At 34.4% G+C, this 70,528-nt stretch overlaps 6 protein-coding genes and 3 non-coding genes across 14 annotated transcripts; 6 read left to right on the top strand and 3 right to left on the bottom strand.

The window, feature by feature from the left end:
* The first annotated feature begins 5,659 nt into the window (after positions 1–5,659).
* Positions 5,660–6,632, top strand: LOC111025509 (chlorophyll a-b binding protein, chloroplastic). The gene has a single exon (XM_022303378.2). The coding sequence runs from the start codon at positions 5,723–5,725 to the stop codon at positions 6,518–6,520; it is 798 nt and encodes a 265-aa protein (XP_022159070.1). The 5' UTR covers positions 5,660–5,722; the 3' UTR covers positions 6,521–6,632.
* Positions 6,633–6,792: 160 nt separating this feature from the next.
* LOC111025508 (Transducin family protein / WD-40 repeat family protein) lies at positions 6,793–18,179 on the bottom strand. Of its 2 annotated transcripts, XM_022303377.2 has the most exons (20): positions 17,904–18,179; positions 17,491–17,777; positions 17,252–17,378; positions 17,007–17,089; positions 16,530–16,723; positions 16,329–16,440; positions 15,438–15,520; positions 14,549–14,758; positions 14,039–14,398; positions 13,319–13,484; positions 12,420–12,611; positions 11,283–11,498; positions 11,098–11,190; positions 10,783–10,997; positions 9,990–10,550; positions 9,810–9,890; positions 9,635–9,723; positions 8,003–8,719; positions 7,495–7,648; positions 6,793–7,407 (listed from the first exon to the last, which is right to left on the bottom strand). In XM_022303377.2, exons 1-20 carry the CDS (start codon positions 18,025–18,027, stop codon positions 7,326–7,328), a joined length of 4,146 nt encoding a protein of 1,381 aa, XP_022159069.1. In that variant the 5' UTR covers positions 18,028–18,179; the 3' UTR covers positions 6,793–7,325. The 2 variants fall into 2 exon arrangements, with proteins under 2 accessions (XP_022159069.1, XP_087983391.1); XM_088127265.1 differs by lacking the exon at positions 17,904–18,179 and having other exon boundaries at positions 17,252–17,353; positions 17,491–17,627.
* Positions 18,180–20,251: 2,072 nt separating this feature from the next.
* On the bottom strand, positions 20,252–20,324 carry TRNAA-UGC (transfer RNA alanine (anticodon UGC)). Its single transcript has one exon. It is a non-coding gene; the product is annotated as a tRNA-Ala (tRNA).
* A 2,458-nt stretch (positions 20,325–22,782) lies between these two features.
* Positions 22,783–22,855, top strand: TRNAF-GAA (transfer RNA phenylalanine (anticodon GAA)). The gene has a single exon. It is a non-coding gene; the product is annotated as a tRNA-Phe (tRNA).
* Positions 22,856–29,771: 6,916 nt separating this feature from the next.
* On the top strand, positions 29,772–29,844 carry TRNAF-GAA (transfer RNA phenylalanine (anticodon GAA)). The gene has a single exon. It is a non-coding gene; the product is annotated as a tRNA-Phe (tRNA).
* Positions 29,845–31,444: 1,600 nt separating this feature from the next.
* On the bottom strand, positions 31,445–35,469 carry LOC111025507 (uncharacterized). Of its 2 annotated transcripts, XM_088127095.1 has the most exons (9): positions 35,135–35,469; positions 34,923–35,063; positions 34,748–34,781; positions 34,094–34,309; positions 33,564–33,653; positions 32,688–32,753; positions 32,488–32,579; positions 32,357–32,404; positions 31,445–31,715 (listed from the first exon to the last, which is right to left on the bottom strand). In XM_088127095.1, the coding sequence occupies exons 3-9, from the start codon at positions 34,772–34,774 to the stop codon at positions 31,460–31,462; spliced, it is 795 nt and encodes a 264-aa protein (XP_087983221.1). In that variant the 5' UTR covers positions 34,775–34,781; positions 34,923–35,063; positions 35,135–35,469; the 3' UTR covers positions 31,445–31,459. The 2 variants fall into 2 exon arrangements, with proteins under 2 accessions (XP_087983221.1, XP_022159068.2); XM_022303376.2 differs by having other exon boundaries at positions 34,923–35,469.
* Positions 35,470–39,656: 4,187 nt separating this feature from the next.
* On the top strand, positions 39,657–40,655 carry LOC148209842 (uncharacterized). The gene has a single exon (XM_088127005.1). It carries the CDS (start codon positions 39,657–39,659, stop codon positions 40,653–40,655), a length of 999 nt encoding a protein of 332 aa, XP_087983131.1.
* Positions 40,656–57,109: 16,454 nt separating this feature from the next.
* LOC111022381 (glycogen synthase kinase-3 homolog MsK-3) lies at positions 57,110–61,015 on the top strand. Of its 2 annotated transcripts, XM_088127566.1 has the most exons (13): positions 57,112–57,420; positions 58,232–58,416; positions 58,524–58,616; positions 58,698–58,757; positions 58,871–59,143; positions 59,317–59,391; positions 59,533–59,589; positions 59,678–59,818; positions 59,900–59,950; positions 60,061–60,156; positions 60,244–60,327; positions 60,410–60,512; positions 60,614–61,015. In XM_088127566.1, the coding sequence occupies exons 2-13, from the start codon at positions 58,303–58,305 to the stop codon at positions 60,694–60,696; spliced, it is 1,230 nt and encodes a 409-aa protein (XP_087983692.1). In that variant the 5' UTR covers positions 57,112–57,420; positions 58,232–58,302; the 3' UTR covers positions 60,697–61,015. The 2 variants fall into 2 exon arrangements, with proteins under 2 accessions (XP_087983690.1, XP_087983692.1); XM_088127564.1 differs by having other exon boundaries at positions 57,110–57,420; positions 59,678–59,950.
* Positions 61,016–66,878: 5,863 nt separating this feature from the next.
* LOC111022378 (polygalacturonase At1g48100) lies at positions 66,879–69,518 on the top strand. Of its 3 annotated transcripts, none has more exons than XM_022299545.2 (5): positions 66,879–67,685; positions 67,840–67,884; positions 67,961–68,168; positions 68,752–68,833; positions 68,938–69,518. In XM_022299545.2, the coding sequence occupies exons 1-5, from the start codon at positions 67,095–67,097 to the stop codon at positions 69,428–69,430; spliced, it is 1,419 nt and encodes a 472-aa protein (XP_022155237.1). In that variant the 5' UTR covers positions 66,879–67,094; the 3' UTR covers positions 69,431–69,518. The 3 variants fall into 3 exon arrangements, with proteins under 3 accessions (XP_022155237.1, XP_087983231.1, XP_022155236.1); XM_088127105.1 differs by having other exon boundaries at positions 68,779–68,833; positions 68,929–69,518; XM_022299544.2 differs by having other exon boundaries at positions 66,881–67,685; positions 68,929–69,518.
* Positions 69,519–70,528: the final 1,010 nt, after the last annotated feature.

The raw sequence follows: 70,528 nt of genomic DNA on the forward strand, positions 1-70,528 counted from the left end.
CATTAGTAGCAAGTAGGAGTGGAAGAATATACGATTTTGGAAAATGCATCCCTTAAAATAATTAAAAGTGTTGTTTCTTTCTAAAGAGAATATCAAATATGGGAGGTTTTCAAAGAGTGCACTCTATGACATATTGTAATGGGAAATTACAAATTGGCTGTGTCTCGTTCAACATATAGTTTTCAACCTTATTCTAGAGTGTCTTTACTATTAAATATAGTTATTTAAACGTTGAGTGATCATTTATTTTAGTACATGTAGAAGTGGGAGATCGAACTCACAACTTCTTGGTTGGAGGCATATGTCAATTAACGTTGAGCTATGCTCGTTTTGGCTATACGTTGAGTAATCATATAACATATTTTGAATGATCATATGGAGCGTATTTTGTAAAAATAAGGTGCAAGCTTAAATTAATCAATGGGGCAAAGTATATTAAAACCAAAATTCAAATTTTTGAATTGTGCACATCACATTGCAGGTAGCTTACTCACTTGTGTCGAGATCTGGTATAACATTGAAGTTATGTCTAGTGGGTAGTTCATGACATTGTGGTTGCTACCACCTCATACTTTATCGAAACGGCAAAATACATTTTTTGTCCCTGAAATTTGATATAGGTGTTGCTTAGTTCTTAAAGTTTCAAAAAGAATACTTTTGGTCATTGAGATTTGAAATAGATATCTAATTAGTCCTTGAAGTTTCAAAATGAACAATTTTTCATCTTTGAGTTTTAAAGTAGGTGTCAACTTGGTTCTTGAAATTTTAAAATAAACATTTTTTGTCACTGAAGTTTGAGAAATAGTTCTAAATGGTCCCTGATTTTTTTTACTGTTAATTGACTAATATTAAAATGACGTGACAAATTGTTATTAAATTGTTTATTGTAGTTGTTGGTGTGATAAATTATATTAATTAAATATTATCTCTAGTGAGTAGATTCCAAGTAATATTTTTAGAAAGGTCCATATTTGTAAACATTTTCAGATCTAGACCTCTAGGTTTGAAATGTTGATTATCATTCTTAAATTATCCTCTTTTTAATTTTTCTCGCCCATATTTATTATTCTAAATTTTCTATTTATGTTTTATTTTATTTGTATTTCATTTAAGGTAGTTCACAGAGACATTTATGAAAGATTTGATTTTCTAAAAATTATCTCTGTATGATTACGGTTAATCATGTAAAATTCAATATTTTCCTTAATCTCGCTTTTTTTTTTTTTTCTTTTTTTTTTTTTTTTTTGTCTCTTGAGTTCTTCACCAACATTAGTCATCCAAAATATGAGGAAGTTATTTTCGTCTTTTCCCCATAATTTCCATTCAATATACTCATTTCATACCAATATTACTTTGTTTTCTATTATTATTATTATTCTTTTTAGTATGTGGAGGTGGGGGATTGAACTCACAACTTCTCGGTTGAGCTATGCTCGCTTTTGCAATATTACTTTCCTTTCTATTATTGAACAATATACTCTGATATTTATTTTTCATACCAATATTATTTTACTTTATGTTATTGAATATGTAGTATTAATTTAAGGAAAAGGACCACCATTAAATATTTGACAGAGAAATGTAAAAATATAGACTTCTTTTTTAAATAACAAATTGTCAAAATATCCGGTGATGGTGAGGACAAGGTTTGGTTGTTGTCACTTTCGTTCGGACTCTTTCCCTCTCTTTCTCGTTGTCACTCTCGTTTTCGTTCTCACTCTCTCCCTCCTTCTCGCCCTCTCCCAGCTTTCCCACTTTTCTCTCTGGCTCACTCTCTTTCTCGCTTGCCCTATATTTCTTGCTCATCTTGTTGAAGAAAAATCTATGGAAGAAAATTTGTCTGTCATCTCACACCAGTTTGGGTTCATAAGGAACTCGCAGATTTTGAGCGTGGGTCTACGTCGTTGGTTCCACCGTCATAGAGAAAAAAAGGATAGAGAGAAGAAAAAAAGCTTCAACATGGCAATAGCCGCTCTGCAATTTGTTGGAAAGAGAAGGAGAAGAGTTGTGATTTAATATGTAAGGGTTGGGTTGGATTAGATGAAACATCGGATTGGGTTGGATTGTGATTTTTCCAATCCGATAAGGTTGAGTTTGATCTCGAGTTCAACCTTTAAAAAATCGGGTCAACCCAACCCAATCCGAATTTATGCATATATGTGTATTTTTAATTATATATATATATACATAATAATAATAATAATAATATATTTATCTTCAATGTCAACCGTCCATTTAGTTTTAATCATAGGTTTTTCATTTAAGGTTTTCATATTATCTTATTACATTTTGTATCTTAGTCTCAACAGTCCATTTAGTTTTAAATCTAACTCACCGTCGCCGCGGTGATAATTAAAAATTAAAAAAAATACAACCCGACCCAACCCAAAGATATTAGGTTGGGTTGGGTTGGGTTGGGTTGGGTTGACTATCTAATTCAAACTTTACCATCCAATTCAAACCCAACAGTTCCTTTATATGACCAACCAAAAAATTCGAGTTGGTTCCAAAACTCCTCCCAACCCAACCCATGAACACCCCTAGAAGAGAGAGGAAGAAATTTTTTTGGAAAGAGAAGAAGAAGAGAAGGAGAGATCGAGGGAAACTAAAAATTGATTTTCGTAATTATTAAGCAATGGAAGGGCAATTGATGTCTTTTGGCATTTTAGCTAACCTAAGCAAATGATAGAAAAAATTTAATTTTCCCCCATATATTTCATTTTTTTTGTTTAGGGAGCTCTGGTGGTACGTCAATTCTTATATGAATGTTATATAGTGGACAATAACAAGAAAGATAATTAGATAGGTTATAATAATTACATGAACTATCTTCAAACCTTGGCAAATAAAAAATTAAAATTAAAATTATTACACCCCCTCCAATAATACCAAATGCAAAACTCTACAACTCATACCCCAAACAATATTAGAATATGATTTTTTTTTCCAGTCCAATAAGTAGGAGTGGAAATTCGAACTCTCGACCTTTTGATCGAACACAAATACCCACTAGAATGTAATTTCTGTACTCTAAAAATCGCACACGATGTATGAAATAAGAACTTACCACAATGTTGTTTGTGTAAGGTTATTGCAATCAAACTTAAAATTCAATATTATAACTTGGAATTCAATATTGAGAAATTAAATCAAATAATCAGTTTAATTTGGAATCATGTACTTCAAAATTATAATATTATACTATAATATTGAGATACAATGTAAAGGAGTTAGGGTAATTAAGAGGGAATAGGTTCAAATCTCTAACCACCTACCTCAGGAATTAGTAATTCCTATGGGTTTCCCGACACCAAATATTGTAAGGTTAGGAATTACTGTTAGGAATTAGTAATTTCTATGTATTTTCCGACACCAAATATTGTAAGGTCAGGCGGTTGTCCCGTGAAATTAATCGAGGTGTGCATAAACTCATCCGGACACTCACGAATATAAAAAAAAAAATTTGAGATATACAGGCTTTAGAAACATTATTGTTATAATTCAAAACTCAATATTAGAATTCATATAATACCAACGGTTATGGAAAAGTCTTTTGCATAATCAATGTAAGAAGTTTCATTCATCCTTCTTATTATTATTATTTTTAGTGCATCTCATTCATCCGTCTTATTATTATTATTATTATTATTATTATTATTATTATCATTATTATTATTATTGCTTTTGGTAGGGCATGTAAATACAAAGGACAGATTGATAATGTGGGTCTATAAAGAGACCGTGTTACTATCCCTTGCTAGAAATTAACCTAATTGAAAATTTTATTCGAATCTCCACCTCACATTCTACTAAAAAGTTGTAATTGAAATTTATTAAAGTTTAGAGATTAAATAAGCAAAACATAAAAAACTCATAATTAATTGTTTACAATTTAACGTAATAGATTTTAGAAAATCAATTAAAAAAAAGGATCGAACTACAGTTTTTGTTTTATTAAAAAATATCAATACTACATTATAAGATTAAAATAAAATATGCCAACCTCAATTGATTAAGACGTATATCTCCAACCAAAAAATTGTGCTTTCAAATCTTCACCCCGATGTTCTACTTAAAAAAAGGATTAAAAAGAAAAACATTACCACGTCAAAATTTTATGTTCCAAAGTTTCAGTTTCAGCTAAGCTCCTTGATGTTTAAAGTCATCTTTGAGTGATGTTTCCCCGGGTCGTTTTTATTTATTGTTTGGTCGACATTATCCTTAACAAGTCTAGGACATATGTTAGGTGAAATTAACGTACTCGTTAGGTTGTAAACAAAGCAGTGGTAGACCAAGTCACAATAGCTAGAGTGAGTCGATTGAAAGAGATGCTTGGCCTTAAAAGGTAGAAGAACATCATATGTGTATTAGTGAACTTGGTGCTCCATTATAAGTTTGTGATCATCATCATAGTACAGTTATTTCTAAAATTAACAATTATTATGATTTAGGCAAATTTCCAATTTGGTTTCTATTTTATAAGTTTCTTTCTCTACGTGAAAAGCCAGCAATTTATTCTGTATTTTACTTACCCTTAAACCTTAATATAGTCAACTAACATACATAACTATAAATTAAAAGAAAAAAAAAACATCATTCCCTCGGAAAAAGCTCATAGACTAAAACTTGAGGAGCTTCGAGACTATTTCATATCCATGGAAAGCATTGGAACAAACGTGCATTTGATAAAATTTTGAAATGATAAAAAAATGCTTTCAATTAATTAAAAGTACTTCGTAAAGTTTCCCAAAGTTTAGGTTCTTTTTTTTTTAATACGAGATTCAAACTCACATCTTTCAATTAAACTATGCTCAAGTTGGCTCTCGAAGTTTAGGTTATATAATCAAAGTCCTTTAGAAATTCTAAAATACTTAAAATAAAGTGTTTTTTTAATACACTCAAATAGTTCTCTCTCAAAATCCTCCAAAGTATTTTATCCTAATCTCACTATAAATCCACCAAATGATACTCATCAAGGTTCCCAATATAATTGCCCAATTGGTGGAAGAGGATCTCCATCGCCCGCCCGCCCTCCGTTTAGGAACAAGGTCGGTTTTTGTGGCACACGAGTTTCTTAGCTGTTCTATGGGAGTTGGGGACTGGGAGAAATAATAAAATTTTTAGGCAAATTGAGAGATCTTGGGAGGAGGTATGGACTCTTCTCGGTTTCAAGTTTTCCATTGTGTTTCGATGTCCAAAGGTTAGAGGGGCTCCTTTTGTTGGACTGTTATTTTTGTATGCCTTTTGTATTCTTTCATTCTCCTTAATGAAATCTCGACTTTTCATCAATATGGATATTTATAATTGCCCAAAGGTTTCACAGTTCTGGCTCCAAAGGACATTGGCAATTATTCAAGCATCATATCATTTCTGAACTTCTATAGTGTCCTATTTGTTGCAAGTGCCCCTCACTTGTCAATTAATATACAGCCTGTGAGATAATCCTTGGTCTCATATTGAGGACCACTAGAGTAACAAGATAATTATCCTAATGAATTTAAGGAAATCTGTATCAATAATTCCTCGATTGGTGGAGTAAGATAATAGAGATTGTTGAGTTCTAGATATCTCCTCATCCACCAATTAAAAAAAGGATGGAGATCCACAAAGATAGACTTTGTGGGTCTCACCAGACACTATATAAGAAGATTTCAAACTTCTTGCAATTCATCAATAACTGAGTTCAAAAGCAGTTTTGAGCACTTACTTGTCTTTGGGAGGCATGGCAGCCATGGCACTAACATCTACATTCACAGGAAAGGCCGTTCCTTTGAGTGCACCGACCGAGCTGTCATCCTCGGTTGGCAGCAACGGTAGAGTCTCGATGAGGAGATCTGGGAGGCCAGCAGCTTCCTCAGGCAGCCCGTGGTATGGTCCCGACCGTGTCAAGTACCTCGGACCATTCTCTGGTGAGCCTCCATCTTACCTCAAAGGGGAATTCCCTGGTGACTATGGTTGGGATACCGCAGGTCTATCGGCTGATCCCGAAACCTTTGCTAAGAACCGGGAGCTCGAAGTGATTCATAGTAGATGGGCTATGCTTGGAGCTCTAGGATGTGTATTCCCAGAGCTTCTTTCCAGAAATGGAGTCAAGTTTGGTGAAGCAGTTTGGTTCAAGGCTGGTTCACAGATCTTCAGTGAGGGTGGCCTTGACTATCTTGGAAACCCAGGTCTTGTTCATGCACAAAGCATTTTGGCCATCTGGGCATGTCAAGTAGTGTTAATGGGTGCAGTTGAGGGTTACCGTATTGCCGGAGGACCACTCGGGGAAGTTACTGATCCCATTTATCCCGGGGGTAGCTTTGATCCCCTCGGGCTGGCCGACGATCCAGAGGCATTTGCAGAGCTTAAGGTGAAAGAACTCAAGAACGGCCGACTTGCAATGTTTTCCATGTTTGGGTTTTTCGTGCAGGCCATTGTAACAGGAAAAGGTCCTTTGGAGAACCTCGCAGATCATCTTGCTGACCCTGTCAACAACAATGCATGGGCTTATGCTACCAACTTTGTACCTGGGAAGTGAAATTACCAAGTCATGTTTAAACAAGCTTTCAATTTCACTACATTGGAAGCATAGCTTGTAAACTGTACTGTACTATCAAAATATTGAAGACCAACAATCACTATTATAATCACTGAAATTATCTCGACCAAGTTGCTGCTTTATTAATCTTTTAAAAGAACAGTAAGAGCTAAAAATCATTAACACAAACAGTAGTAAATTGAAGTGAAAGGCCATACGTAACTCAAAGTTGAGCATGACCTGGGCAAATATAACAAAAGGAATAAGAAGTATTCTGCAAAATGAGCCATAATTAATAAGAAGTATTCTGCAAAATGAGCCACAATTTACTTCAATTAATACATTTAGCTACAAATAACTTAATAATTCTAAAATGCGATGTGAAAAGCTTTCTTCACTCAGGAGGTCAGGCGACTGTTACCATCTTGAAAAGAGACCATATGCAGAATCCTCACCATGGAGAGATGAAAAAATATGTTGGTAGGCCCCAATTAGATTCATGTAAGGCTGTAGGACAATCAAGGGAAGAAAGGCAGAGACGAGTTAAGGGCCCACTGAATAGCAACTCAAGGCTGGAAGCTCAGTGTTGTGTAATTAAATAGTTGGTTGAGACTAGTACAGGTGGACACCAGCTATTGACTGAGATTTGTAAGGAATAGCAGAGGGCAGTCACAAGGGGTACAGATTTAGTTGGATCATGTGGGCTAAAAGGTAACCATTTAGATGAGGGGAGTACTTTACACTGTACTGAGAGGGAATACGTTCCCCTGTAATTGCTATAACATGTAAAGATAGTTTCCTATTTTCATCTTATGCCAGCCTCACGGGATGTAGAAAACTCAATAATTTGCATGCCTCTTCCAGCTACCGCAATTTGATAATGGTTCCTGGAGAATAATAAAGACAATAAACGATAGTCAAACAAATGTAATGATAAGTTGCATTAGGCATATTGAATTAAATGTTCCACTAACTTGTCACAGGCTCTAGCATCAATGGCCTCCGGTTCTGGCACGGTAATGATCAAGTAAGTATACTCAACCAATTTCCCCTCTGCCTCAAGTTTCCAACACCTGATCCTTTGATCAAGACCAGTAGAGAACACCCAAATCCCATCTGTCCAGACACCTATTCAGGGAAAAGAAACAATGGATCTTTACTAATTTCTGAAGAACACTGCAAAAACGTCTTGTTATGAAGTTTATAAAAACGCCACAATGTTTCAGAATGAAGTGCATAGCACAGAATATCTGTTCAGAACTTGGATCGCAGACTCCAATTTATAGTATGAACTACTAACCCTCATTGAACATGTGAAGTGCGTATAATGATGAAACAAAGTATGAATAGCCATAGTAGGTGGGATTGAGTAAATATAAATACAGGTAAGGAATATTGCTTCACACATTTTCGTTTGAAGCCAAGAGGCATGGACCGAAATTTAAAACCCGCTCTAAGAATGTAAAAGGATAAGACTTTTACCTTTTATAGCCGAACTGTGAGCTGATGCAATTTTGTGAGAACTGAGAAACCTAACCATATATTTATGATTACAGTCTTGACTCTGAAATATGCACCTCTTCATGCTTTCAGATTCAGGTTCTACTATCTCAGAAATAGGGCTTTCAGAGAGCAAAGATAAATCAAACGTAAGACATTGAAGGGCTTGATCATCACCGCCAGTAATCAAATGGTACGTGAAACAATTATTAACACGTTTGGAACTGTTTACAGCAGATACATGGAGAGAATTCACGCCAGATTGATGAACATTGCTTAGAACATAGATAGGCCGAATTTCACACATCTCAGAGGAAGAATCGCCTGAGCTCAAAACTAGTTCAGACGAAGTAGAACAGACTGGTTCAGAGCAAGCCGTATTGGCTTCAGATATGTCTACTCTGGATGAGCTTTCATGAGGAACTTCATTTTGTATACTTACGTTGGTATCGTCTCCACCTTTCTTTGAATCTTTTCTCAGTCCACCTTTGGTCACACTACCTAAGGATCTCCGCCATCTGCCACCTTGGCTTCCTCTTCCTGTACGAGGCCGTTTTTGGAAATCAATGAACATTTCCTGATGAAGAGAAGAGAGACGTTTCATGAATGCTTCAATATTTCCAGTCAAATCCCAAAATGCAATACTTCCATCAGTGGCTCCACTAATGACGATGTATACATTCCCAACCATAGTTTCTCCTGTTGAAATAAACTTTATTAGAAAGTGGAAAAAGAGACTCAAGCTATGAAGTACTTAACAAAAGAATTATGCTAAACACCAATTCATAATTTCTTTTGTGTTAGGAGCCATGACACTCCCCATGCAAAATGAAAACAATTACGAGAGGATAAGGTGTGCTCCTCTAGTCAAAGTATTAAAAATTATAAATAAATACTAAACTTGGATTGGAAAGCGAACCATTCTCATTTCTCTAGGCAAAAAAACTTGTGTAATAAATGTAAAGAACCAAGGTGGTGCCTTGACATGCCTTTTGTAATAAAGAAATAAAACCCGAACTAGAAATATATTGAAATATAAAAAGATACAATAACTACAAATAACTCCAAGTAATTCAATGTACTTGGACCCTCCCTCTACTCAAGCCTAAACCATACTCACTAATTATCTGCCTTCATTCTTAGATCCTCACTCTATTTATAATAACTCTCCCTAACAACCTCCCTATCTAATTACTAAGGTACCCTTAGTACCCTAATAATATCCCTAATTACCCCGAGGACCATTCCTATCAGAAATATAATCTGGAGAGTATCTAAAACATGATAAATATGACAATGCTATGATCAGTCAAATAATGGTTCAAGCAGGCCAGTTTGACCAGGACTTGAGCTAAATCCAGCATGTTGGTTGAGATGCAAAACGAGAAAAAAAAAAACTCAAAACTAAGGGTTTGTATTTTATGCTGCTTAAATCCAAATAATACATCAGTTATGCTTTATGTCAAGTAATCAATAAGAAAATTATTATTCATACTTCAGGAATATAACTACAAGATTATACAAAAAAAGACTTGAATGTCAAGAAATATAAAACAATCGTTAGCATGACTTTTTCCAACTACAAGATCTAATGGGAAAGTGAAATAGGCACACCTCCTCCTTTAGGATAGAACTTCGGAAGAACTATGTGCTGTAATGTCAAAACTGGTGATCGCACAGGAACCAATGAAGCAACGTCAAACCTGCAGAAAAATTAGTTAGGAAAATAACAGCGTGAAATCTAAGACATTAAGTTGCAATGTCAGTTAATCATTTTCTTCATATTTACCATAACCGATGGGGTAAAATTAGAGCTCGAAGTGAGAGTGTGGCATCTGAACATGCAACAACAATGAAACAGACAGTAAACCTGGGAAGCCAAAAAAAAAAGAGAAGAATCTTAATGGAAACTGAAGTTTAAGAAAGTAATCAATAAAGAAAAAAGAACATGGAAGGAAAGAATACACACCTTGAATTAAAATATCTAACAAGAAAGGCAGTAACCGCCAAGTATCTCCAGTCATCTTCATATTTTTCTATGGGACAAGAATTAGGCCTCACCTCCTCTTTTTCTTCAAGTGATTTGAATTTAGCATCATGATTTCTGCTAGAAGCAGTCTTGGCTTCATCTGTCCTAGTATTGTATGAATTTCTATGGGAAATTGAATTCTTGGTTGGCATATCAGTAGAAAGCCACTTGAAGGAAATTGATGAGGACAGTCCGGAGGGTTCATATCTAACTTTGCCATTATGTTGTAAATAACCATTTGTTCCTTCCATTTTATCCAGCTTCCTCTGATTCTGTAGCCAAGAAGTTAATACCCGCTTAGCACCAGTTGAAATTAGTAAGCTAGGATTTTCTCTGTCGTCTGAGTCAGATTCTTTTATATCTTTTATATCAGGTATAATGGTCCCATCCGATGAAATCAAGTGTACTTTTGATATGTAGCATATGGATCTCACAGCTGATCCGCCAACATGCTCCCCAAGCAACTTTGAAGCTGACCAATTACTGGTGCCAGGAGTATACCTATATCATAATACAATTTCATTAATTGCAGGCTACTGATCTAGTCTAAACTCTATTTCCTAGAGCAAGGAAATTGAAGATAATTTTCATTGTCTTCAGGAAGCTGGGGATCACAAATATATGTAAAAGTGTCTTTAGCAGTTAGCAGCTATATTCATCACTCATCAGACATTTACTGGTTCATTGTCTAATTTTGAGTCAGATGCTAGGGATAACGATAATGACAGCATACCTGGTCAACCTTACAGTTCCATCTTCACAACCAGTTACGATCCAGCTAGATTTGGATAAGATTTCATGCTTGGTGTCAGCTTTAAGTTCAAAGTCTTCAGGTATAAAGCATAAAGAATGCAGCTCTCTGCCATGGAATTGTACGTGCAAATTTTGAGGATATATTTTTCTTTCACTGTCTGAGACCAAATATCTATGAATATAGATCCTTTCATCCTGAAGTAAAAACAAGAAAAGTCAGAAACTACAAGGACCGTTCTCTAATATCAGTACAAAAAGAGATGACAGACATGAATGGGGGGAGGTGTGGAGAAACCTTGACATATGCAAAACAGTTCTTAAGCTCTGGTACATCACCAAGATAATAAGAATAAGGCCGCCGCCATCCACCACATTGGATTTGTAACACCTGCTCCGATCCACGTTGTTTGAGATCCCAAAAAATTGTAATTGCAGTAGTGTGCATCTGTGTGTGTGTGAGAAGAGAGAAGGAGATAGAACCTTTGCTTCCGTAATTAAGTTCCATATAATGAAATCTGTAGATGCAAAGCCAGTTGCATAAAGATTGCTTGTCAAATCAAACAAAGAATTTTGATCATAGAAAAGAGACTGCACTGAAGTCAACTCTTTAACTTGTTTCATCCCTATGAACTCCAAAACTGTTTGGTCTTTGAGTTTGATATATTCCATATGACATATGCATCCATCCGCACCAGTCTGAACAAGAGGAAATAGCAACAGACTGTCACGGTAAGATCTCCACAAACCAGTTGCATCAGAACAAAGATGACTTTAGACACCCATCATAATCAATAATCTATACTTTTAAACTGTGGGATTAATGTTATCCCTATAAAAAAAATAATAAGAAAATTTATTGTTTTATCCTGAAAAGAAGAAAAGTACAAACACTAAAAAAACAGTTGTAATCAAACATTTAATGATCAATGATGTACATCACGAGGAATGCACCTTAGTATCAGTATGAGTCAATGACAATAAGGGGTGCCTACACTCTAGGTGCACTAAAGCCTGTAGGTCAGAGAATATCAACAAAATTTGTGTACTAGGAAGTGGAGAATATCTTTTTTTTTTAAGCAAAATATGAAAATTACTATTCTTTTCTGCACATTTTCCAAGGAAATGATTATTTCGATCAGAATCATTAATATCTTCCAAGTAGTCTAGGGCCTTAATGTTAATCTCTCCACATCAACTTCAGCATGTAGCAGTTGCTAACAGAGTGAGGGAAAAGGAAAACATAGCTTATTTAGCACCCTAGCACCTTTTTTGAAATCTATATAAACTTGGTTCTAAAAAAAAGGTAGCTCTTATAGATTCCATATTTATATAATTTTCAATATGAGAATACGAAAAAGTCGAACAAATCACCTGCTCATTATGCTTGATTTATAGCTTCACATATAGGGGAATGCCAATGCATGAAAACGCACGTGGAATAATAGTAGTACTAGTAAATGTCACAATGCTCCTAAGATGAAGAACAAACAAAATTCATTGCTGTCCTGATGTCCAAATGAGGTTCTTAGTCTATTTCCACTGATACATTATGGAAAAACTTAATGCCTAGATACCATAAAAATAGAAAATTCATTAAGGGGAAAGAAAAGGAAGTACTGAGTGTATTTCTGTTTGGCATGATCCCAATCTGGCTACTACAACACTGGTCACAGTTGATATACCATGAGCTCCTTTGAAATAACATGTTGGAGTAATCTTTACTCCTGTTGTAATTGTTCTACCATGTAATAGGTCATTCGATAAAGGGAATAGAATAAGATTACCCCGCACATCACCACACACCACAATCTGCAAAAATAAGTGCATTGAATTGAAAATTGAGGAAGACTTAATGACTTCATCATCCATTATGTGCTGAAAAGATAACATCGTGGTTTCTTTCTTTTACAATGAAAAAAAGCCAGATCTCACTAAGGTAAATGAAAGTACATATAAGACCACGCATAAAGGCCAGCCAACACAGGGATAACAAAAGAGAAGCGAAAAGATTCACAAAAAGTGGCACTGCCTGTTGGTGATTAGAAATAAAAATAGAGAAATTATAAAAATTATGAAGGGTTTACCCAAGTGGATGCATTAAAATGTGCCAACCCTCAAGCTTCCTCCCAGACCTATCAATACCCATAAAGATTCGCTGGTTCCTTTCCAATCAAATATTCCATAAAATAGCAACAAAACTAGCTTGCCAAATAAATACACAACCTTTTTTCTGAAAAAAAGGACCAAAAACTTCTTCCATCATTTCTCTTGAACTAGAACTAAAACCACAGAAACCAAAAGTCTACCGTAAACGATAAAAGGGCAGGCGGAGCCATAAAAGATGGTTCAAATCCTCCAGATTACGCTTGCACATAATGCACCAATTGGAATTGAAGACAGAAATTGAGGTTGTTTTAAAGTTTAACACATTGATCATTAGGTCAATTAAAAAACATGTCATCATCAATGGAAGTAACTATCCACTAGCATAAAATTTATGAAAAGGGAAAATGTACCTCTTCCTCAAATGATGCATCCAAACACATAATCCTCATGCCAAAGCATGATATATATTCAGCCATAAGAGATACATTATAATTTCCGTCATTCTGAGAAGCTGGTACATGATCATATAACCTCCAGAGTTTCAATACCCCTCTAGGATCAGCAGTAAAGATGTACCTACAAAATAAATAAAAGGAGATCATATCCAACAAATGATTTTAAACCCCTCTCCTGTTCTTGTCAAAGATAAAAATACCTAAAAGGTTAATATTGCTACATAATTGATAGAGAAAATCAAGGAATGATCTTTAGGCTTCAAAAAGAAAAAACGTTACAAAATTTTTTTTTATAAGAAACCGAACTTTTCATCGAGACTAATGAAAACAAAAGGCAGATACAAGGGCATACAAAAACAATAGCCCAAAAAAAGAAGCTAGCCTAAAGAAAGGGCTTCCAATCCAAAAGGATAGAACCTAATAATTACTGAATAAATTTGAAACAAACCCCATAAAGAGACATTAAACCATCATGTGAAAAAAAATTACAGAATTAAATTTCCTTAAAATGTTGCCTTCAGACCATCATGTGGATCTCATGTCTGCAGGGCATAAAATGAATGATGGATGTGGATGCAAAGTTCCATCAAACACAAATCCATGTCCAAACACAGGTCACATAATAGTCTCAGCCAGTTGTTACATCATTATCAGAGTTGAAGAAATGGTGTTAACCTGAATCCAAGTGACTTGCACCAAAAGGTTCCTAAAAGCTGTCTCTCCATTTCAGCTGACCAGTTAAGCAAGATGTGAGGCTTAGGGGCATTTGAATCGCCTAGAACTTTTAAAACTGTCATTCTTCCTTGACCATCTCCAAGAGCAATCCAATCCTCAGCTCCACTGGAAACTGTGGATGGATTTGAAGGCAATAAATCCATACAAACAATTGGAACCTCTTCACTAACATGAACAAGTTTAGTCCACATCACATCCATGGTATCAGATAATGTAGCATGATACACATAACCCCGGTTTGTGGCAACATAGAGTGTAAATTCAGACGAGAACCTCAAGCAGCGCACATACTCACTTTTGCTGCAAAATGTAAGTAAACAATATTAACTGATTGTTTGCCACTCCCACCCCACCCCCTCCAAAAAAAGAAAAGGAAATGAAGTGGAATCCGACGATGAGTATATATCTTCAAGAAATCTTTAAAAAAGCTCCCTGGCAAATGAGCTTCACCTGTCAATAAGTCCATTATGATCCAATGAATTTGGAATACAACTAGTGAAAACCTCTCTTTTCATACTACAGCTGGTAATTTCAGCAGGTTCGTTGGAGGTCCCAAATGATGAAGTGTTTAACCGGTGCACTTTAATAGCAGAATCAAAGCCAGCAGTAATAAGAAGAGAGGAAATTGGATCATACAAACATCTCCATACACCTCTCCCTCTGTAAAAGATGAAAAAAAGAAAAAAAGAAAACATGAAGCATGTCATGAAAAGGCTCTCTAAATAATTTTATAATATACGCATAAGATAGCAGCGAGTGGTAAATATGTCCATGATCATACACCTTCAGAAACTAAATTAATACTTAAACAAATCAATTTCTTGATCTAAAAATCCTTGACGGAAAAAAATGGAGCAACGTTGAATAACTTTTGACATGGAATTAAACAAATTTTGGTGCAATCCCTATTTACTTTCAAGTTAACATACAATAGCAAGAATAAAAATGTAAATAGTACCATTTTTGGCCAAACTGAATCTTAAAATTTTTGTCTTTTGTTTTTTTTCCTTCGATAACCGGTAGTTGAAGCTTTGCTCCCCTATACCCAGGGGTACCCGTGCCCACCTAAGGCCCGGACCTGGGAGATATCAAGAGTTGGTATTAAGCTTACACGAAGGCTTGAACTTGAGACCCCTAAGTCAATAGGACTACGAGACCCCACCCTTGCCAACGGGGCTACCCCTCGTAGGCAATTTTTAAATTTTTTTGAAAAAATAACCCAAATTGAGAAGCTATATTTTGATGGTCCTTAAAAATTATAAGTAATGGCCACGCATAAAGTACACTAAGACAAACAATACAAAACTCTTGTTCAAACAGAAAAGTCTTCACATCTCACATATGCTCCTTTATCATCTCCAGCTGTTTGCCATCTAGTCCCCAAGCACGACATGTACAATCCTCACCAGCGGTAATTATCAACTACAATGATAACCCAAAAGAACAGTCAGGGCACGGCATATACAGGTAACAGGAACAAACAAGGAAATACTAACCAGGCTTCTTAGTTCTTATTTTGATATAAGCAAATAGAACTCAAAGTAGATATTATACGTAAAGCGTGATGCACAGTTCAAATCAATTTAAAACTTCTTGGAAAAACATAAAGTGATGTTTTATGTAATAAAGTCCAAATAATATCAAAGATGGATCTCTAGAATTTGGAACTAGGCAAGTGCTTTTTGGGACTCTGAGACTCTTAACTGGAACATCACAGCAAGGAGATACTTGGATGAAAGGGAAATGGAAGAGTTCAAAACTTTTGACTGAGGTATGAGTATGATAGACAGATGACAAAAGAATAACAAAAATACAGAGTTCAAGCAATTTTCAGTAAATTCCTTAGCCCAAAATCTGACTGGTAATGGTCTTGCTCTTGACAAAGTTCTGTCAGATGCAATTTGGAAGGTTGGCAGCCTAGACCAGGTGAACCTTTTATGGACCTTATGGTTCGGGGAATTAACCAGGGGAGTGGAGGGAGAAGATGTTGGATCCAATATTTTAATAAGGAAGACAGTTCATACATTTATATATAACGACCTTCTATTCGATACATTTTATTTAGGATTTTCAACTTGATAAACTTTGAGGTGTCAAGAAATTATGGGTAATTAAAAAAAGATCATTTCAAGTTTTCAGTAACTGACATGCTAACACAGAAGATGCACATGACGGGGCTAGTAGATTATTGGCACGGAAGTCCAAAATTATAGCATGTGATGAGGCTCACAGAATTATCGATACAGCAGTCCCAAACTCTAGCATTATGGCCAAACATAACAATAACCTCCCCAGGGCTATCTGCATCATTCCTTTTTGCATGTACCCTCCAGATGCGAGCACTGAAGATAAACCCAAAAAAAATAAAAATAAAATTAGGATACAATTCATGAAGATCAGAAAATTGGTGAAAATCAAGAAACAAATTCACCTACGATCATCAGAAACAGAGACCAGTTTGGATCCATCGGAGGACCAAGTAATGCGAAAGATCGAACCCTCGTGTCCAACAAGCCTGCTTATATGAATAGCCTCATATTGCAAATGGTGAAATGGAATGCCATTGCTCTTCTCATCGTGATCTATCTTAGTCATTTCTGAGGGAACCACTTCCCAAACAATTATCTGAAAAAAGTGAATTTGAAATGGAAGCAACAATGAAGGCATAAATAGGAATCACGGCCTTCTCAACAAATCTTAATCCGCAGGCATATAGGGGAAAAATTAGTCAAAGCAATACCCTACAGCTTTGACGCACCTAAGCTGCAGATGATGAGGGGGGCTCAACATTCAAAATCTCCATAAAGAATTGAAATGAAATAGGGAAAAGGATTCTGAATTCAAAAACATATGATGAAGAATTTAAAAAGTGGTATTCAGGAATCCCAATACAAAGAAAGATTAGCACCTCGTTAAAAATAGAACCAGATGCAATGCGAAGAGTCTTAATATCATCACCCCACAACCGCATTGAGTATAAAAGGCACCTCACTGATATACATAAATACAGAGTCAGAAGCAGAAAAAAATTTAAAGGAACAGAGATAGAGTTAACACTAGTATCTCCAAATTCTGGAGGACAAATCACAAATTTATTCGAACATTTCCAATACAAGTCATCTAGACAAAGATAATCAGCTTTAGGGCTCTAACCTGGTGATTCAACTTGAAGAATCATTCTAGATTCAGAAGCATCCCAAACATGAACAGAATTATCACTGCATCCAATGGCAATACAACCGCAGCTATCATCACCTGCCATGGAAGAAGAGTCACTGCTCTACTCCCGATCAAAGTTTAAAGTTAATAGCGCAGGAATAGCCAGAACAAAATCTAAAAGCTAGTAAATCCACTTAAATGAAAAACTATGAACTGAACCGAACCACTGATACCTTAAAGAAGCAAGTATCCAAGACCCAATGATTAAACTTCGGTAAAGAACATAACAGGATCAAATCCACGCATACTTCAGCAACCAATTCGACGCTTATACGATATAGCTTGACTCTTTTTTCACCGAAAACAACTAGAACAAAATCAAGCTTAGTAGAAGACGACGCTTCACTGAAATTCAAAGGTATTGATGAAATCCCATGCACGCGAATCCCTTCAAATATCCGAAACGACTTTATAATTCTTCCAGATTCCAAGTTATACACCAGTACCTCAGAACCCGAGCCTGTTTTTTTTTTTTTTCCAATTTTCATCATTACACGGGAGGCAAACAGCAGTCAGTTGTAAACTGTGTCAAAATTGGAAAATGCAACACGGAAACCATCAGAAAGAATTTGATTAGAGGAAGTACCTGCGAGGAGAATTGGGAGAGAGGAGATTTCAGGAGGTAAGTGGAGGAAACATAGAGCTGAGATTTCTCCGAGGTATTGTCCGCTGTGCAAATGCCACTCGGTCTGTTCTTCCTTCTCTGCCATGGCAGCTACGTCTTTCTTCTGCGGCTGCCGGAGATGGAGATTCAAGTAGACCTCGTCTCCGGTGAATCGGTCGGAAAGTTATGGCCAGACCGCCGGAAGGTCAGAACTCAGAAGATGTGCATGGACTGAAGAACAAGGAAAATAGTGGGAACGGTAAACCTAAAATATAAAATTAAATTAAATATTTCATTCTCGTCTTTTTTTTTTTTTCTATATGGTTTAAATTTTAAATACGGTTAAATTTGGTTCATGTTAACATGACACTCCCTTCATTGAATTTCTTTAAATATGGATAAATTTGTAATAAATGATTTTTATTGTGTACAAAAATTTTGTTGAAATTTTACCAAATTAGTCACTTTTTATTTTTTAGAAGTACATAAACCAAAACGAATATTTCAAAAATACAAGGACTAAAATGAGCAAAAATTTAAAATATAGAGACTAAAATGATCATATTAAAAATACAATAACCAAAATGAATCAAAGTCTAAAGTTAAGCAACCAAAAAGTATTTAAACCAATTAAAATTAAATATTTCATTCTTCTTTTTTGTTTGGGTCGCAAAGTGTGCAAACTAAATCCTACCAAGAGAGGGTCATCCATGATATATATGATATACAATAGAGGAAAATCTATTGGTTTAGGTATTTTGGTCGAAACTAAAAACAAAGCCGCTTATGTCAAAAGTGAATAATATCATATTACATCAAAGTCATAGTATAAAAAAAAACAAAAACAAAAACTTAACTGTGTGGAGGAAATCATAGGAGGCTAAACATAAGAGTGATTGTTGAGCCTAATAGTCATTATGGAACTTGTAGATGAATATGTGGTCAAATCGGACAAAAAGTGCTCAATGTGGCAAGCAAAGATATTCCCTATCAAGTCGGGGTAGACTAATAAGAAGAATGATGTAGCCTTGTTCGAGGGGAGGAGATTGAGGGTGCAATAGAACGTTACCAAGTGTTCTCACAATGTTGTTTGTGTGTTGCAAGAGCTCTATATGGAGGTGTCAGTCAAAAATAGATGAGTGCATGACTATTCGAGGCAATATACAAGAGACACTTTATTCGATGATAGAATTGTTTGGGGTTCCAAGGTGTGGAAACAAAGTCTCACGTTGGTTTGGGAAAAGAGTGATCCATAGTATATAAGAGATGACAGTTATCTCAATTTGTACGAAACATTTTCTGAAACCAAAAGTAAAGTTGTCTTTTAACATTTTTTTATTTTATTTTTTAAAATCAAGAATTACATGGCATTTTTAGAACAAAGCATCTACTATGTTTGTATTAGGTTAAACATTTTATTCCTCCTTGTTTCTTATGTCTCCATGTAAATATTTTTTTGTGCTAGTTAAAATAAAAAAAACATAATCAAAGAACTCATCGACAAACATGCCTTAAAACCCCTAACATTGTTACCACCACTACTCCCTCTCCTGCAATGGGAGAAAGCAAGCACTCTCATGGAGGTAGATTTGATATATTATCTCTTTACACGATACAATCCCAACTCACAGTTCTCCTCTATCTTTGATTGAAGCATCAAGAAAAATCTGCCATGAGTTATCTTTATCGCTTATCCCACATCGACGTCAAACTTCGTATTGTAAACTTCGAGAAATGTGTCTATATAACTCTAAACTTTATAAAGTTATAATTATTTTTAACCTATAGTTTAACTGATCAAGGTATTTATATTCACAAATAAAAGAGGGTAGGTTCAAATCTCTATCTCTACGTGTTGTTATTATTAAAAAGAAGAAAAGTTATAATTATGTCCCTAAACTTTAAACAAGCTAGGTTAGTTTTTAATCTCTACTATTAATATTAAGCTTTAAAAAAATGGTTAGTTTCAATAAACATGGAGGTGCGGTCGATTCTTCAACGTTAAAAGGGAAGGGAAAAAAAAAGACCAAAACGAACCTAGCTTTTACGGTGTAAATTTCATCCTTTGTATAAGACCACATAGTTTTGCTGAATATTTAAATTATCCTTAAAAAAATATTTTAAAAAATGATAAGAAGGGGTTGCATATTTATGATTGCCATTCTTCCATAATAAACATCGAAATTGTCATAAAGCAAAATAAAATAGTATATTAAAAGAAAAGTGGAAAATAGCAAAGGGCTGTGCAGCCGCAGTTTTATGGGCCGGAAGAAGGCCCAGTCAACCATTTATTTTTAAAAGAACAAAAAAAAAAAAGAGGGGAAAGAAAATGGAGATGCGGGGTATCGAACCCCGTACCTCTCGCATGCAAAGCGAGCGCTCTACCGTTTGAGCTACACCCCCATTTACGTCTTATAAATCTCTTTTAATTATAAACTTAAATTGTATACCAAAAATTGTGATTTAGAAAAAACATAATCTAAATAAAACTCAAATTCAATTGTAATATAAAACATACTAAAAAAGTCACACTTATACTAATTACTAGGCTTGAAAAAAATATATATTAAAATTGAAGTTATAGAGTGAATTTCTCTTAGCATGGATATGACGTATTGTAGTTACTTACCTTATATTCAAATTTTTAGGTGAATTTAATACAAAAAAATCTTAGATATCTCCCGAGGTTGGGTCATGGGGCGGTATAGGTGTCCCTAGTTATAGGGTAAAAAGCTAAAAAAGCTATCGATTTTAGGTTCTCAAACAAAAAATTTATAGATGAATTTCTCTTAAAATTCTAGTTTTTTCAGAGAATAAATAGTTTGAATATGATGATTGAAAAAAAAAAGTATTTGTGACATTATGACAAAAAAAAAAGAATTTAAACTCACGTAATCAAATTCTTGCATCATGTCATTGTTGAGAATTTTGAAGAATATGCAAGATCTTAAATTTATTTGCATGGTAAACAAAGTGATATGGGCATAACAAGAAACATAAAGATCTAGAAAAGTATTTAGTAATCGATCTAATTCTATATATCTATTCGTTCAGTTTGAAAAAGTGATTCATATCTCAGTGACTATAAAATTTATATAAGTTTGCTCCTAATCAATTATATAATTGCATCTACAATCTATGCAAGTTCTCAAGCTCTATCGAGTTGCTGAAATTTACACTATAGAATCATATATTTCGCTTTTTCATAATGGTGCCTATAATACTTGTTTAGTACAATAAAAGAGGGTGGGGATTCAAACTCTTTTGAATAGAGACAAGTGTCAATCATCGATAAATTATCTTAATTATCCAAAATATATTATGAAACGAAAATATTTACAATTATATACTATATCCTTAAATATTTTCAAATATTAACTTATATGTTATTTTATTTCTCTATGTTACATTTTCTTTTTCTACCCTTATTTAATTTGATTATGTTTTGCATTATTTTATTTAACTTATATTATATCTTTACATGTTGACGTAATTAAACCGATCCTTCTGTACTAAAAAAAAGGAAAAAAAAACTTCTTCCATTTTTAAATAAAATCCATTACATTTTATTTTAGGGTATTTTCTTATCCATACGATATTTTTGTTATTTTTTTTTTTAATTTCTTTCACACGATTTCCTGTAATAGAATTTTCCTCCATTTTTATTTGAACTTCACCATCGTTTTTCTTTTCCTTCTGAGTAATACCGGTCATGGTTAAGCTTACGTCTTTTTGGTATATATATTTTTTATTCTTCCCATTCATCTCATAAACTTTAAATTTGGTTTCTGCTCTGGGATTTTTTTTTCTTTCCGTATTTTCTTAATATAATATCTATATATTAAAAAAACTATTTATTTTTAGTACAATATGGAGGTAGGAATCTGAACTCGCGACTTTTTGATCGAAAATAGATGTTTAAACTAATTGAACTATGATTATACAACCATTTTACTATAATTTGATTTCATTGCAGCTGTAAAGTTATATAATCATTGGAGAAGTAGTATAATGCTTTAAATTTTTTTAAAAAATATAATTTAATTAAAAAAACTCCGACCTTACTTTTATTTGTTTTTTTTAAATAAAAGGTTATTATTATTATCGTTATTTTTATATCTTCAAACCAATTTGACTAATTTCATCGGACAACCACGTAGAATTTGAATCCATTCCCTTTAAATTTTTTTGTTTTAGTTTGGTCCCTTTAGACAAATAAGTATAATTTTATCATAGTTTTCCTTGAGAAAAGAAAATGGTCGTAGACTTTAAAAAAAATAATAATAACAGCTCCTAAATTTCAATTTTGTGTCTATGAACCATTCAACATTTTTTAAAATCTACGAATGAATAAGACACAAAATTGAACAGTTGGGATTCTATTAAATACAAATTTTATTTTTTATTTGATAAATTTATTAAATTTTTAGATATGGAATTAAAAGTTCATGGATCTATTAGATACTTTTAAATTTCAAAAACTTGTTAGACACGAAATTTAAAATCATCAACCATTAAATACTTTTTTAAAATTATAGAACTTATTAGACAAAAAAAAACTAAAAATTCACAGACTTTAACGTAGGAAAATCACTTACTTCAATTTCTAATAAGATAGGTACCTTAACCACTTGAGCTATGCTCGATCTGGCTTCATTTTCTAATGTTTCTAAGATACTTTGACTATATTTATATTTATGTTTTTTTCAAAAAATAAAAAATAAAAGTAACCGTTCAGTCCTAAATTGGTTGGTGAAGTTAAATGGTGTATTATTAACTAATATAACCACGAAAAAGAACCCAAGTTAGTAAAGTAGTTAACCCAAGACAAGTAACTTTGGTTTTGAAATTATCAACAACAGCGGGGATAGCTCAGTTGGGAGAGCGTCAGACTGAAGATCTGAAGGTCACGTGTTCGATCCACGTTCACCGCATTATAAAAATTTATGTTTATTTTAATTGGGCCGGGCTCATGGGCCAAAAGACTGGACCGTATCAAACTCCATTTGTGGGCGGGTGGGCCGTAATGATGTGAAATCGGCCCACTTCGATTTTTCTGCTTTTACTTTTTAATTACCATTATTATTTTACTATCCAACCTTCTATTAAACATGATTCCACATGCCAATAATTTCGTAATCTTTAAAGTAATAACTCAAATGGATAGGTTAAAAGGTCGAATTATGATAAATAATAACCCAAAAATTGAAACTTTATCAATAATATAATAGTTTATACGCTTGTTACAATCTCATAATTTGGCTTATTTGTCAAGTTTTCACTTTTTTATTACATAAAAAAATCAATTATAATTGAAAAATACCTTCACAAATCACAATAAATGAAGCTGAGGAAAATGAACCCCTTGAAATTTTCTCTCTTTGATTAATATATTATTATAAATATTAATTATTAATTATTAATTAACAGTACAAATTAATGTGTAGGATTTAAAAGATTAGAATGCAAAAAGTTTTCGTACAACATAAAATTAATTTTTTTTAATTATAATTCATACTAAAATTTCAAAAGTTGTAAAATTTCAAAAGTCTTTCTAACTTGTTATGTTCTACTGCTATAAAAATTGAGTTTCTTCTGCCATGCTTTTTACAACATAGGACTTTCTCTACTTTCCTACTTTTAGTTCATTCAAAACACATCTCAAAGATTATTATTTGTAAGTTATCTTCTACTACTATAAAAATTGGTTTTCTTCTACCATGTTTTTTACAACATAGAAGTTTCACTACTTTCTTACTTTGAGTTTCTTCAAAACATCTCTAAAAGATTATTAGTTTTTTCTTTAATTATAATTCATACTAAAATTTCAAGAGTTTTAGAATTTCAAAAGTTTTTGTAACTTGTCATCTTCTATTGCCATAAAAATCGGCTTTCTTCTATCATGTTTTTTACAACATAGGTGATAGCACACTTTGTGAGCTACATTTCATGAGATTTATATTGAAATTATTGGTTAGTTTTTGTTTCTTCATCACAAATTTAAGCACATAAGATATATTTTGCATCAATAAAAGTATCGGGAGGAAACGAGACATATTTGGATCTAAATGAGAGAAAAATCGAAATCAAAGTGACCAAGATAGAATAACAACAAGATTTGAAGCCAAAAACTAGAGGAGATAGCGCCATAGCGTTGGCCTAGAGTGTCGCGGCGCTCCGAAGTTTAAATTTTGCGTTTTATGAATAGTGTAGTGTCATGGGGCTGCTGCGACGGTTTTTTTTTTTTTATAAAAATAGGGTTTTGTAGCCACCGAGAAGGAGTTTCGGAGAGGTTTTTTGGCAGTTTGCCTTTTTGGTCAATTTGGAGGGCAAGGAGACCATTGGAGATTTTCTAAGCTCGGGATCGTGGAGGTCACTTCGGGGACGAACGATTGACACGCCGAACATAGTTTTTTCTCCTTTCCCTTAATTTTTCAAGTTTTGTTATGGATTTCTCATTGTGATTTTATTGTTTTCCATTGAATATGAGAAGCTAAATGTTGCGCCTTTGCATAATAGCAAGAGCGACGAGTGCAAGTGCACAATGTCACAAGTAATAATGTGGAAATATTCCAAGTTCGTCTCCACAGGGACTAGTTTTCTTTTAAAATTAATTTTGCAAATTGTTGAAATGAGCAATCAGATTTGTGATAAAAATTGGTGAGATTGGTTGAACACAAAAAACACACGAAGATAATAGAATTTTGAAACCAACCCTCATACTACTGACTAGTTCGAAGAGAAATGAATTACGCCTATCAGAATCTCACACTAAATTTACTCTCTAATTGCAAACTGGTTCAACTCCTATTCCATACCGCTTTTGGTTTGTTTAGAAGATTAGGCTAGTATTTAAAACATGTCTGTAAAATACTAGAAGAATCCTAAGTAATTAAAACTCCAACTTACGTTTAATGGGTAAGAGAGCCTATGTCTAGGATCTTATTTAAGTTCTTATGTCTAAGTAACTTCCCATTTTATCTTGATGAACTCCGTTGACTCTAACCTTTTCAAAATTAAACTCAACTGTTGTGATTTAAACAAGTGGCCAGCAAGTAAAATCAACTAGATTAATTAACTCAATCAAGATAAGCAATTTGAGCATAAACGCTGTGCTATCTAATAGATGTAATTAAAATGATGGGAACTAAGTCATTCGTAAGAGAGTTGGAAAAGCAAATTAGTTATTCATAAAAACATGAAAAATAGAAATAATAAGAAGGGGAGTGCAATAAAATGTCATATTAAGTTTAAGAAGTAATTACAATAGCTAAATTAAAATCGAGAACCAAAATCTAAAGAAAATGATAACAACAAAAAAAGATTGCAATAAAAATAATTCCATGAATGTTGAACACAATTAAAGACAAAACAAATTATCAAAGTGTAAATTCTGGAGAGAAAGCAAGCTGGATTTTAAATGTCAAGTGAGCTCCACTTTGAAGGTTGATGGAACTTGGTATTTATAAGCTAAACCTTGCAAGTTGGTGGAGAAAATCTTGGGTATTTGAGTGGAGGAGCTACAATGGGACTTAACAGCATTTGGTTGCACGGATCAAGGGATGGGTTGAGTTTTCTTCCAACTGCTCGGTCAACAAAAGCCCTTATTTGTAGGTGGAGAATGCGCCAGGCGCATTGTTGAAGTTTCTGGAGTGTTGGCGATGCGTCTGTGGCGCATCGCTGCTAGCTTTAAGATAGCCTCTGTGTCATATGCAGCAGGTGCATTGCTGCTTTTTCCTTCCTTTTTCTCCTATAAAACATATATATTTCCTCATAATTCCATCTATGTATCCAAAACCAAGTGTACAAGTCTTTCCTAAGAAATAGTCTCATTTATACCGGATTCAATGCATGAAACGCACGTATTTAATTTCAGAAGACACTAAACATGCACAATTTGTAAACATTTTTTCCTAAAATTCAAGACTTATCACTAAACCTTTTATCTTAGGAATTGATGTAGTCACAGAATTTATAGATCGATTGTTTAGTTCTCTTATGAATGTTCTATTTATGTTTCTTTATACTGATTGATTTTAGACTTGAAATCTTACGCCAAGGTGGTTGAGAGTTAGAACTAGGATACATAACTCAATGGGGTTTTAAGATAGGGAGATTTAGAAGTCCTTTAGAGGTCGTTAAAAGACTTGTTCAATAAAGACTTTACTTGCTATAGAAACTAGATAGGGATATAAGGAGAATTAGCTTGTGGTCGGAAGATGCAGTTGATATTTGAGAGTTCTTGGCCTATAGAATATATAATTCGTTTAACCTTGAGTAATTGATTAATTGGTTCATAGATTCAATAGGTGAAACCAATTCCCTAAGACCTTTCTCCCAATTGTTTTTATGTATGTTTATTTTCTTTGATTCTATTCTTTCATTCAGATTCAATTCTCTAAATAAAAATGAGTGATTATATGTGTGTTACTTGAGTGAGCTAGAAACTCAAAAGGATGATATCGATATTCACTTACCATCCATATTAAAATTTGACCTCTACGTTTACCGAAAGCAATTTCTGTTAGAATAGGAGTTTAACTACTTTTTTACTTTTAGTTCCTTCCAAACATCTCCAAAAAATTAACCATCTTTATCAAGTTGGTAATTTTATTTATAATATTTGTTTAAAATGTAGATCAATTACAAGCTCATATTTTTGTTGTTGAAAAAATATTCACATAAGTTTTTTTGATACAACATGTAGGTGTGGGGTATCAAATTTACAACCTCTTGGTTGGAAATTATGCCAATTACTGCTGTGTTATACTCGTTTTGGCATATTTACGTAAGTTAAAATATCAAAAAGCGTTTAATTACTTAAATAGTAAATGAATAAATTAATTATGAACAATAATTTGTATTGAAATCTTAAAAGATGGGATATTATTTTCCAATAATATAATTTAAGTAAAATTTCTTTAATAATTTTAATTATAATATAAAATAAAATAAATAAAATAATTTCATCTCAAGTTATATATATATATATATGAAGAATAATTTGTATTGAAATCTCAAAAACGGGATATCATTTTCCAATAATATAATTTATTTTCTTTAATAATTTTAATTATAATATGAAATAAAATCAATAAATAATTTCATCTTACGTTAAAAAGTTCTCCCATATATATATATATGAAGTACAACATGTGGGTGTGGGAAATCGAACTCATAACCTCTAATTGGAGATATATGTCGATTATCGCTAAGCTATATTCGCTTAAGAAATGAAGATTTTGAAAAAATATTTTTAGATTATACTATTTCTTCAATTTATAAACTTACCAAACATGCTGTATAAAATTAATATTAAATAGTAAATAAAATTCATTAATTACCCACCATAACCACTACTGGAATTTAAAAGGTTAGAATAATCTTTTCTTTTTTTTTTTTGCGAAAGTAAAAGGTTAGAATACTAAAATATTATTATTATTATTATTATTTTAGTATAAATTAAAAGGTTGTTATTTTATTTATGAATAAATTAATGTTTTTCGCTAATAATAATTAATAATAGAATTTATCTATAATCTATAATTTATTAAAAATTATTTTTATAAATATTTTTAAACTATCTTATCATGGTCAAATTTTAAATTTATAAAATATGATATTAATAATTATTTATAAGTAGTCAGTCAATCAATAACAATAATAAATACATAGAATGTAAAAAAGGTATACTATAAAAGGATTAGTTGTTTCAATAATTTAAAAGATTTTTTCTTTAGTCATTTTAATTAATATTATAATTTCGAATTCAAAAAATTTTGTAACTTTTTTCTAACCTTTACTCTAAAATGATGTCTTCCTCCAACTATTTATCCATTAATATTTGAACTTCATTTTTTTCTTTATTATTAGTTTCTCTTAATTTGTTGCATTCTTTGACTCTTTAATCTTGAGAGTGAAACAGATCAAAACATATATGATACATCTAAATTGTATGAGATTAGTCATATCAATATCTCAAACCCAATACGAAATGATACAATTTGAGTTTGATTTAGTTTAACAATGATGTTTTTTTTTTCCAACTATGAGGTGAGACAAATTCTATTTTAAAAAATGTGTATATATCTAGACTTTTTTTTTTTTTATGACTTACAATTTTTTTAATTATTTTTTTATAATCGATATTATTTTTATTTTAGAATATTTGTGTCTACTTTGAAATTTATTAGCTCAATTTCTTATAGATACAAACTTTATAAGAAATTTAGCATGTTTTTTTTTAAATTGTTTTCTCTTATTTTCTAATGACAATAATAAATATATAATCATAAATAATTTTAAAGTAAAAAATATTTGAGATGAATAATAGACAAAATTATTAAATTCAAAATGACCTTTTTTATTGTAAGGGTCTGTTATATTTTTAATAAATCCTCATTAATTTTATAACACTATAGAGTTATTTTAATGAAAAGTTTAAAAATTATTACTAGTTCTATAATATATATATTTTTTATTATCCAAGAATTGACGATCTTTACGTACTAGTTCTATAATATATAGATAGGTTAATATGAAACATTAACCAATTTTTATTAAAAAAAAATTGCACAAAATTAATTTTAATTATTAACAAAATTTTAAATGGTATAATATTCTATTAATAATAATTAATATATTATTTATATTTCATGTTAAACATAATTCTAATAACTATAAAAGAAATTTATAATTAGATACATATCCGTGCATGGCACGTGATAACTAAATAGTAAATATAAAATGTACCCCCTCAATTGAAACAATATTGGCAGAAGTGATTTTTTTTTTTTTTTTTTTTTGAAAAAAATTGGCAGAAGTGATTATTTAGCCTTGACAATTAGTGCATATAATCCGTAACCCATTTGCTTCTAAGAGATTAGTATTTATTTATATATATTAAACTTTAGCCCAATCCATCATTTATGTATCTTCAAATATAGTGTATATTTGCCAATATGCGCATATAACTTATTAGCGGTTAAGACGTCTTGTTCCTTTCCTAGAGGTAAGAGGTTCAACCTCCATTTTCCACATTTCGTATTATTAAAAAATAATAATAAAATAACATTTAGTTTGAAATTTTACAAAAAAAATTAAAATAAATAAATAATCAAATCGAACTCAATTTTAATGTAATATAAAAGCGAACTAAAAAAGGTCGTACTTACATACAGTTGATATCTATAGGTTTGATATCAACATGAGGATTAAATGGACATAATATTAATATTAATCAGTTTTAACTACTTAGAAACGGTGAAATGTTTATTTGTCAATTTAAATATTATTTATGATTTTTTTTATTTTTATAACCTTTCTATAAGTATCCATCGACATCGATATTTACATCAACATTTCCATGAAGTCGAGATCTCGATATTTCCCTCGACATCAACATTTAAAATTTTGCTTCTAACTACATGTGTCTTGTATCTCTAAGCTATGTCAAGTCTCTTAAGTTGCTATTTTCCTATAATCCTTTTGTTAGATCACTTATATAAGTATCAAGGTTTTATTTTCAAAAGGAGTAGAAATCGACCACCTAGAAGTAGTAACATCTTTGAACCATAATAGTATTGTAAATATTTTCCAAATTTGATATACGATAGTTAATAGCTCATAATATAGCGATAATTAACATATATCTCTAATCAAGAAGCTATAAATTCGATCTCTTACATGTTGTATTCAAAAAATAAAAAATAAAAAATAGCATATAGTATTTACGTTAGTTTTTGGAATATGTATTAAATAGGATCAAGTCTGTTTAACGATTGAGAATATTGAAAACTAAAAAACAAATATTTAATATATATAAAGTAAAGTTTTGAATTATAAGTAACGGTGGGGATGGCTTAGTTGGGAGAGCGTCAGACTGAAGATCTAAAGGTCGCGTGTTCGATCCACGCTCATCGCATTTTTCTTCATTTTCGATTTATTTTATTTGGGCTGGGCTCATGGGCCGAAGGACTAGACCGTTATTAAATTCCATTTGTGGGCGGATGGGCCGTTATTATGTGAAAATGGCCCACTTCAATTTTCCTGTTTTACTTTTTAATTATCACTTCCCCACATTAGTACTTTTTTTTTTCACACTTGAGTCAATGTGAAATACCTATTAAACATGATTGCAAATAGAGACCAACCTTCAAGATATCTCTTTTTCAAACCCAAAATATCTAATAAAGTTTTTTTGTTTCTATATATTTAATTACATATAAATTACATAGACTTTAATCTCTAAACTTTTAGGTCTCGTTTGATAATCATTTCTATTTTTTGTTTTCAATTTTTGGTTTTTCTTCGGCTTTTAGTTTTCTATTTTTAAAAAACAAAAACCATATATACGTTTGATAATTGTTTTTTGTTTTTTACTTTTAAAAAACAAAAAACAAAACATGTTTAGCAACCATTTTAATTTTATGTTTTTAAAAAGATATAAAAATAAAAATATATATTAGAGAAATAAAATTCTATGTAAACTAGAGATGACAATGGTGTTGGGCAAAAGTAAGGTTGTTCTCTCTCATTTTCATGCACTTTAAAATTTTAGTCCCCAGTCCGAGAATCGAAATCCAAGTTAAAGAATTCTTATTTGGGGACGGGGAGATTCACGGGAAAAATTACCGGCTTCATAATTCATTTTAATTATTTATAGATTTTAAGAAATAAAAAAAAAGTGTAATAAATATATATTAATGATTTTTAGAATTATTATTTACTAGTATAAATAATCTATTTAAAAAAATATTTATTATTTTATTCACAATTTAATCAATATGTAAATAAAAATTATTAATTGTATAAAAAAATGGAATCGGGGACAGGGTTAGGACATGCATTTTTTATTCTTTGAACGAGGACCGAAACCTGTGGGAATTTTTGTCATCCCTAATGTAGAGGCATGAAAATATAAGTAGAGAGATGAAAATAAACTTTTGAAAGAAAAAAATTAGATAGATAAAAAAAATTGAAAAGAAAAATTGGTGAAGAAAAATTAAAGACAAATCGAGAAAAAAGAGTAAAGTTGAGAGGAAAAGATACGTTAAAAAAAATTATGGTGTGAAAAAATTTAGATATAAAAACAGGATTCGAAATATACATTTTAGAAAAAATAAATAAATACAAATAGAAATTAAAGTTATAGTGAAAAAATTGAAAGAAAAAAAAATGGATTATGAAGAGAAAGAAAAATTATAAAGGACGAAATTTAAAAGAGATAGAAGTTCGAGAAAATATTAAATTTTTAGTGATAGATGAGTGTGATTTGATAGAATAGAAAGAAAAAAATAAAGAGATAAAAGAGATAAAATATTTGAAGAGAGAAATAATAAATAATTAAAATTTTAGAGAGAGAATAATTTGTTTAGAGAGATATTTATGAAGAAAAAAGTTTAGAGTGAGAAAGAAATTTGTTAGAAATAAATGTGAGATAAAAAATTTTTAGTATTACAAGAAAAAAAAAGAGATTTTGAAAAACAGAAATATATTTTTAAAAACTATATATTCCTTTTTTAAAAATTTACATCGAATTAAAGGGTTTTTGAAAAAAAGAAAACATATAAATTTGAATTGATTATCAAACGGCGCTGTTTTTGTAACAATAGAGTTTGATTCCAACAATTTCGTAAGTTGAATAAATAACAACAGCTAGTTTTTGATGTGAGAGCTAAAAAAGACTTGACAAAAGCACGAGGAAACAATCTTGGCAGAAGAGAGTATTTTGCCTTCACAATTAGTGCATATAATCCATAACAGGGGATGTGAATCACTGCCAAAGCAAAGTACCTGTAGTGAAAATATACAATGAGAAGCTATAGGTTTAAGATTTTAGATCTAGAAGTAATTTAACATGGCACTAGAAAATCTCGAGTTCAAATTCCTGTAGCGTCATTTTCTTTTTAATAATAACGATAGCTCCTTATCTTATCTCGTGCTAATTTTTTAACCCAAAAGTGAGAGGGGTGTTAAAGTTAATCTCTAAACGATTAAAACGAATCCTACCAATTTATTAGTTTTTGGGTTTAATGGTAATTTAACGTGGTATTTTGAACGGAAAGTCCTCGTTAAAACTCTATTGTGTTGTTCCTCTCTAACGGTTGAGATATTCATATATGAATTAAAGTTATCCAATATATCAACTTAAACTTTTGGGTTGAGTGGTAGTCTATTCATCCTTAACTTGGAAAACTGCAACAAGACCCAAAAATTTTTGGGTTTAAGTTGATATGTTGGGTAAATTTAATTCATATTTGGATATCTCAAGACTAACAATATTGTAGGTTTTGTATTCATTTTCAAACCCGAGTGTGAGAGTGATGTATTAAAGATTAAAACAAATCGTAACTTATCAGCTCAAGCTTTCGAGTGCAGTGGCAATTTAACGAGAGGAGGGAAAGAGAGAGATGAGTTGTTAGTAAGCAGCGTACCAGAGAGGAGCCCAAGGTGTACTGAGCTCAAAGAAAGGATATGGCCACCTGAGGTAAGTTAACAACACTCTGTTATTTTATTCCCTTTTGAGAGATATACTAAAAACTCAAGAAGGAGAACACTTGCATACCAGTTTACGCAGCACGCGTGCACGCTCCATTGGAAAACGACATAGAGACCGCCAAAGACCACGAAGTATGCGAAACCGCCCACAGGAAACGACTGGAAAAGCGAAGTGTTTCGGTTAAACATGAACAAGAGATTGAAGAGAGTTTGAGATCCAAGAAGTGAAAGAATAAGATGTTTGCTTCTTTAACATTTGATACTTACAAGGCTATTGAGAGCAGTGTCTCCAAGAAGAAAAACAGCATTCAGAGTATGTATGCTACCTATCAACTGCCAATAACAAATAGTACAAAACCAATGGAGGTGAGTAGGTTTTTTGGAAACAAGAATGGTGCACTATAATACTAGTGTAAAAGGAAAATAAATTTTTGAGGGATCAAGCTGTTGTTCTGTTCAGCTCACTAAACACAATTGGAAATGAAATAAATAAACGTCGATCGAGAGAGGATGGTTTTTAACGAATACAAAGAGAAATTCACGTCAAATTTACTCTAGCCTATCAACTAAAGCATTTGGGTCTAGTGGTGATTATCAAAGCAGGCCATCTTTGAGTTCAAACTACTAGAATGTTATTTCCTATCGACTTTCATACAATAGTCCATGTGTTTGACCTTGACATCGGAGTTCAGACATAAGGGGTGTTAAAGAATATATTCAAAAGATTAAATTTACTCGACCTTTTAGCTTATGTTAGAACGAAATGAAAATTACAGTAACCCAACCATAATGTTTGTAGAACAAGTCCATTATATCATCCATACAAACTGTGGCTTTCATTAATCCAATGCAACAAAATACAAGAAAATTATTGAAGATAATGCAAGTAACAATCTTGTAGACTTGTGTTGTTCAAGGCCATCAGATGTGCAGTTTTTCTGATAATAGTAAATGTTCAGTTTCTGCAAAGTATATTTTGGCTTCAGTTCATATTCTTATCACAATCCAAACTAAAAATGTGAAGTTGTGGATGTCAATGAAGTTAGGGAAGTTGGAAACTGAAAGAGAAGAAGTGAACTAAGAAGGATTCTGAACTACTGAGAAATTTGATAATCAAGTTAACTAAGAGAAGTCAATACACACCAGGTTGACTTGGAAATTTTCACCAAGCAGAAATGGCACGAGAAGGCACCAGAACACAACATCGGTTAATACAGAAGCACCGGCCGATGCCTGCGATGAAAAGAGTATAGGTATTGTACAAAATCACAGAAAAAATAGAGAAAACGTGTAAATGAGGTGAGAACTGATACAGTTATTTTTTATGAAAGTAAGAAACAACTTTTATTTGTAATGAAAGAATACAAAAGTGAGGATAAGAACTCATAAAAAATTCCCAATGAGCTTGCATAAAAGCGCTCCAATCGACGTAAATCTCAAAAGAGAAAAGTTACCAACTCTTCACAAAGAAAACTCCAATTTGATAGAGTCAAATTGGAGTCCATATTTCTATCTTCTTGTGGTAGGATGTATCATCTATCAATTTAGTAACAATGCAGAAACAAAGAGATGTATTGAGATAAAGCAAATATATCATCAAATTTGGTGTTCAAAATGTTAAATAAGAACAGAGGATCATATGTTCTAGTAGAGAGAGAGAGTTTGGAATGAACCAGATATGACATTTGCATTAGAGTTCCTAAATATCCTGCTTTCTCCTGTTGAGCATATTTGTTTTGCAGCTCAACAACATTGTCTCCATTACTTCTTGAGGTTGCAATTTTATTCTTCTTCAAATCTTTTTCCAGGAGTTTAGATCCCTCCTCATTTTTGGACTGGGTTTTCCTTGAAGGATACCAATATCCATATGCAGATACTATAGTCCCCAGCTACAAAGAGAACAAGAACAACAACATCAGAAAGTTTTGCAGGCAAATTGGCAGCAACTCATAGAACTTCTAGGTTAAACCGTTAAATTACAAATTTATTCCCTATAATTTGAGCTTAGTTTCAATTTGTTCCTTATGGTTTTAAAAACTTCCATTTGGTCTCTTTTGTAAAACCTTACAAATTGTCTCTGCCAACACAAATTGTAGGTAATATTGAGTATGTGGTACATTTACTATTACATGGCAATGAGCTAATATTTCCTATTAATATTTAGTGTTGAGTAAGATAGGAGAAAAGGGACAATTTGTGACGTTTAACCGAACTATCGGAGCCAAATTATAATTTTAAAACTAATCCGAAACCATAGATAACAAATTGAAACTAATCTGGAACCATAAGATCAAATTCATGATCTAACCGAAACTTCCAATACATACCGCAAAATAGATTGCTACTAATGCCATTGTCCACCTACAAAAACCAAGTCCCACCAACGAAACAGCAGATTAGCGAACAACACAGAGAAAAATCCCACATAGTTTGAACTCAAGCCACAACTTAATCAGAAAAACCAACTCCATCTCCTTCATTTCATGGAGTATTCGAACTTACTGAGTGTAGAAAAAGAAGACAAAAGGTCCATGTAAGGCCACAATCTCGTACAGAAGCTGAACACAGCAAACGAAGGCAAAAGCTCTGTAGAGCAGAAGCCAGAGAGGGCTGAGGCGCCTCCAGTGAGTAGCCCACAGATCACTGAGAAGCAGAGGCTCCGCCATTGACTTTCTGATGAATTTAAGAGCGAAAACAGAGGGAATGGCGATTACCAGAGCGCAGACGGGGACTTGCCATCGGACCCAATATAGCCATCCTTCTTCCACGGGCGATGGGAACATTTTCTGAGACGATTCCTCCGACCCCTTGAGCTGAAAAGGGGATTTGAGTGGGAAATTTTTTTGAAGATTGAAATGGGTTTTCTGAGGAGAAATTGAGATCGTTGATGATGATGATTAATGGCGAACGCTCACACAAATTTGGAGTCCTCTGATTCTGCAACGAAGGGGGAAGGTGTAGTTCCCAATTTCCAAGAAGCAGCAACCAATCGCTCTGCTACTTCTTCATTGGTGATTGATTTGGATGTATGAGATTGGCTGAGTAGTAAAAAACGTGGGCAGCCAAAATTATTGCAGGGACCATTTTAATATATGTTTGGGGTAAACTATGGGACACGTGGAGGACCATTATTCGTGTTGGAAGAAATTAGATAAAAAGGATTGTTTAGGTCCGCCGAGGTGGACCGAGTTTGCCCCTTAAAAGATGAAGTATGGGCACCAAAGCTCGACCTGACCGTGGTCCGACCTGCTCGGAACCCGACAGGTCCGATATGAGAAAAGACATGTAACCGCCGGTCGTGTGTGCTGTCGGGCCCATTACCTATAAATAGAGGAGTTCATTTCACGCTCAGGTATCGAATCTCACCTCGAACTAAATAAGGAGTCCGATCTATACTGACTTGAGCGTCGGAGTGTTCACCCTCTTGTGCAGGTCCACTCTAGTGTACAGGTCAGAATCGGAGACCGGGTTCGAGCTCGATTCGTGAAGAACCGTTGTGCAGATTTCTGCATAAACATTTGGCGCCGTCTGTGGGGAAGGACATCTAAAGTCATCCCGATCTAAAAGTATATATATACGCAAAGATGATGCATCCAGCAAACTCTGCCAATACGACAGAACAGAGGGGTGTGAACGCTGACAATGGCCCTCAGCAAGACCTCGGTGCAAGAATAGTCGAGGACCATGTTCGAGCAGGGCAAGAGGGAGATTTGCCGCGACGATCTGCCCGCCATGCGAACCAAGAGCTACCACTTGCTCACCCGAAACCCTCAAAAGCCAACAGAGGCCGAGGAGGGACGTCGAGAAAAACCTCCCAAAGGGCCAATCAGGAAGCAGACCCCGAAGCTCTGTCTACTCTCCAGCGCGAGTTGGATGATATGCGCCATCGGTTGAGCACAATGGAAGAAATGTACGCCGAGGCAACGCGTGCTAACCGAACTGAGTCTCCCTCTATGGCTCCGGGCGCACCCGGTGAAAAGGGAGCTCCATCTATCTAACCTGGCGATCGCGAGCCCATTCCTAACGATGGGGGAGTGGATTACAGCTTGCGGGATAACGATTTGAGAAAGCATCTCACTGAAAAGAAGAAGAGAGCATCTCGGGAGCCAGAAGACTCTCCTTCCTACTCCCGAGAATTCTCCAACTCGAGCCTAAAGGCTCAATCAAAATACAAGCCTATGGCACCAGAAACTGTGATCACGAGGGAAGAGTTCGACCTGATGAAGCACAAGTTCGATGAGCAGGTCGAGGCGCTTAAGGCCAGGTGCGAGAAGAAAGACTGTTCGTTCGACGATGGCGACTTAGGAGAATCGCCATTCACCGCGGACATCCTGGAGGCTCCAATCCCTCCGAAGTTCAAGACTCCCGCCATGAAGCCCTATGACGGGTCTAAGGACCCTAAAGACTATGTTGAGGTTTTCGAGGGCCTCATGGACTTTCAAGCGGCGACAGATGCGATCAAATGCCGCGCCTTCCAGATAGCGCTTACCGGTAGCGCGCGCCTGTGGTACCGAAGACTGCCGGCCAGGTCGATCTCGACCTACTCCCAGCTGAGGAAAGAGTTCATCAGTCAGTTCTCCTCTCGGCATTATGATAGAAAGACAGCGACTCACCTTGCCACCATCAGGCAGAAGGAAGGAGAGATGCTGAGAGAATATGTGACACGGTTCCAGGAAGAGCAGCTTAAGGTCGTGCACTACTCTCACGATTCGGCCATGTGCTACTTCCTCACCGGCTTGGCCGATGAGACCTTAACCGTAAAACTTGGAAAGGAAGCTCCAGCCACCTTCGCCGAAGTGTTACAGAAGGCGAAGAAAGTCATTGATGGGCAGGAGCTCCTCCGAACCAAGACTGGCCGACCTGAAAAGCAGATCGATCAGAAGAAACTTAGCCAGGAGAGGAGGAGGACCGATGTCAAGTCCAAAGATAAGGGATCATCCTCCTCCAGTGGCAGAACAGAGTACCGAAGGTCGGAGGGCGGCTCCATCCGGAACCGACCTTATGAACGGTATACTCCAACCACCATCCCCGTCTTCGAGATACTCACGAACATCGAGGAAAGTGGGATGGAAAAGCTCCTCAAACGACTTGAGAAGCTCCGAGGAGACCCAGAGAAGCGCAACAAAGATAAGTACTGCCGTTTTCACCGCGACAACGGCCATAATACCACAAGCTGCTGGGAATTGAAGCGTCAGATTGAAGATCTCATTCAAGATGGCTACTTCAAAAAATTTGTGGGCAAACCGAGGTCTAACTCGGTCGAAAAGAAAGAAGAGAGGAAGCGTTCAAGAACGCCGCCTCGCCAGAATGACCGACCTGCGGTCATCAACACTATTTTCAGAGGTCCGAGCGGGGGCCAGTCCGGAAACAAGAGGAAGGAGCTAGCTCGCGAGGCCAGGTGTGAGGTATGCATCATCAGGGAGCAGAAACCTACTTGCTCCATCACTTTCGGCGATGCCGATTTGGAGGGGATCCATTTGCCCCACAATGACGCGCTCGTGATCGCCCCTCTCATTGATCACGTCTTGGTTCGAAGAGTATTGGTTGATGGAGGCGCATCTGCGAACATCTTGTCCCTCCAAACATATTTAGCATTGAGATGAACTAGGTCACAATTGAAGAAGAGTCCAACACCCTTGGTTGGATTCTCTGGAGAATCAGTCTCCCCAGAAGGATGCATCAACCTGCCGGTAACTATCGGGCAAGATGCTACCCAGATAACGCAGATGGCCGAGTTCGTGGTAGTCGACGGCAAATCGGCCTACAACGCCATTTTTGGGAGACCCATTATCCACTCATTTCGAGCTGTTCCTTCCACATTGCATCAAGTCTTGAAGTACTCAACCCCTAATGGAGTGGGCACGGTCCGAGGTGAGCAAAAAACTTCAAGAGAGTGCTACGCGTCCGCGCTCAAGGGATCGTCGGTATGTGCCCTGAAGGAACAAACCAATCGTGGCAAGCAGCAGGAGTCAGAGACCGACCTGCCAAAGGAAGGCAAAAGGCAGTTCTCCCTGCCAACAGAAGAGCTCGAGCTTGTTCCTTTACTTAGCCCCGAAAAACAAGTAAGCATAGGAACCAAGCTGGGGGCCACTGACAGGGAAAAACTGATCAACTTCCTCAGGTCCAACTCAGACGTCTTCGCATGGTCTCACGAGGACATGCCTGGTATCGACCCGAAGATCATGGTGCATCGCCTCAACATAGACCCATCATTCCGACCTGTAAAGAAAAAAAGAAGACCTGTAAATAAAGAGAGGAGTGATGTAATTGTTGAGGAAGTAAACAAACTCTTGAAAGCTGAATATATACGAGAAATTCTGTATCCTGAGTGGCTCTCTAACGTTGTACTGGTTAAAAAATCCAACGGGAAGTGGAGGATGTGCGTGGACTTTACAAATCTAAATAAGGCATGCCCAAAAGATTGCTTCCCCCTTCCAAGGATCGACCAGCTCGTGGACGCAACAGTCGGGCACGAGCTACTCACCTTCATGGATGCCTACTCCGGATATAACCAAATTAAAATGCATATACCAGACCAAGATCACACCGCGTTTATAACAGACCAAGGTTGTACTGCTACAAGGTGATGCCTTTCGGCCTAAAGAATGCAGGTGCGACTTACCAAAGGATGGTGAACAAAATGTTTGCCAAGCAGATCGGTCGGAATATGGAAGTGTATGTGGACGACATGCTTGTCAAGAGCAAGCAGTCAAAGTCGCATCTTTCCGATCTGACTGAAGCCTTTGGAGTGCTACGGAAGTACCAAATGAAGCTCAATCCGACCAAGTGCGCCTTCAGAGTTTCCTCGGGAAAATTCCTTGGTTTTATGGTAAATACCGCGGGATTGAGGCTAACCCAGAGAAGATAAAGGTCGTGCTCGAGATGGAGGCACCCAAGACTCTAAAGCAGCTTCAGTGCCTCAATGGCAGGATTGCAGCCTTGAACAGGTTCGTGTCAAGATCGACGAACAAGTGTCTTCCGTTTTTCAAAGTTCTTAGGAAGAAGGGACCGTTCGAATGGACGGAAGAGTGTGAGCAAGCGTTGGGGCAGTTGAAAGACTATCTGTGCTCGGCACCTCTACTCGCGAAGCCATTACCAGGGGAAAAACTCCATTTGTACCTGGCGGTATCTGCTAGCGCCGTCATCTCGGCACTGGTTAAGCAGGAGGGTGCGAGCCAGAGCTCCATTTATTACACCAGTAAGACCATGACCGAGGCCGAGACCAGATATCCCCAAATGGAGAAGCTGGCCCTCGCTTTAGTTACCGCGGCCCGAAGACTTAGGTCGTACTTCCAAGCGTACACGGTCGTAGTACTTACAAACTTGCCCCTGAGGAACATCTTCAGTAAGCCTGAAACGTCAGGCCGTCTAATGAAATGGGCAATGGAATTGAGCGAGTACGACATCCAGCTTAAGCCTAGAACTGCGATGAAAGGGCAAGCAGTGGCTGATTTTATCGCAGAGCTCACTCCACCACCTCAGCTGGCCAAGTCCGATCTCCCTTGGACGATCTACGTTGATGGATCTTCCAACGAGAAGGGGTGCGGGGCAGGAATCCTCTTGCTCACACCAGGAGGTGAGCGATTTGAGTATGCTCTGCGGTTTAACTTTCGGACGTCAAACAATGAGGCCGAGTACGAAGCACTCCTAGCAGGCCTGCGTGTTGCCAAAGGACTGGGGGCCAGTCACATAAAGGTCTTTAGTGACTCCCAGCTAATTGTAAATCAAATCAAGGAGGAGTACCAAGCGAAGGACCCCCGGATGGAAAAATATTTGGGCAAGGTCAGGTCGCACCTCGCCCAGTTCATGACTTATGAGGTAAGTCAAGTTCCAAGATCTGAGAACTCTAATGCAGACGCCTTAGCCAAATTGGCATCAGCATACAAGACCGACCTGGCTAGATCGATTCCGGTCGAAATCTTGGACACACCTTCAATCTTGGAGCCAGATGTGATGGAGGTTGATACTCCATCACCCACTTGGATGGACCCAATCGTGGAGTTCATCAAGGGAAACCCACCGCAAGAGTCGAAGGAGCAAAAGAAGATGACGCGAAGAGCAGCTCGGTTCACGCTCCGAGAAGGAATGTTGTACCGACGTGGCTTCTCCCTGCCTCTCCTCAAGTGTGTGACTCCCGAAGAAGGCCTCTACATTCTTAGGGAAATTCATGAAGGGGTGTGTGGAAACCATTCTGGCGCCAGATCGTTATCGGCTAAGGTAATTCGACAAGGGTAATATTGGCCCGGTGTCGAGCAGGATGCAAGGCAGTTTGTGAAAGCTTGCGACAACTGCCAGCGTTTCGCAAACATTATCCACCAACCTCCCGAACTGCTCACCCCCATCTCGGCCCCATGGCCATTTGCCCAATGGGGGGTGGACATCATAGGTCCTTTTCCTTTGGGCAAAGGACAAACGAAGTTCGTCGTGGTCGCTGTGGACTACTTCACTAAGTGGGCTGAAGCCGAGGCACTGTCCCACATCACAGAGTCCAAAGTCACGTCGTTCATATGGACAAACATTGTGTGCCGCTTTGGCATACCCAATGCTGTCGTGACAGACAACGGAAAACAATTTGACAATGCAAAGTTCAAGAATTTTTGCAGAAAGCTGGGCATAAGCCACCTCAGCTCGTCCCCTGCACATCCAAAAGCAAATGGGCAGGTTGAAGCAGTAAACAAGATTATAAAGCGAGGACTCAAGCTAAGGTTGGACTCCAAAAAAGGAAGGTGGGCCGAGGAGCTACCTTAAGTTTTGTGGTCATATCGAACCACCCCAAGAGAGTCAACTGGCGAAACTCCGTTCTCACTAGCCTTTGGCTCCAAAGCCGTGGTACCAGTAGAGATCGGCGTACCAACAGACAGAGTAGAACAGTATGAGCCAGCGAGGAACGAGGAAGAGCTACTCCTTAACCTGAACTTTTTGGAAGGGAAAAGGGAAATGGCTCAACTGCGCTTAGCAGAGTATCAGAACAGAATGGCCAGACATTACAATACCCGAGTTCGACCTCGAAGCTTCCAAGTTGGACATTTGGTCTTGAGAAAAATTCAGAGTCATGTTGGCACCCTTGACCCAAGTTGGGAAGGACCGTTCGAAGTCAAAGGCATAGCCCGACCTGGAACTTATATGCTGGCCGACTTGGAAGGAAGAGTGCTTGCGCATCCATGGAACGCGGAGCACTTGAAGCGCTATTACCCCTGAAATGTCAAAATCGTCCCAAAATGGGCTTGTCAAAATTTTCAAGGGGCAGAACTTTCAATAAATCGAGTTATTTAATTTCACAACTCCGAGTTCGATTAGAAATTAAATGGGGGCCACGGACTCCCATAAGACTTAAAATTGATCAAATTCGATCCTCAAAACCCACGGGTTCGAGGTGCGATGTCAAAATCAATTACAAACCAAAATTCAATCCTTTGAACGCTTAAGTTAAAGGTGCGATGTTGAAGGTTCAAGAAATTCAATCCTCTAAACCTACGGGTTCGAGGTGCGATGTGAATATTAACAATGGACACAAAAATCAACCCTTTGAACGTAAAAGTTAAAGGTGCGATGTAGAAAAGTTCCAATTGCTTCATGTTCTTTCGGACTTCCGAGTTCGAGGAGAAATATTAAAGGTTAATAAAAGAAACTCTCAAATCCAAACCTTAGGTAAGAGGTACGGTGTGAAAAGAGTTATCTTGAAGCTTAGCCCAAAGTTAAGTTAAAGGTGCGATCCTTTAAGTTAGAGGTGCGAGATGAATTTATTCATTAGTAACTTCCAGCTTACAAAAGTGAGTTCAAAAAGTTCAAGGAAAAAGCAATAGAAGAGTCAGAGCTAGATACAGAACTGCAATTAAGTATATGGAAGGAGGAATTCATTAGTTGGAGGACAGAGCCAAGGCTTATAGACCTTGTAGCTCTGCCCAAAAAGAGAGAATATATGTAAAGACAAAAGGAAAGAGAGCCTCAGCTACTTCCGAGGTGGGAGGACAGCTCGCCTTGGGAACCTAGAAGGTTAACCTCCTGAGGCCCATCCTGCTGGGAAGGAACCTCCTCTTGCATTGTGACGATCTCATTGGGCTCTTGGCTAGGAGCGTCCTCTTCTTCCATATCGGATTAGTCAGAGTCTAGCTCCCCGACATACTTGTCCACCAGCAGTTGGGGGCCAGGAGTCCCATTAGGTCCAGAAGCCCACTGCTCAGAGTATTTCTTCTTGAGATCGCTGAGATCGACCTGAAGGTGAGGCATGTCGGCAGCAATGCCCTTCATCAAGAACTTGAAGCCGGCGTCGCTAAAGTCCTTAGCAAACTCATCGAAGTCTGGGTGTTGCCGGAACGACTCCTCCAGCAGTGGTCCACTGGTAAGGCGCTCCTTCAGGTCTTTGAGCTCGGCTGTGAGGCGCCCAATGGAGGCATCCTTCTCCTCAAGAACTTGGGCGAGATCGTCCTTCTCCTTCAGAAGCTGAAATTTCTCCTTCTCCAGCCCCTTGGTGATCGCATGGGCTGCTCGGAGGTGGGCCTTGTGCTTCTCACCCTCCTTCTTCAAAGGTTCGGCCTTGGCATCCACCTCGGCCCTTAAGATACCCACCTCGCATTGGGCCCTTAGCAGCTCGCCCTTCAGCGTGGTGGCAGCAGAAGAGTTCTCCCTCTCCTTTGCTGCCAAAGCCTCCCTTCCATCCAGCTCAGCCTTGACCATAATAGCTGAATGAATGGAAGCGACAAACGCCTGCGAAAGTCAAGGAACACAATGATTAGATTAAGCTGAGAATCGAGAAAAGAAAAGATAATAATAAAAAGTGATTCAAAGCAGATCTTACCTCGGCAGCGTTGTCGATGGTCCTCTGCAGTACGGACCCAGGATCACTCACGAACTTGGATGCTCTCCTCAGACAGCGATCCAAGCACGTGGCCGAGATGCGGGACACCTGGTCCTTCACCTCAGAGCTTGACGGTTCTATCCTGAACCGCGTTCGCACGTCGGATGTTCCCCCCATCTGAGCTGCGAGGTCGTCCACGAGGTCAGCATGGCTCGTGGGCAGAGTCCCACGAGCCCCAACCTCCGAGAAGGAGGAGGTCTTCTTCTTCTTTCTTCTTCTCTTCGAAGGAGACTCTCCCCTCGCCTCGTTCAGGGGAGATACGTTAAGCGCCTCGGACTCCTCCCTTGGACGCTTCTCTTCAGATCGGCCCCCTGACAAGTCCAGTTCGATCACGGGGGTGGGAACTGCAGAGGATGGCCCGGAGTTACCCTGAGCCTCAATCCGTGGCACCGAAGGCGTCACTGGTTCGGGGCTCACCACGGTCTTGAGGGCGTGAGCACGGCCCTTGGACTTGCGCTTCACACTTCCAGTGAATCCGCACATCATTGCTGCAAAATAAACAAGTATAAAATTAAGGATCAAAGGAAAAATGAGATCAAGACCTAGGTCGAGCACGACTTACCGAGTTCAGAGTTCGGCCTTGAAGCTTCGATTGGCCGAACTAGAGGGTTGTAGTCAAGAAGCCCCGACTCCAAGAGAAGCTTGTCGGTGACCAAGGTTCCGATCTTCCTGCCCTTGGGGAAGTTCTCCTTGTAGAACTTGAGTGTGTCGAAAGTGGCTTGATCGAGCTCGGGGATCGGCTTGATCGACACTGCACAAAGTAAACAGAAAGTCAGAGTTAGACATGAATACCAAGAAACTAAAAGAAAAAGAAAGTAAGGAAGACTTCGTACCTAGGTTCCCAAACCTAGCAGGCACGTCAAAAAAGGCACGACCTGATTCGTCCTTTGCCAACCACTCTCCAGAGGCAAAGAACCACTTGCCTACCCATCCTTTGATGGAGGTCGGCCCCTTAACTATGCCACCCGCGCCTTTCCTTGCGCATATGTAGTACCGACCTGGTTTTTTGGCTATCCTCTTAGCCTCAAAACACCCAAGAAGCTGGTCGACACTTAGCAACTCGGCCTCATCCTCATCCCGAGCTCTCAACCAAAAAAGAATGGCTAAAGCAAAAATGACACCCCACCCATTGGGGGCCACTTGAGCAGGAGTCAATCCGGTTCGGTTTAAGAACTCCTGAGCAAAAGGATGAAGGGGAAGTCTGAGGCCGTACTCAAACATTTTCAAATAAAGAGTGACCCATCCCTCTGGAGGATTGTCAGCTCTTTCCCCTTCCTCCGGAATCCTAAGGAGGATGTTATTTGGAATGTTAAATCCCCTACGAAGGGGTCCAAGGTAGTGCTCGGGCATCCTAGAAGGGTACTCTAGACCCTGGCCCGAGGTGGAGGTATCGCTATCCTCTTCATCATCTGAGAACCTAAAGTTTTCTATTTCTTCTAGCTCGGACTCTAACCTATGAGCTAAGACCTCCCCAGAGTCACTTGGCTTGGGGGGCGAACTACTTATTGTCCAACCTACACTACCCAGGCTATCGCTACTGGAGGGGGAAGATAAGAAAACTACCATGTTTTGAAAGAAGAGTAAGAGCAAAGAAGAGTGACTGACCTAGAGAGAGGGTTCGAGCTGGTTTCAGATCGAACTCCAGAAATTCAGGAAACGTAAGGTTTGACCTGAAGTTTCGGGACTATTTATAGCTGATCGGAAAAACCTCTGCGCCGTACACGTGTAATCAACGAGCGGCTGAGATCTCCTCGGGATACGCAACGGTGAAACGCTTGAGTACTCCGACAACCTGGCAGGTCGAAACGTATTCCGCAACGGTCATATTCCCTCCACAATTAGAAAGTCGCCACGTGTCCAAAATAGATCGAATGAACTTCTCTGTCAGGCCGAGATCGAACTTAACAGAGAGGGGGCCAATGTTTGGGGGTAAACTTACCCGGGACACGTGGAGGACCATTATTCGTGTTGTTATTGTAGGGACCATTTTAATATATATTTATAAATTTTAATATATATTGTAGGGACCATTTTAACATATATTTATAAATTTTATACACACTTTCAAAAAAAGTAGGCAGTAAAATGTTAGGCGAAAATTTTGATGAAAATAAATAAGATAAAAATAAAAATGAAGGGACTAAAATAGTTTGTAAAAATATAAAGAATGAAATGAACATCTAGATAGTAAATGGACTAAAATGAATAAAAATTGAAACTACGGAGATTAAAAAGGGCATTTTGAAAACAAAAACTAAAACGAAACAGAGTTAAAAATACATTGATGAAAATAATATTTAAACCTAAATTATAAATTTGGTATGAATTTAGGCATTTTCTTTTTCTATTGGTCCTTATGACTTAAAAAGTTTTTATTTAATTACTATATTTTAAGTTTGGTTTTAATGTTGATGTTTATAGTTTTAGAGTTTTAATTTGACCCCTCTAGTTTAATTAAAACCTCCCAAATTATTCATGTTGTTACTGTGTAAATACGTTTAGAGTTTACGATTTTGTCAAAAGTAGAAGGAAATAAGTGGATTTTTTTTTTGTGGGTAAAGAGAGTTCAAAATATGATGTTGCGTTTAACCAAACACCTTTATGAACCAAATTAAAATTTTTAAAATTGTAAAAGTCAAATTGAAACTTTTCAAACGTATAAATCCAACTCATACCAACTAAATAAATTGAAAGTTTAAAAAATATAAGAACTCAAATGAAACTGTGCCTAAACTCATGGACATAATTTATAATTAACCAATAAAAATGGCTTAAATTTGTTGAGTTAGTGATCTACAGTTTTTATTTGGTCTATAAAGTTTTAAATGTTTGGTTTCCGTTCAACTTGTCTATGAATTATAGGTTATGTTTAACTTTGGTCGGTGAAATTTGAATTTTTATTTTAGTTCTATATTTTTAAGTTTGTTATATTTTAGAATGTCAATTTTCAAAATATCTATTTTAGTTCTTGAATTGAAAAAAAAAATTAGTTGGTGCAACCAGTTTGCTGTCAATTTCTTAAACATATAGATGACGTGACTTCAAATATATGTAATTATGTACCAAGGTGATATTAAGCCACAGACTAAAGATCAAAATCATTCTAATTTTTACGTAGTCAAATAGTTAATATTTAAAGTTTAGAGATTAAAATATACCATTTTTAATGTTAAAAAGAAATTGAAAGGGACTAAAATTGAATCATTTTAAAAGTTTAAGGATCCAAATGAAATATAATTTTAAAAATTTTAATTTCTTCTGTGCAGTTAAACTTGCGGCACTTATAATATCAATTTTTTTCCTTTAGACATGATTCAACTTCATCGTTGGGCCTAAACCCCAAAAACCGATCCAATGTTAGTCTAGGCTCCATCCAAATTCAGCTCAAGGATAATGTTTGTCTGGTCTAGTCCAATCTAGTTCTTCTATTAATTGGATTGGATATGCTCGATTTTTAAATTAGGACCAACCATTTGAGTTGTATTTAGATCGGATTATGTGTGGATCGAACCATGTAGAACAATCTAAAAGTCTGATCCAATAATTATCAATAGTTTTATTATTAAAAATACATCTTTAATAGTCTAAGATAATCTTAGCATTATCCGCCCATTTAATCGGCTCACGTATCAAGGACATGGTTTCCTTCCCCATAATCTTTGTAATTGTGATATTTGTAATTGTGGTAATACTTTTTAAATGTATTTTTTAAGAAGTACAAAATTTCTTAAAATTTAAATATTTATTCTATTGTTATTTTAAAAATTTTAAATATTTTAAACACATTTATTATTTTAAACAAAATTTCTTGGTAATATTTTTAAAAAATAACAAAAGAGTACAAAATAATAATATAAAAACACATATTCTAAAACTAATTGATTTGTAAAATATTTATAAATAAATAATTTTTAATAATTAAAAAGAAATTGATATATGGGTCAATTCAAGGCTCGATCTTACTTTGGTTCATTGAATTAGCCTTTAAAGTAAATTATCAGTCTAGGATTGAATTGTTCGACAGATCCAAACTCGTCCCAAATAGTATTTGAAGCCTGCAAAACTTAGAACTGAGTCAAGTTTGGGCTGGGTCAGCCCAATCCAATCCAACAATAAAGCTTAGACATGATCATCACAATAACTTCTACCCTATTTAAAAAGAAGCATTCAATAAAATAATAATAATAATAATAAAATTGGCAGAAAAAAAAATTTAGTAGGGGATCGAACTCACGACTTCTTGATTGAAGATATATACTAATTACCGTTGAACTATGTTCGCTCTGGCACCAAAGAAAAAAAAATAAATGGAAGCTAATTACAATTTCTTTTTCAAGACAACCTAATTACAAAATATAGGGATAATTTAACCTTACGGATTTGATCATTGTTTTTATTTTCTCCCCAAAATTTAATTAAGGTTTTTCAACTTTGTACTATATTTTTGTCAATTATTTGTTCCATTGTTTGTTTGTTAATGTTTTTATTTTTGTTTCTCACCTTTATTTTTTTTAATAAATTAAAATAGAACTGCATTGGATAACTATGGTTCATTTCCAATTACTTCTCGTTTTTTTTAACAACATAAACATGTTTGGTAACCATTTCTTATTTCTTATTCTCTAAAATTTTAAAGTAAAAAAATAATTAAATTTTTTATATTAAATTAAATTGTTAAAATTAAATATTCAAAATGTTATATTTATTGTACATTTTATAAGTCAATAAATGATAAAATAATGTTTTTATTTATATTTTAGAACAAATTGAAAACGGAAACCAAAAAATAGGGGTGTTCACGGGTTGGATTGGGTCAAGTTAGGGGTATTTTCGGGACTAACCCAAAAATTTCGGATTGGCCATATGTGGGAACCGACAGGTCTAAAATTGATGGTCAACCCAACCCAAAGATTTCAGGTTAGGTTGTCAGATTATTACTTTTATTTTTCTCCTATGTATTTTTCTAACCTCAAAGGTACAAAAGGGTTTATGTGGAAGAATCAAAATCTCATAGATCAAACGTTGTTTGCAATTAAATATAAAACAAAAGAAGAATTAAGTGTTGACCCTGCAATGATGATGACAGGCTGCAACAGAAGTTGCTATGAAGGCGGCGGCGAAGACAGCTGCAGTAGTGGGCGGCAGCGGCGACGGGAGCTACAAAGGCGCGCGACGATGGGATCTTGAGTGAGGGAAGAAAATGGAGGAGTGAGGCTTGAGAGAAAGTTGAGTGAAGTGGGATTCAAAATGAAAAGACGAGAAAACTCTAACTCCCCGTGATGAAAACTGATGGAGGGTTGAGATTGAAGATAAAAAATTGTTATATATTTATAATTTAAAATATATAAATATATAAAAAGGTATTATCGAGTTGGGACGAGACTCGAAATTTTAAGGTTGAACCCGATATCCGACACGACTCGGTCGGGTTGGAAATTTCACTACCCAATCCCAATTGAAGATTAATTGAATCCAACCCTTGTCGAATCGTCTGGTTTTTTTGTACATCCCTACCAAAAAACAATAAACTTTATTTTGTTGTCTTCAAAATTTCTATATAATTTTGAAAATGTTTATTGAGAATATGAAAAGCAATTCTACGATCCAATTTATTATTAACTACCAAATCAATCACAGTTAATTATTGCTCTTTTACAAACGAGAGGTGTGACTTTTTTTTAATACAAGTGAAGTTGGGATGGAGAGATTTGAACTCATGACCTAATGACCTAATTGAAACATAATTCAACAATTGACATATTCAAAATATTTTCAATCGATTAATTGTCACTACCGACTAAAGAAATTAATAATTTAGAGATTAATTGTCCCTATAAATTTAATGTCATTTTAAATATAATAGTGAGTAAAAAAGTTCTGTTAACAAAATTTCTTTGATCCGCTCTAATTCCAATCAGCATATCAAAATACATTCTAATTGTCACACTTTACATCAAATTTTCTCATTTTTCCATCATAGTTATCGTCAACCATATTCAAACCATAATTCTTCTCTTGGAAATTTGATTAGACCAATAATAGACCCGAAATTTTAAATTTAATTTAATTAAAAAAAAACGGAATTTGGTAATAAAACCAAAGCCAGAAGGCATAACTAGAAGCATCAATAAAAAGAATAAAAAAATGTGCCTTTTTTTCAAACGTCATAAAATATAGGTGCGTATTTTTGAATAAGAATAATTATGGGGTCCGAAATTAATTAAGCCTTAGCCTTTGATAGCCAGCCAATCAACGCCGCAGTTCATAGAGAAGTAGGTGTTGGGTTTTGGTCAAATATTAATTCATAAATAGATTTATTCAAACTTGGAAATTTCCTCCTCTATTTATTTTCCTTTTTTCTTTCTTAAATAATAATTCAAAGCTTTATTTAATTATTTTAATTTTGCTTACCCCAAAATTCTGGGTGTCCTTTTGAGGAATTATTATACTGTTTCAATAAAGTGGTCAAAGTGTGGTAATTATTTTGTCTTCTTCTTATTATTATTATTTTAAAGTGACTGTTTATGTGCGACGTTTAATTGGGTAGTTTTATAATTTTAAAATATGACCCGTCGAGTAGCTTATTTTTATTAAAAATAATTTATATATTATATTTGTGGAAAATATAAAATTGAAAAAGTTGCTCAAAAGTAGAGCCAGAAACAAACGGAGGAAAGGGGGGAGAGAAAAGACCAAACTAGACCAAAATCAAATCTATCAAATATATATAAACTTTGGGCTTTTTTCTTCTTCTTCTTTTTTTAGTACATTCAATGGTGGAGATGAAGATCTAATCTTCGACCTCAAAGAAAAGAACTAGGTATACTTTATGTTAGATAAATATGCATAGAATACTTAGAAACGCGAAAATAAACAATTCAAACCCAACATAGCGTTGTTTCCTTAAGACAATTTTGTTCCCTCTACGGTGCTCAAGGTTTCATGAATAATTGTCTCTCATGATAGAACGGATATACCAACCTATGAATGTAGCACTTCACACACACATGACTAACTCACAACACTTAAGTATTCGTACGAATGAAAATGAAAGAATTTTGAGGGATCATTTTTCTATGTTGCAAAACTGAGAAGAACCACGTATTTATAGACTATTTGTGGCAATTCAAATAGTTGTATATTTTCATGTAAGGTTATGTCTTTAGATAAAATGACATAATTTTTACAAAAGACACATCAGTTCATGAAAAGTTGTGATTCTTCATTTTTTAACAAATATAATTTTATTAAAAAATTCCAACACCTTAATCGTTGAGCTAAGTTCATGTTGACAACTTTAGACTTGTTTTTATTTAATTATTAAAATTTTCAAATTGTTTATCTTAACTCAGTAACTAAAAGGCATATATAATCATTTTTGTACTTACTCTATCGTAAATAATCGTATCATTCGATATTTGACTCAACTAGTTTTTATATTTTTTATATATGCTCATTTCAACACGTTAATATATATACTCGAAGTGATATTATTTATTCATAAATAATTAGCCACATAATAATAATAATGATTAAAATAAGTAATGTTTTTTTAAGTGTAGAATTATAATAGAATAAATCTAAAATTTATAAACTAAAATGAGATTTAAATTTTATTTTTTAAAGCCAAGTCAAGGTAGATATATTTATCTAGCTTGTCAACTTTCTTTCGAACCATATCTTTTTATTCTTTAAATCTCGACCCCTTTACTCGCAAGGGGGCTTTTTCGTAATTTTATGATTGGCCTTAGTTTTCCTGTCTATTATAGTTTTATTATTATTATTATTTTGTATAAAATTATTGGGATGATAATAAGATCCAATTTGTGTTTAGTTATTTTATAAATCACATTTCGGTATTCAAAAAATAGTTATAAAAAAACGTTGTGATTTGTGAAATATAAAAACCACCAATAGTTTGTCAAAATTTACCATAAGTTTTCACAAAATATGACACGTGTTCGGTCTTTATTCTAAATGTGTCATATGTACTACTTTATTTAAGAATAACTAAACAAATATAATATTAAATTTGCAAATGTGAAATCAAAGATGTTTGAAACTATTTTGACAACAAAATGATAAGATTAGGAAAAAAAAAGCAAATAACGATTTATTTAATTTGTAATTATCTTTTCTTTGACCTAAGGTTTGCTAATCTAATGGAAAATAATACTACTTGTTATTAATGAACTGGGTTGCTTGTAAAAATGGTAACTACTTAACTTTTATCTGTTATTTTTTTTATGAAATTATTTATTTATTTTGTTAACTTTTATGCCATAACTAAGTAGAAAAAATACTTGTCTTTCCTTAACGAGAGAATCAAATATTATCTTCGTTATGATTGAAAAATTGACAACTCATTATTTGTTTCAAAAAATTATCTGTTTTTACATTTATGTCTTCTAGTTGTCAAACATCTAGTGTAGCGAGGACAAAATTATCCATACAAGTATTTTTCTTTGACTAATTAGTTTTTCTTTTCATTTTTACATAATTATATCCCATTATTGTAATTATCTTCACTTTTGTTGCACTATTATTGTTGGTGGTATTTTTTTTGGATAAAGGTTAGTGTCTTTTTTTAGACAGTATATTAAGATTTATATACTATTTTGTCTCTCTACTTTAGATTCGGGTTCATTTTTGTCTATATATTTTTAAATTTTGTTAATTTTAGTCATATTGTACCTCCAAAATGTTTATTTTTATCAATGTACTTTTAGAAAGGGACTTTTTGAGATCTCGGTTATAATTTTAGGAAAAAAATGTCATTTATATACGCAAAGTTTTTTGTTTGAGAAGTTTAGGTAATTTTCTATTATTTGACCCTTTTTGAAAATCACCCTTTTGCCGATCTCTTCGCATCTTTCTTCCCTTAACATCTCTCTAAATTTTTTTTTCTCTAACTTCACTCTCATAAATAAATAAATAAACTTTTTTTAACCTCTCTCACAGAAAAAAACAATTAATAATAAAAATCTTAGAAACAAAAAATTTACAACCTCAATATTTTTTTTTTCTCTTTCTTAAACTAAATTTCACACATAAAAATATAAATAAAACTGAAATTTCACATCCTACCATTTACAAAATGATAAGTCAAATCTAAAATTTTCAACAAAAGTTGGGTACAAATCATGATTTATCAGTCTTGATTTTAGCGAGGCAACTTAGAATAAATTTATAAATCTCAAATCTTAATAAATAAAAAAATTAAAGAAATTTCATTAGAGAGAAAAGTTATAAAGATTTGTCAATAAATTTTAGGAAGAATCCCAACGCAAATTTCTAAATTTACGTTTAATTTAAAAACTTTATATTTGAATAAATAAAAAAGAAAATATAAGAGAGAGGTTGGGAAGATCTAAGGAAAAAAAATAATATAAAAAACATATAAATTAGAAAAAAAATAATAATTTCGACCCAACTTTTTAAATCTCAGTTGGAATCACTGTATATATGTATATAACTAAGGTGTATTGGCCGGAATTGTCTATCTTCATGGAGATGTTAGAGAAGAAAGGAAGAAAGGAACAGATAGAAAAGTGATTTATGTCATAAATGACCCTAATAACTATTTCATATAAAACAGCCCAAACATCTAAAATTAAAAAAAATAAAAATACTTTAGGTATAAAAATAATGATTTCCCTAATTTTAGCCAACACAACTCACTAATTTTTTTTTTAAATGCAACCATAAAAATGGTATTCAATGATTTTAATTGTGTATAAAAGTTTGTGCTAAAATTTTGCAAAGATAGGAATTGACTTGACCACTTTTTAAAAATACAAGTACCAAAGCAAAGGTCCCAAAATACTTAGAGAACTTACGACAAAAATAAAGTAACTTTTACATAATTTTATCCAATCATAGTGTGGCTTGTATAGTGCCACATGACTTAACCCACTTAACAACCGTAACCAATATACTGAGATCAAAACTATAACAACTTGTTAAGAATAAAAAATTAAGAGTATAGTGATCAAAATGCACGTTTTAGTTTCAAAAGCACGCGACAAAAATGAACCAAAATCAATATCACATGGCCAAAATAGTATTTAAACATATCTTTAATTCTCTCTCCTTATTTATAAATATAATATTATATAAAGAAACTTGGAAACTATTTTTTTTTAATTATGTTCCATTATTTATAGCTATCTTAAAAATTATTTAGAATGATTGTTTGAATAATTAATTATTTTATTTTATTTTAATGAGTTCAAAAGATTCCTTTGCCACCAATTATTGTTAATCATGTTCATGAATCATAGTAGTCGATAATAAGGCGACAAACTATTGTTTTAAAATATTTTTTATGAATAAAAACACTTTTTTTTTTTATTTTACACAGTTCCTTTCCTATTTAGTCTTTTTTTTTCTTTTAATTTTTATTTTTAATACTATTTTGATCTTAAAATATTTTTTTTTCCATGTACATTTAGTTTTTGTTTATTTTAATATTTATATTTTAAAACCCTTTCTTTTGGTTAATATACCCCTCCAAAACGACTATTTTAATCCCTATTTGTAAAATCTTAATACTAGTTCTACGTGGGACAAAAACTTTTTAGTAAGAGTTATGATTGCATTTCAAAAAGTTAATTGAATGTATTGTCGTGTTAAAATTGTGGTAGAAAAAAAAATAAAACAAAATATGAAGGAATCAAAATGATCGCCTTTTAAAAATATATGAACCAAAACAAATATTTTGATAGTACGGTTACTAAAATAAATAAAAGGTTAAAATATATGAAAAAAAATAAACATTTTGAAAGTTATAAAACAACACTGATCTAATATATTCAAACTTTTTTTAGTACAATATGTTGGGAAGGAGATTCGAACTTGTAACCTCATGATTGAAGGTATATGTCAATTACCGTGAACTATACTCACTCTGGCTAATATATTCAAACATTTACTTTATATTAATATGCAACGACATAATATATAAATATTTGTCAATCTAAGCATAGTTTAATTAGTTAAAATATATATCATTTACTCAAATGTCGGATATTGGAATCCCCACCCTAGATGTTTGTTGAACTAAATAATTAAATATTTATTTTGATAATATATATAAAAAAAACATAGCTTTGTGAAGAGAATATAATTAGTTGAGTAAATGCAACTTATCAAATAATTGTGAGCTTGGATTCTCTTGTCTTTGAAGAGACAATATTACTTCCAACCAACCTACACACCAACAAATACTGATTAAACAATTCATTAATTTTATTTATTTTCGTAGTTCTATTTGATACTTATTGTTTGATAGTTGTTTAAAATGTTTTACTGGAAGTATATATTGAAATTTTTAGTTTAGCTAAATATAGAAATTTTATAATAATAGGGATAAATTTCTTATTTATTGTTTTTTATTTTCATTTTCATTTCTAATTTCTAGTTTTTCGTTTAATATTGTTTTGAGTAAATAAAAATAAAACTACAAAAACATATTTGACAATTAACTCTTTCTTGTCTTTCTAATTTTTTACATGAAAATTAAAATTTGTTATGTTATCTCTGTTTTTCTTTTCATATTTGTTATGCATTTTTATAAACCATCAATAATAAAATAACGCTTTTATTTAGTTGGAAAGAGTTTTATACAATTTTAGAAATTTTTTTTTTAAAAGATCATGTTTGTGAAACAAGTGTCAATCAAGGTCGACCTAGAAGGTAGGTTGACTGGACGAGCTGGAGGGATTGAAGCGAGATGGAATGCGCTTGACAAGAAAGGACATGCACAAGGGAACAAATATTCTTACGCTCAAGTTGGTTTTAGAGTTCGACCTTAATATTGAGACCGAGCTAGAATGCGATACTTAAATACATAGCGAGACCCCTTATTTATAGGTTTAAGTGTCTGATAGGAAATTCGACCGACAATTGGTCATGTTGAGCCGATGGTCGGCTTGTCTGGTGCATACAGTTTGAGTATGTTGACTTCCAGTATCTTCCTCTCTAGTATTTGACAAAAGTGTTGCACGTCGTCATTGTGGGGAATGAGCATTTGGGATCGACCTAATGGTCTGTCCACTCTCTATTCTTCATACGGTAATATTTTTTTTTTGATGCCTCCCACATATAAACAATTACTAAAATATTATCTAATAACACTGGTGATATTACTGAAAAAACCTTTGGATTCTAAAGCAATATTAAAAAAAAAAGGTGCAATTACAAAATGAAAAAAAGTAAGTTTTGTATGTTATTTATTATTATTTAAAGTTAAATACTACAATTTTGTGTAGTGGTAGTTTTTCAAAAAGTTTGGAGGTTTCAATAATTACACCCACAAAACAATTGAACGTCTGATGCTTTCATGTGAAATATTTTATTCAAACTATATGAATTTTCAACTTTCTTGTGATTAACTTCAACGGAAAAAAAATATGGTGAAATTACTATTTTACCCTTCTAGTTTTAATTTTTTTTAATTTATAGTTTTAATTCGGTGCCTATAATTTTAATAGCTATAATATAGTCCTTATTCTAAAAAAAAAATGAATAAAAAATCTAGTTCCTATAGTTTCGTTATGTGATTGGACACGGTGACATGTTTTTCCTTGCCATGGCACAGAGATGTTGAGGGTCGAAAAGTTTTTGAAAATCTTATTTTCTATTTTTCTTTTTGAAAATTATTTTTGGAAATCTTATAATATATCTACTTATATTATTCTTTAATTTTGTTGTAGGATTGACTGAGAGTGATATGAAAAACTTTACACTTCAATTGTAACTTCAATGGTAACGCCATAACGTTTTTTAAAAAATGTACTATGTTAGATAAACTATCAACATATGAATTAAATTAAAAATTGATGCATATTTGATATCATATTCCAATTTTGAATTTTATTTTGAGATCCATTAAATAATCAAATAAATTTAGTAAATTTATGTTTTCGAAGATTTATCATAAAAAAATTATTTAGATTCTGTAATTAAGGTGAGTGAAAACATTGGAAATTGAATTTTGCACTATTTTTGGACTATAAAATCTACTCCTAAACGTATAAATGAGGTGTTACTTTATTCGATGTGGACATGAATGAGAGTGAATTTTTCCGATGTAACCTATACAATGATTATTTTCTATAGTTATTCATTTTATTTTTATTTATTAAGCATTTATATTTGAAAAATACTAAATTGAAATATTTGTAGGTGAAATTTATGAGATATTACTTATATAAGAAACAATATTATTTTGATGTTTATATTATAAGACCTATTTTTATTGATAATTTGAATGGTGAAATTTAAAGTATAGAATTTCTTTGAAAACTCGTCCTCTCAACCATATAATATTTAGTTTTTGAGATTTATTTAAAAAGATTAGAAACAATTTCTTATAAATCCTCGTCACGATCCCTGCAAAATTTCATGGAAAATTTAGGGGATAAGAAATGAATGACGTTCATCCCGGTCCCTGCCCCAACGACACTCCTACCTATTTTTCAATAATAGGTACCAAATTGAAACCACAACGTTAAAGGGTAAAATGGTAATTTAACTTTAGAGAAAGAATTAAAGAGAAGGCAAGAGAGAGAATGGGGGGCAGAGGAGAGAGAGAGGGATTTTTGAAAGTGGAAAAGTGGGGACAGGAGGAGGTTTGAATGGTCAAAAAGGAAGAGACTGTGGAAACAAGAGAAAAAGTAAATAAAAAAGAAAAAGAAAAAAAGGAATGGACATTAATCAATTAATTAGCAAATAACAAATATATAAAAATGAGAGCTTTGAATTCAGCTCTGTCGTTTCGTTGACTGTCAACAAACAAACCCCAAAAAGCCAAAAAGCCAAAGCCAGCACCCATTATCCACCCAACTCACCATTTCAATTTTCACCCATTTTAACAAATCTCCCTCTCCCTCTCCCCAAAACGCCAATTCTCTCTCTCTCTCCCCTCTGTTTCCCTCTTTTTTTTTTCTTTAATCTTTGGCAACAACCTCAAGGAAATCAACCACGAACCCCCAAATTCCGTAGAACAAGCACAAGTTGTTGTTCTTCGAACAAGTCCCCATCGTCTTCTTCGCCTCTAAGAAGATCTGCTTGCGGAAACCCGTTTTTTAGACCCGGGTTTTGAAGGAAGAATCGCCTCGTTTGCGCTTCTGGGCTGATTCGGTAAAGGGTTTCTTCTTCTCTGCCATCCTCTTTTATGGGTCTTTTTTTTTTTTTTTTTGCTTTCTTCTGTGGGTTTTTAGGGTGAAATAGATCATGGGTTTTGTTTGATCTCTGCATGTTGATCCTTCTCTTCTTCTTCTTCTTCTGGAAGTTTGGGGAATCTTGATTTTCCGGCTTTTTGGGACATGGGATTTTCGTTTTCTGTGTTTGATTTTGCCTGGAGCTTGTCGAAATTCGAATCTGGGGTTTCTTGATTTTAGGTTTCCGGTTTCCTCCTCTGGCGAGCGGAGGTTTGAGGGGTTTGTCGGAGAAATTTCTTTTCCGTTTCTCTGCCATGATCCGGCTGGGATGTGGAGCTGCCTCCGCCGGTGGTTGTTCTCCAGATTTGTAACTTGGCTGATCGTGTTATCTAGGTCGGGTTTTGGCCAGGGGTTTTTTTGTTTTTTCTCTGGGTCTTTTTTCTTTCATCATTTTGAGTTTTCGTTGCTGTAGAAACTCTAGGAAACATTGTTAGGTGATTTCTTGGCTGATATGATGCTTCATATGTTTACCCCCTTTTGATTGATAATAGCTGTCTAAGCTGTGGATTATTGTTTTCGCTTTTTTCCGGCAATAGAGTCCTGTGGAAATTTTCGTTTTCAGAACTAGTTGTACATCATTGTTGAAGTTATTTTTTAAGATAGATCCTCCCTTTCATGAAAGAGATTTATTGGTTTCCTTTTATATATGTTAATGCACAGTTGTACGATTATGTTATATGCCAATGTTTGCTTCTTACAGCTTTACTAACTGTTGTGCGTACTTCTACTAGATAAGTGATTGTATTTGGAGCCAAGGACGTGAGGTTTAAAGGATATTTGCTGCATATATTACTTGAAGCAAATGACCTCGGTGAGCGTCGTTCCAGCTTCTGCAATACCGGACCATGGTGGGAGCACAATTGGTGTTGAAAGGTTGCCTGATGAGATGAATGATATGAAACTTAGGGATGACAAGGTACCTGCATTTTGTTTACTTTCTGTGCCACTAGCTACTAAACTTACTGTGATCTTGTTCATACAAGTTCTGATACAGTTTTCTTAAATATGTATTTGGATTCACAGGAAATAGAAGCCACAGTTGTTGATGGGAACGGTACTGAAACAGGCCATATAATTGTAACAACCATTGGTGGAAAGAATGGCCAACCAAAACAGGTGATTATCAAAAAACTTATACCCGGGGCTACTGTAATTTGACTTCCTTCCTGACACTTTTTCTTTTGTAACTTGTTTTAGACCATCAGTTATATGGCCGAGCGCGCTGTAGGACATGGCTCTTTTGGAGTTGTATTTCAGGTAAGTTCTTCACTTCGTTTACAAGCTTTCTAATTGCTTGTTTTCTATCAGTGGATGACTTTTTTCATTTTTATTGTTAAGAAACAAGATACATTATCGATGTTGTTTTGCAGGCAAAATGCTTGGAAACTGGTGAAACAGTTGCGATAAAGAAGGTTCTTCAGGACAAGAGGTACAAGAACAGGGAGCTGCAGACCATGCGCCTTCTTGACCACCCAAATGTTGTGTCCCTAAAGCACTGTTTCTTCTCAACAACTGAGAAGGATGAGCTTTACCTTAATCTTGTGCTTGAGTATGTCCCGGAGACTGTTCATAGAGTGATCAAACATTATAACAAGATGAACCAAAGGATGCCGCTGATATACGTGAAACTCTATTTCTACCAGGTTTTTGCCAAACAAATTTCTCCATTTTTGTGCATATAGGATAGTTGAGATTCGTATTGGACTCCACACATACAACCTACTCTGAATAAGATGAACTCAGCTAATAGTTGTTTTGGGAATGTCGTTCCGTTCTGCTTTAACATTCCCTTTTTCTTTCTTTCCTTTCTATGCAGATTTGCAGATCTCTTGCATACATCCATAATAGTATTGGCGTATGCCATAGAGACATAAAGCCTCAAAACTTACTGGTTTGTGTTTATTCCGTTGTAACTGTTGGTTATTTTTATATTTTGATAGACAATTTGTTTATTCTATTTCAAGACCATAAACTTCTACTTGGTTATTGATATTTCCTTCTGCTGATCGTTTTCACTTTGTCCCTTTGACAGGTTAATCCCCATACCCATCAACTCAAACTTTGTGACTTTGGCAGTGCAAAAGTTTTGGTTCGTTTCCCTTGCATTCCGGAATATACTTGATGCGTTCTGCTCTCTCCTCTCGTTGTTGAGACTAATTTAATTTTGCATCTTGCAGGTTAGAGGTGAACCAAATATAGCATACATTTGTTCTAGGTACTATAGAGCCCCCGAACTTATATTTGGTGCAACTGAATACACCTCAGCCATTGACATCTGGTCAGCAGGTTGCGTTCTAGCTGAATTACTTCTTGGACAGGTTTGTAGATTTTCTCCACGCAACTGTCTAATAACTATTGTTCTCAGGTATGAGTCTAAGACATGTTCTCTCTTTTTTCAGCCGCTATTTCCTGGTGAAAGCGGAGTTGATCAGCTTGTTGAAATAATTAAGGTATTGCATGCTTTAAGTTCCCTTCCAGAGAACTGTCGAGGTTTTTTCTTTTGCAATCTTTTCTGTTGTTTTGTGTCTCATTTCAATTGTTAATTTGCCAACTCTTGCAGGTTCTAGGAACTCCAACCAGGGAGGAAATTAAGTGTATGAACCCTAATTATACAGAATTCAAGTTTCCCCAAATTAAAGCTCATCCATGGCACAAGGTACTTAAAGTTGAAACCATGTCTGTATTTTTACTTACCCTTCTAAAAAATTTACTGATCTAACATTGTATACATCCACGATATCAGATATTCCACAAGAGAATGCCTCCCGAAGCCGTGGATCTCGTTTCAAGACTACTCCAGTACTCTCCAAACCTCCGAAGCACAGCGGTTAGTAGAAATACTCTAAAATGTTAATATATGAACCAAAATGGCCATTTGGGTATCTGACTAACGTTCCTCATCAATACAGTTGGAGGCTCTGATCCATCCATTCTTCGACGAGCTTCGTGACCCCAATACCCGTTTACCAAATGGACGCTTCCTTCCTCCATTGTTCAACTTTAAGGCTCAGGGTAACGGAAAATGAACTATTAATGAATTACTTGATACCGACTGTCGATCCATCTGTGATGATGCCTAACTTCAATTTTGTTTCATTTGTGTTGATGATCAGAACTGAAGGGAGTACCCCCTGAGATGCTCGTGAGGCTTATTCCGGAACACGCAAGGAAGCACTGCAATTTTCTCGGATCTTAATGTGGTCGTGTAGTAGTCTGAACCCTGCAGAGACACACATAAGCCTGTAGAAAGTAGTAGCTAGCATCAAATTACAAATGGAAGCCCTATTATTTGTTATTTTCTTCTACCCTCTGCTTAATTTGTTCCCCATGCCCCTATTATTTTTTCATATCTATCGTTGCCCTCATCGTCGTTTTCCCTGTAGAAATGGTGTTGAGAAAAGGTTCTGCTTGGTATGTTCTTAATACCTTAAATGGGATAATACAAACCGCCCCTGATTTGTAGTTAAACAAACAGATTGTAATTTCTTATTGCAAATGAACATAACCTTGGAATATGCTCAACAATTTTGCCACTTCAATTGCCATGTTATGAAGATTTGTTCATTGTGATTGTTTTTAGTCAATCTCCATTTTGCAGCAAAATTCCTCTGGTTGTGGGTGTTAAACAACAACAAGAACATTAACCTTTTCCTTTTAGGTTTAGCAATGCAAGTCTTACTTTCTTATATCGATAGAATGATGTCAAAAGGATTTACTCGGTGTGAGATTTGATATTGTTCGAGGAAGCTTGATGTTGGAGTAAAGAATTGTCAAGAAAGAATGTCCTAGTGAGTTGTAGGATGTTCTAAAGAATTGTAGATTCTTATTCAAGACTTTATTACTCGAGGATGTCACAACCAAGTCAAATTCGACTGCAAATTGAACGAACAATCGATATCTAAGAGACCCACCTGTATTCTTACTTCAAAACCAAACTCGGTACAACAACAATCTAATCTGATCGATTTACACCCTTGCATCATAACCAATATCGAACTGATCCGCAGCCCGCTCGAGTCGGGAAAGTAAAAGCCAAGTAGAGGAGGAAGGTGGGTAGGTGGGAGAGGAATGTGGTGTTATTATTACTTAGATAAAAGGTCTAAGGTGAATGCAACATAGAACTTTAAAAAGGGGGTGAGTGTTGCTTTGAAAGGCTTTTTGAATATACAAAAAAAGTAACAAAAGTTTGGTGGAGAGGCAAAAGTGGTAGTGTGTGGTGTGAGAGGCAGCCGACCTTGTCTTATTATGCAACTTTGGTCCCCTATGCTATGACTTGTGTCACACTTTCGGCTTGCTTCAAAGCTACTTAGGGTTTGAATATTGCTATCTATTGCCTTTTCGAGAAACCGATACGGTTAGTGTTTGAGTGTGCTCTTGGTAGTGACGTTTGTCAACGAAACGTTATTTGTACCTGTAGTTTTGAGGTGTATTTGAGAGTTTTTTTTGGGCAGAAATATGTCAATTATCATCGCTTGGATAAGAAGTGTTTGATAAAAGATCACTTTGATGTTGGACGATTCACTTTTAAAAATGTTTTGAGTGTTCTCACGGTCGAGCATTTTGGCCAAAAGCACTTATTTTGACAATTTTTAACCGCACTTTTATGTTATTTAAAATATGATGATTTTGAGTGACAAATGCTTTTGGCCACGATTAAGGCAGTCACATATAAGGTGGAAAATACAGTTAAAAAGTTCTTCCTATAAGAATTTAGATGAAATTTTAAACAAAGTTGAAATTACCTGGAGGTGATTTGAGCGATGCTAGATGTGAAAAACTTCTATGTAAAATATTTATGTTTTGACTATAATTTAAAATTGTTCTCTCGGTTTAAATCTTTATTTGTAATTCGTTAATTTCTCTAAAATTGAAGATTGGATTCTCCACTCCTAAATTGTTGAACTAATAAAAAGAAAAAAAAAAGTTTCTTTCATTTATTATATACTTTTTATATACACACATTTCCTCATGCAAACACATATTTCTCATTATAAACCTAGTTTTTAAAATGTTGAATTCATTTTGATAATATTAGGCAAATTAAGTCATTTATCTATTTATATGAATTTTTCATATAAATTGATAAGCACCACTCTTTTAACTTGAAGTAGCATCTTAAAATAATCATTTGGTTTTTCGAATATCCTATAGTTTTCAAACTTTAGAAGCCGTTAATATTGACCTAGCAGACAATATTTTTGGTAAATCTAAAAAAAGCAAACTTTTCAATTAAAAAACTAATTAAAGGTTCTAACCACTTGTGGTACTATTAACGTTAGTTTTTTCGGCTAAATAATATTAAAGGATATATACTTTTGTCTTTTAAGATTTCTCTCAATTTGGTTCATGATATTTTAAAATTTTAAAGTTTATCTTCGATGTATTAGAAATTATCAAAAAAACCTATTAAATTTTGTTAACAAAACCTAACATGTTATTATTTTATTAACATATTTGGGTACATAGAGATTCATAGGTCGAATTTTGCTAATGGACGAGTTAGGTTTTATGAGTCAAATCACATTCGAGTGGCATATTCACATGTCTAAATATGTGATAAAATAATAGTTTAATAATACATCTTTTTGTTAATGAATTTTGTCAACATGAGTTTAGCTCAGCGGTAATTAACCAACATTTCTAACCAAGAACTAAATTTTAACTTTTGACCCTGTTTACTATTACCCGCAATCGTAATAAAAACTTTTATCATCAAATGATGTTTACGAAATGAAATCAAATGGTAGGATCCAACTCAAACTTTGTAATCTCATCATCTAAATTTCATTACACTCCAACAATCCATCAATCCCATCCCCATTCCTTTGTTTGTGGACTCCATATATATATTATAATTAATTTACAACTTTTACCCTTTCTCTCTCATCTATTAATTAGATCCATACAATTTTTAAATTAATCTTTTATACTTTTATAATTTCTTCTCTATTTATACTTTAATTTGATTTTATTATATAAGTTATAAATTTTAAATTTGATTTTATTATATAAGTTATAAATTTATATTAATTAATATCAATAGATTTTTAAAAATATAAATTATTATTTTTAAATATTAGAATAATAAAATTTAATAAGATGTTATAATAAATTATGGTTGTTCAAATAAAAAAATATTTTATTTGATGTAATTTTATTTTAATTATTCATTGTTTATTAATATTAAATAAATTGTTATAATAAAATATATTTACTATCAATATCAATAATATATCAATAATATATTGTAATTAAAAAAGATTAGCAAAATAATGTATTTGTAATTAGGTAAAAAGGAGAAAGGAGTATAATAGTAATGGTTATATATCTGATTTCGATTTCAATTTCAGACAATTTTAGCAAATAACATTAAAAGAATTCTGATTACGATTCTAGAAAATTTATGGTAAACAACATCAAATGAATAACATTCTCATTCTGATTGATTTTCATTTCGATTTATTTCCCTTACGATTGCAGGTAAGTAAACGAGTCAAAATTTTTATGGAGGATTGAGAATTTTGAAAGATTGAGAATCAAATTGAAAATAACCAAGATTATTAGCTTAGTTTTTACGCAAGACACATAATTCCAGTAGCAAAAGCTATAAATTGAAATGTGAAATACTCAAAAAAAAAAAAAGTGAAACTTAGAGAGGTTTCAAGTTACCATTATTCTGAAAAAAAACAAAGTTACCATATAACATAATTTAATGTTACTGTGCTAAATGGAAAATCATATACATTCAGTAACAAGGATAAAGAAAACTGTTATAGGAAGTAAAACGGTCTAGACAAGAAATGGGAGAAGGAGAAGGGCACGAACCAGATAAGCTTCGAAGGGCTCCAAGCCTCGACACTGAGGTGTTCTCAGCTATAGGCTGAGAATCTTCTCGGTTTCTCTCCCAGTCTCCATGTCGACCGACCCGGATTTGTTTTGTGTCAACCCCGATTCGATGTTTGGCCCGTGATGAAATGCATTAGGGCCCAAGAACACTGATTGCTTGAAGGACCTAGGGTTTGAGTCATGTAAATCCTAAGGAGGAGATGAAAAATTATAAATAGGGAGCGGAGTCAAACCTGAGAGGTACCTTGAATATACTCTACTCTCTATATTGCATAATTTCGATACTATTGTAAAACCACACCGTTCTTAGAGCGGTTTCGTTTCGGAGGCTGTATCAGTCCCTTTCATATCTACAGTTCCTGCCTCAACAAAAACCAATTTGGCTAGGAAGTGAAAGTGCTCTTAACATTTTAAACTTTTAGGATAATATATAAATTCAAATTTCCAATTCATTGTTTTAACACAAACGATTCACTCAATTATGAGATGGGTTACTTGAATTTTCTTGTAAAGGAAACTGTAGTAATTTGCGGTGTACAATATTTTATTAACTTTTGGAAGTCAATTAAATAAAGCTCTAAAAAAAGTAAAGATTGTATCCCTATTGAGTCTCTATATTTATAGAAAAATTTCTTTAGATGTTTTGTTTTTGAAATATTCTTAGAGATGTTTATAAGTTTAGAGTTTTGTCTAGTAGTGTGTGTAAAAATGTTCTATAGACTTGAAATGTTCTATAGACTTTGACCTTTCAATTTTACATTTTTTAGTATATCTCTAATTGGAAAAACCCTATTTCTATTATTGGAATAAGTAGAAAATAAAAATTTACGTGGAAAACTCCAAACCACAACTCACAAGAAAAAAAATATTCCCTCAAGTAAATATCACTCAGTTAACCAGAGCTGGTATACTAGGTGTAAAGTAATTTCAATTGGGACGGATAAAACTCAAGGCCATAGATCATTTATAATAGTTGGAACACACTTCCTCCTTCTTTTATCTTTCTAGAACAAAATTCAATTCTATTATCTTGTCAAAACCCAACAATCTCTGCCATTAACTTTATTTGCTTACACTTCCCATTAGGCCATAATTAGGTTAATCTCGAAGAAAGGTTCGAGCCCGTAGCAATAGAGTAAACGAGACCATATTTCACAAGATAGATTTTCATTAACATTGACCAAAAAAATATTACTCAGTACTCCCCTCAATGTTAGGGTTAGGGTTGCAAGAAGCACAAACAAAATTTCACGTTAACTAATTAAAACGAGAGTGATTATGTCAAGTAAAACTAAAAGCAAAACCAGGATTGTTGGTCACAGGAGAAGTGGCCAAAGAAATTGGCATAAAGTGAAACAAAAAACAAAATTTAAAGCTTGAAAATGGGGGCAGCGATAAGGTCGGTTGGTGCAGAATTTATAGTATTAAGTAATTAAAAGAGGAGTGAGAGTACAGTGGCCATTAAGCCGCAATGGCATCTCAGCTCTGAAACCCACATAATGCTCTCCACCATTAACCATCAAAAACATTACTTTTTTCTTCTTTTGTTTCAGAATCTGGGTGGTGGGTTTTGGATAGACTTCTGCTTTCTTTCTCATCTATTTTTTATTTTTATTTTTTGTGTTTGAGTTCTCTGCACACTGTTTTGCAGTAACTTGTTTGGTTCATATTAGTGTGAATGTCCTTTTTTTCCTTAAAACTTTTGGTTGTTTGTACTCGGGAAATTCTCTCTTTCAATACCTCTTAAACTAAAGATCACAACTTTCTCTCTTTCTATGGTTGGTTATGTAAAATTTTACACCATCAGCGAATTCGAGTGATGGAATATGTCTTAGAAAAATCGACTGAATTAACCACAAGATTAACTTTTTGAAGTGTAGTAAGGAAAAACTAGATAAATATAAGAGTGATCCATAATGGACTCTCGTTCTTTGAGTCCATGGATATTGGACCATACAATTCTATTTTTCTTTACTATTAGATAGGAACAAATAGAAATAAGGAACGGATCGAAAATGTTACCAGACGAGCTTTCAGTGCCCTAGTTTCCCATGCTAAAAAGTCTTCATGAATTTTTCATACTCAAAGTCTCTAATTCCCGTCTAACATCCAAGATAATAATGTTCATGGATCTTTAGTAAAAGAAACAAGAAAGTCCATAAGGGACACTCATACACGCTATTCTACCATAGTAGTTTATTTGAATTTGCCATATCGATCCATTTACTCGATTATTGATATCTTAATCCTCGAAAAAACTTGTAAAAGGAAAAAAATCCTTAAAAAAATCAAGTACAATAGTACTTATTTAACATGGTATAAATGACATAAGTTTTTAGGTTGAATGGTAATTTTAGACTCGAGTTAGATTTAGTTGTGGACTTCCCACCCATCAATTTCTATTTTTTATTTTCTTTTATCATCATCATCGAACTCCACAGAGGAAACCTATGGCTAAAGTGAAATGGTCGGTTCCCCAGAACTTAAAAACTATAATTATTACAAAAAGTTGAGAGAAGTTGCAGAATATATATATAAGGCAATGATATCATCTTTCCAATCCACCATTGCCTTGGTATTATATATATCTTCATTCTCCATTTCAGATTCTTCATTCATTAAAAAAAAAAAAAGGAAAAAAGCTTGATCTGGCCTTTAATTTGTCAGCATTTTCAGTTTATGGGCATAATTTTGAACTGAGCTTTCCAAAGGGGAATAATTCTCTATCTGTTTTGTTTCCCTTCAAAAATGTTGTGTCATATTTCTTCATTTTGTTTTTGCATTCGAATTTTCATCTTCTTCTGCCTCTTGTTTTCTGTCCATGGCCGCCATGCAAAGAAGCACAAACATTCTCACCATCATGATCATTACTCCATTTCACAGCCTCCTTCTCCTCCTCCTTCTCCTTCGTCGGGATTGGCAAGTCCTCCCGATGATGGAGGGTACTCCTCGTCCTTGAACTCCAGCGGCGGCATTTTTGACGTACGTCATTTTGGTGCCATTGGAGATGGTATGGTGGACGACACGGAGGCGTTCAAGATGGCGTGGGACACAGCATGCCAGAGTGATGATGATGATAGCTCTGCAGTTATTCTCGTTCCCTACGGTTTCTCCTTTTTGATTCAGTCGACAATTTTCACAGGGCCGTGCAAAAAAGGGGTTGTGTTTCACATTGATGGCACTCTTGTAGCTCCCGATGGGCCCGATGCTTGGCCGAGGAGTTATAGTGCGCATCAATGGTTGGTTTTCTACCGAGTTTATAACATGTCGCTTCAAGGTGATGGTCTCATTGATGGCAGAGGCCAGAAATGGTGGGATCTCCCTTGCAAACCCCACAAGGTAAGAGAGATTCTTTCACCCATTTTTTTTAATATCACACGAATCTAGAATGTTTAAATATGGGAAGAGAAGGAGTGAAGGAGTAAGTATTACTGCAGTAGGAGAAATATTTTTTAAATACATCTCAGGTTCTAAGACTACTTTATTTTTGTAGGGAGGAACAGGAAAAACGACAACGGGACGATGTGATAGCCCAATTGTAAGTCAAAGTTGTGTTATAAAATCTTGTTTATGATTTTTTTTTTATGAGTTTTAAAAAAGTTAGGGTTTTGCAGGCAATAAGATTCTTCATGAGCTCCAACTTGACAGTGGAAGGACTTAGAATAAGAGACAGTCCTCAGTTTCACTTCAGGTTTGATAATTGCAGAGATGTTTATATTGATTCTCTCCAAATAACAGCTCCTGCCTTCAGTCCAAACACTGATGGAATTCACATTGAGAATACAAATGGTGTCAAGATATACAATTCAATAGTTGCCAATGGTTTGTACTCGGTCATTTTCTTAATCGTTTGTTTTCTGTTCAATAAGTGGACCGTATTAGCTGTCCGCTCTTCGGTTGGACAGTGAGGGTCGGAGTAAAAAAGAAGTATGACTTTCATAATCTAACTGTCCTCCTGAACCCATTGAGAAAAATGAGAATTGAAGTCTATGAGACCTAATTTCCTGTCTCTTTTTTTCTTCTCGCGGCAAAAAAGCAAGATTCTCAAACTCCTCTTTTAAAAGTGAAAACATGTTCTAAAATGGGTATTAATTACATAACTTTGTTTAATAATGTTCTCATTTCTTGTATCTGGTAAGATTGAAGAAAAACAAAAAAAAAAATGCATGTTTGACCATTGGTTTTTTCTTTTTGGTTTATTTTATTCTTTGTTTTTTACAAAATAAAAAAAAAAGAATGCCTTTTGGGACAAGAAACAAGAAATCGGTTGTTGGGAGGAAGAGATGTATAAGTTACCGTTTGTTAAAATTTGAAAACAAGAAATAAGAAATGATATGAAAAGGAAACGTTCTTTTTTTTTTTTTGGGTAACGGTTCCAAACTGTTGTTAGGTGATTTTTGTACAGGTGATGATTGCATTTCAATTGGATCAGGTTCTTATAATGTTGATATAAAAAATATAACATGTGGACCAGGTCATGGAATTAGGTAATAAAACTTTTGTTTCTTTCAAATATATAGATAGAAGAATTTTATGTTCTTCTTAAAAATACTAGTTATTTACACCTTTGGTTTGAATCTAGCATTGGCAGTCTAGGCAATCACAACTCCCGAGCGTGTGTGTCGAACGTAACGGTTCGGGACTCGACAATCAAAGTCTCAGACAATGGGGTTCGAATCAAGACATGGCAAGGCGGATTTGGAGCAGTAAGAGGAGTAAGTTTTAACAACATTCATATGGACAATGTTAGGAATCCCATCATAATTGATCAATTCTACTGCCTCAACAAAGGGTGCCTCAACCAATCCTCAGCAGTTCTTGTATCAGACATAACCTATACCGATATCAAAGGAACTTACGATATTAGGAGCCCACCGTTGCATTTTGGTTGTAGTGACTCCATGCCATGCACAAACTTAACACTTGCTGATATTGAACTTCTTCCCGCTAGAGGCGACATTGTTTCGAACCCCTTTTGTTGGAATGCTTATGGAAACTTGCAGACCCTAACAATTCCTCCCGTTGCTTGCTTACTCGAAAGCGCCGCACGATCGACCATACAAAGTGAAAAGGATTATTGTTGACCCTTTTGATAGAAATACATTATTGTAATGAGGAGTGTTTTTAAAAATCTCCTTCCAAATGAATCAATATAATATATCTTTTGTCTTACTATTTTTCTAATGTTTAATAAGTCATTTTCAACCATAATGCGTGTCGATGTGAGAGTGGAGGATCGAACTCACAACCTCTTGGTGGGAGATATATACCAATTACCGTTGAGATATGGTCATAATGCATACTAACAAATCTATTCATTTATTTGGAGATTATGACCAATTATATTGGAGATATTAATAAAAATGATATTGTATTGTAATAGCCAATTGGAAAGCATGAAGTTAGGTTATATATATTATGTATTAAAGGTAGATTTAGAGTGAAATTTAGTAAAAAAAAAAAATGCAAATGGAGGTTAAGATATAGAATTAATGAGAGGTAGAGAATAAATGTTGGGGAGAGTGAAATTTGTCAACAAAAGCACCAACTTTTTTGACAAATTGAGAGGTGAAAGTGGAGTGACGCACTTTTTGTGGCTTTAGCACGCCTGTGTACCTAATGGAATCTACAAGTTATTCTCTTTTTTAAGTTTTACTTTTCTAGATTTTCTTTTATTTCTCGAAATCCATGTCAGTGTGGCCTATTACGTGGGTCGAGCAACACAGTGACAAGTACAAAGCTTGAACCTAATATCTCATGGTAGGTGATACCACAAGACCCAATATTCTTGCCATTGCACCAACTTCCGAGACTTTTAGTTGGATATGAATGTCTTAACCCATTGAATTATGTTGTGACTTAATATACGTACCATATATATGTTAATATTTGTTATTAGAAGGAAAAAAATCAATAAATTTTCTAGATTTAAATAAAATTGACAGTAAAAGATTATTTTATTATCAATTGACAATGAGAGGACTAGCCAACGATTTATATTGAATCTCTTGTCTTTTCAAGATGTGATCATTTAATATTATTAAAGCAAATGGAGGTACATTATGTGTGGGTCCCTTATTTTTTTGTTTTTATTTTTAATTTTATTATTATTTTTTTTGGCTAAACTATTGAGTTGGATTTAGGTTGGCCAAACTTGGTTGATTGCAAGCTCAAATCCAAAT

The sequence above is a fragment of the Momordica charantia genome (genome assembly GCF_013281855.1).
Source record: "Momordica charantia cultivar OHB3-1 chromosome 8 unlocalized genomic scaffold, Mcharantia_2.0 BLBB01000008.1, whole genome shotgun sequence".
NCBI classification, from domain to species: domain Eukaryota; kingdom Viridiplantae; phylum Streptophyta; class Magnoliopsida; order Cucurbitales; family Cucurbitaceae; genus Momordica; species Momordica charantia.

Coding starts and splice junctions, on each gene's coding strand:
- LOC111025509 (XM_022303378.2), top strand. CDS start 5,723: ATGGCAGCCATGGCACTAACATCTACATTCACAGGAAAGGCCGTTCCT.
- LOC111022381 (XM_088127564.1), top strand. CDS start 58,303: ATGACCTCGGTGAGCGTCGTTCCAGCTTCTGCAATACCGGACCATGGT. Junction 58,417..58,523: donor TGAAACTTAGGGATGACAAG/GTACCTGCATTT, acceptor TTGGATTCACAG/GAAATAGAAGCCACAGTTGT. Junction 59,392..59,532: donor TAAAGCCTCAAAACTTACTG/GTTTGTGTTTAT, acceptor TCCCTTTGACAG/GTTAATCCCCATACCCATCA.
- LOC111022378 (XM_022299544.2), top strand. CDS start 67,095: ATGTTGTGTCATATTTCTTCATTTTGTTTTTGCATTCGAATTTTCATC. Junction 67,885..67,960: donor GACGATGTGATAGCCCAATT/GTAAGTCAAAGT, acceptor AGGGTTTTGCAG/GCAATAAGATTCTTCATGAG. Junction 68,834..68,928: donor GGACCAGGTCATGGAATTAG/GTAATAAAACTT, acceptor GTTTGAATCTAG/CATTGGCAGTCTAGGCAATC.
- LOC111025508 (XM_022303377.2), bottom strand. CDS start 18,027: ATGGCAGAGAAGGAAGAACAGACCGAGTGGCATTTGCACAGCGGACAA. Junction 17,090..17,251: donor TCTTCAAGTTGAATCACCAG/GTTAGAGCCCTA, acceptor TATGTATATCAG/TGAGGTGCCTTTTATACTCA. Junction 16,441..16,529: donor TCTGTTTCTGATGATCGTAG/GTGAATTTGTTT, acceptor GTTTATCTTCAG/TGCTCGCATCTGGAGGGTAC.
- LOC148209842 (XM_088127005.1), top strand. CDS start 39,657: ATGGAGAAGCTGGCCCTCGCTTTAGTTACCGCGGCCCGAAGACTTAGG.
- LOC111025507 (XM_022303376.2), bottom strand. CDS start 35,203: ATGTTCCCATCGCCCGTGGAAGAAGGATGGCTATATTGGGTCCGATGG. Junction 34,782..34,922: donor GTCTTCTTTTTCTACACTCA/GTAAGTTCGAAT, acceptor TGGTTTTTGTAG/GTGGACAATGGCATTAGTAG. Junction 32,405..32,487: donor CACGCGTGCTGCGTAAACTG/GTATGCAAGTGT, acceptor AACTTACCTCAG/GTGGCCATATCCTTTCTTTG.